The sequence below is a fragment of the Sorex araneus genome, chromosome 2 (genome assembly GCF_027595985.1).
Source record: "Sorex araneus isolate mSorAra2 chromosome 2, mSorAra2.pri, whole genome shotgun sequence".
NCBI lineage: Eukaryota > Metazoa > Chordata > Mammalia > Eulipotyphla > Soricidae > Sorex > Sorex araneus.
In genome coordinates, this window is record NC_073303.1 from 128,771,229 (window position 1) to 128,831,992 (window position 60,764).

General features: G+C 56.6%; 1 protein-coding gene across 8 annotated transcripts; it reads right to left on the reverse strand.

Annotated features, from left to right (window-relative positions):
• Positions 1 to 23,725: 23,725 nt before the first annotated feature.
• On the reverse strand, positions 23,726 to 42,697 carry NDUFAF6 (NADH:ubiquinone oxidoreductase complex assembly factor 6). Of its 8 annotated transcripts, none has more exons than XM_055127354.1 (12): positions 42,467 to 42,697; positions 40,570 to 40,669; positions 37,454 to 37,579; positions 36,262 to 36,318; positions 35,011 to 35,113; positions 32,553 to 32,686; positions 31,673 to 31,774; positions 31,425 to 31,481; positions 30,581 to 30,663; positions 30,029 to 30,174; positions 29,810 to 29,895; positions 23,726 to 29,558 (listed from the first exon to the last, which is right to left on the reverse strand). In XM_055127354.1, exons 1-12 carry the CDS (start codon positions 42,670 to 42,672, stop codon positions 29,430 to 29,432), a joined length of 1,329 nt encoding a protein of 442 aa, XP_054983329.1. In that variant the 5' UTR covers positions 42,673 to 42,697; the 3' UTR covers positions 23,726 to 29,429. The 8 variants fall into 8 exon arrangements, 7 of the variants coding, with proteins under 7 accessions (XP_054983329.1, XP_054983332.1, XP_054983330.1 ...); XM_055127357.1 differs by having other exon boundaries at positions 40,566 to 40,669; positions 42,467 to 42,500; XM_055127355.1 differs by lacking the exon at positions 42,467 to 42,697 and adding an exon at positions 42,077 to 42,457.
• Between the last annotated feature and the right edge of the window lie 18,067 nt (positions 42,698 to 60,764).

Below are 60,764 nucleotides of genomic sequence, written 5' to 3' on the forward strand. Positions count from 1 at the left end.
CTAATGTTTTAAATAAAAATAAAGGCAGCTGGGGCCTCCATGTCCACTGGTAAGAGAGCAGGGGGCAGAGTCTGGCCAGGGCCAGTTGGGGAGCAGCGGAGATCCTTGCTAGTTGGTCACGCTTTGGGGAGTGCCCGGGGCGTTTTCTGTCCCTTGGTGTCCCCTGCCTGCCTGCTGATCTGTTCCCAACTGTCCCTTGATAACGCATCCCACCTCGATTAGCTCTTGGCCTGGCCTGGGTGGGGTGGGTCTGGGAATGGCCCTTGGGGTCCGAGATCTGATCGGCACCGCCACCAGCAAGGTTGACAGGTCACTGGGAGGGTTGGGAGGGAGGGGCCACTCCCAATGGTGCTCCAGGGCTGCTCCCGGCAGTGCTCAAAGGAGGTGACTGAGCAAGAACTAGGCATCCCCGTGCAGAGAGCACTCAGCCCTGCCAGCTGCCAGCTGGGCCCCGGGTCCCTGTCTGCACTCCGAGTTCCTCTCTCCCCACACTCCCCCTGCCCTGTTCCACATGGAGAGCACAGCACCCTTAGGTGGGGGCTCTGGTGTTCCCTGCCCTGCTGCTGGGGATCTCTTTCCCGCCTGCTCTGGGACAGTTGTTTGGTGGTTGTTGCTGTTGTTGTTGCTGTTGGAGTTGGGGGCGAGGGGTTTTGGGGGTTTTCTTTGGCTTTTGGGGTAATACCAGGAATGCTCAGGAGTAACTCCTGGCTCTGCACCAGGACGGTAGGGTGATGGAACCCAGGGATGGAACCCAGGTCGGCCATGTGCAAGGCAAGCGCCCTCCCCACTGTCCTGTCACTCCAGTCCCTGGCTGGGACAGTTTTCCCAGCGAGGGGACTGCCCTCAGCCCAGAGACCCTCCTGCCCTGGCTTGGCTCACTGGGGTTCCCCGGGGCACTCGCCTCCATTCGCCCCTGCTGGGGTGTGGATTTGCTCTGAGGGAGGAGGCAGTAACCGGTTGCCTTTGTCTCCTATTACCCACCACCACCACCCGCCCCAGCTCAGGGAGCTTTTAGCAGGCGTGTGGATTCACTGCTTGAAAGGTTTGTTGTCGGGGCTGGATCGATAGCATAGCGGGTAGGGCGTTTGCCTTGCACGCGGTCGACCTGGGGTTCGATTCCCAGCATCCCATATGGTCCCCTGAGCACCACTAGGGGTAATTCCTGAGTGCAGAGCCAGGAATGACCCCTGTGCATTGCCAGGTGTGACCCCTAAAAGCAGAAAAAAAAAGATTTGTTGTCAATCTTAGTTTTCAGACCGCTGTTCCTTGGACCATGTTCACATTTATCTTAGAATACATTCATGTTTGCATTTAAAAATACTATCCTTATTTATTTTTAGGGCTGGAGCGATAGCACAGCGGTTGGGCTTTCACCTTTCACACGTCCGACCCGTGTTTGATTCCTCCGCCCCTCTCGGAGAGCCCGGCAAGCTACCAAGAGTATCGAGCCCACACAGCAGAATCTGGCAAGCTACCCGTGCGTATTGGATATGCCAAAAACAGTAACAATAAGTCTCTCAATGAGAGAAGTTACTGGTGCCCACTCAAACAAATCGATTTATTTTTAAAAAATTATTTTCTGGGGCTGGAGCGATAGCACAGCGGGTAGGGCGTTTGCCTTGCACGCGGCCGACCCAGGTTCGATTCCCAGCATCCCATATGGTCCCCTGAGCACCGCCAGGGGTAATTCCTGAGTGCAGAGCCAGGAGTAACCCCTGTGCATTGCCGGGTGTGACCCAAAAAGTAAAAAAAAAAAAAATTATTTTCTGCACAGAAATTGGATCTTGACTTACAGTGTTTTCACCTATAAAGCTGGTGTGCATCAAGGGTCCTGAAAGTGCCCCCCGCAATGGTTACCAATGGATGGGGATCACACCTCTCCCAAATCAGCTTATATATTACTGACTGGGAGAACACTTATTTGTCACAGGACAAAGGAACTAGTTTCATGCTCATCTCTGTCTTGTCAAAACATAAGGCCTAGGAGCTAGAGCAATGGTACAGGGGATAGGATGTTTGCCTTGCTGTAGACCCGCGTTTGATCCCTAGTACCCCAAATGGTCCCCTGAACACTGCCAGGAATAATTCCTGAGTGCAAAGTCGTGAGTAATCCCTGAGCATCACCAGATGTGGGCCTCGAACCAAATCAAGCCAGACAAAAAAATCCACAAGGCAAACCCCCTATGCTAAAATAGATACCAAGGGGCTGGAGAGACAGTACAATGGGTAGGGTGTTTGCCCTGTACACCGTCAACGCAGGTTCGATCCCTAGCATCCTAGATGGTCCCCCAAATATCTCCAGCAATAATTCCTGAGCGCAGAGCCAGGAGTAATCTCTGAACATGGCCGAGTGTGGCCCAAAAATCAAAATAAAATAAAATAAATGTCAAGCGGAAATAGCATATAAAATATGTAAATTTTTTTGGGCCGGAGCGATAGCACAGCGGGTAGGGCATTTGCCTTGCATGCGGCCGACCTGGGTTCAATCCCCGGCATCCCATATGGTCCCCCAAGCACTGCCAGGAGTAATTCCTGAGTGCAAAGCCAGGAGTAACCCCTGAGCATCACTGGGTGTGACCCAAAAAAGCAAAAAAAAAAAAATAAAATAAAATATGTAAATTTTTTTTTAAAGAAAAGAACATATCAATAGACAACTCTTATTTTTTTATCTCCTAGTAAGATCATGGGCTGGAATGATAGCACAGCGGGTAAGGCATTTGCCTTACACGCGACCATTCCGGGTTCGATTCCTCTATCCCTCTCGGAGAGCCCGGCAAGTTACCGAGAGTATCCCGCCTGCATGGCAGAGCCTGGCAAGCTACCCGTGCATATTTGATATGCCAAAAAACAGTAACAAGTCTCACAATGGAGATGTTACTGGTGCCCACTCGAGCAAATCAATGAACAACGGGACGACAGTGCTACAGTGACAGTGCAGTGCTAGTAAGGTCATGTTTGACTTTTCCTCCATATCCTTCTAGAATAAGTGAGTACAGTTTCTTTTTTCTCCTCTTCTTTCTTTACCTTTCTCCCCCCGTGCCAGGAACGGAACCCAAGAGCTCTTGCATGTGAAGCACGTGTTCTCCTCTGAGTGCCATCCCTGGCCTGTTTTGTGTTTTTAAAAGCACTAGACTCAATCTTGGGTTCCTTTTGCAGGGAAGCAGAAGTCCCGTTTACATAGTCAAGCCCGTAAAGACACAAGGGGTGCTTTCTTCTGTAGAAAATTCCTAAGTGATTTGCACATTACCTCCCATGCCAGGAGAGGAAAATTATACAACAAATGCCTTATTCCTTAATATTAACTCCTGGAGATGACAACAAAAATAGTACTAACTGCCACAGTTCCTGAGTAAGCTAGCCTTCTGGAAAAGGAGCTGGGAGTAAGCACATCTCCTGCAAACTTAGGACCCTGCCCTCAGCTACTTTTAAGGCTGGTGCCAGATTAAGTAAAATGTAACTGAAATGTTAAATCCGAATATTATCAAGAGCATTTCCCTGGAAAGGTGTTCACATTGCAGCTGACTACTATCCGTAAGTCATTCATACTTCGCTTACGTGACTTAACTGTTCCAGGCTTCATTTGTCCTCCTGCAAGATCTGCAAAATAAGGCAGGGGAGCTATAAATCCTTCCATCCAGGGATTATAAAGATTACGGATGATATAAATCAAGTACTTAGCAAAAGAGGGTTTGCGGTAAACAGGGATTGGTGGTGATATTACTGAAGCAAATGCGGCCACAGTTGAAATGTAAAAAACTACATGAAAAGGCAGGAAAGGGGCTGAAGTGATAACACAGCGGGGAGGGCATTTGCCTTGCACGTGGCCCACCCAGATTCCATTCCCAGCATTCCATATGGTACCCCAAGCACCACCAGGAGTGATTCCTGAGTGCAGCGTGACCCCTGTGCATCGCTGGGTGTGACCCCCCCCCAAAAGAAAAGAAAGAAAAGGCAGGAAAATGGGCTATTAAACCTCAGTGAGGCGGGTTTAGATGCCTGAACGATTCTCTCAAAGATCCTTCCTCCTCTTTCCCTCCTCCGGCTGAGCGTGCTGTGTGTGCTGTAAGCGTGCTGGGGACCCCAGGCGTCAGGATCGACCCGGGACTCCCACAGGCTGAACCCAAATGTGGTCGAGTTCTTGAAGCCACTCGCTCACCCATCTAGCAAGCCTGGAACACAAACACAAAGACAAGAAACCCTGCACAAACACGAACACAAGAAATGATTTGTGAAAAAACATTCTAGGGCTGGAGCAACAGTGCAGTGGGGAGGGTGCTTGCCTCCAGGGTGGCCAACCCAGGTTGGGTCCCCGGCATCCCGTATGGTCCTCAGAGCACCACCAAGAGTGATTCCTGACTGTGGAGCCAAGAGTGACCCCTGAACACTCTCTTGTGTGCCCCCTCCCACACACAAAAAGCCACATTCTTGGCCAGGTTTCCCTCTGATCACCTCAATGTCCCAGCACACTTCTGCACCCCTGACCTTCACCAAAACCCACCAAGCTGAGTCCTCAGGCAAGGGGGAAGGGTGGCAAGACATGCAGGCAAGGTCAGAGACAAGGGGACATCGGGTTTGAGGAGAAGGATCGGCAGCTGCACCCAGAGTGGCCCCTGGGGGGACGCTCCATGGCCCGGCCGGGCAGTCACCCGCTCACCCCACTCAGTGCTATTTATCGCCCAGTGACTCACACCAAAGGAAACCAAATTGGAAATGAAACTAAGTAGCCAGACAGCCGAAACCACCCAAACAGGGCAACGAGAGGCAGAGGCAGGGACCGGGCCCTGTGGCCAGCGGGGCACAAGCTCCTTGGGGTCCCAGGGGGCTTTGCTCAGCCCTCAGGAGAAGTGCAGAGCTGCGACTGCTCCCCCCCCCCACTCTGCTGCCTTTGCAGGGAGCTGTGCCTCCTCGCTATCCTCCACATCCCACCTCACCCCCGGTCCCTCGTTGCCTCATTTTCTCCTGGTCTCTGCCGTCCTGAGGCAGGAGTCCCTGTCCCTCACCCTTGCGTCCTCCCCCAGAACCATCCTCCCTGGAAACTGAGTGCCGGGTAGCCGCATCCAGATAGAGACAGGTACACGGGGGTCAAAAGCCAGACCGACCTGCGGAGGGGCTCCCCTCTGGGGACAAAGCCAGGTGAGAAAAGACACAGGCACTCGGTCTAGCTTTTTTCCCCGCCTTTTGAGTCATACCTGCTGATGCTCAGGGGTTACTCCTGGCTCTGCACTCAGGAATCACTCTTGGCGGTGCTTGGGGGACCCTGTGGGATGCCGGAGATCGAACCCAGGTCAGCTGCCATGCAACGCAAATGCCCTCCCCACGGTCTTATTGCTCCTGCCCCTCGGTCTAACCTAGTAACACTGCAATGTGTTCACTTATCACAGAAACATCTGTTGGCCAAGCTAGTTATTATTCCCTGAGTTGGGGGTGGGAGATGGAGAGGGGTCGCCTCCTCCTCCTGGGATACACAAGGAGCCAAAGAAGAAAGAAAAGAAATAGAAACGGGCGACATGTGAGAAATTGCTGAGGGGCTGAGTGCCATAAACATAAACATCAGAGGCGTGTTTATGGGGAGGGCAGGAGAGAGAACACAGTGGCCGGGTGCTTGCCTTGCATGTGGTTGACCCCAGTTTGATCCCGGGCGGCTGCGTATGGTCCCTGAGCCCCACCGGGAGGGACCCCTGTCTCTGGGAGTTTAGCTGCCCGGCCTTCACTCAGCCCATCTCGGTCCCCCTCCTGTGGTCAGCAGCCGGCACCATCTTCGTCTACTGCCCTGCACCCACTCTCAACCAGATTTCACTCGTAAATGATTCTAGAGAAGCCGCGGGGTTGGCCAAAGGTGACTAATGGACAGTACCGGGCCACTTTCCATCAGGTGACCCTCACCAGCCGGTACAAGGACATGACAGTTGATGCAAAGATGCAAAATCTAGAGGCAAGTGCTGGGAGAGGCCCCCGGTGACCCTGCGCAGAAGCATCTGGGTGGACACCAGAGAATCAGGCTGGTCAGAGCAGAGCGAGGCTGGCAGAGCCCCAACCAGACGAGCTTGGCGTGACACTGGGGAGCAGCCGTGTTGCACTGGCGCTTGTTTCTCAGAGTTTGGGGCAGTGCTGGGAATTGAACTTCGGCAGTAGCAGGCAAGTGCTCTACCTCCGAGCCCATCTCTGGTCCCCGATGAGCAGTTTGAACTCAGCTGGGAAAGACAGAGGCAGGACCCTTCCTGTCCAGTGACAGCAAGAGGGCAGAGCTACGGGAAAAGCATCCCGAGCTGGCAGCTTCGGACTCAGAGAAATGGCCAAGGGAAGTGGGGTTGGGAGGGTGAACAGGTAGGACTTGCTGGCTCACGCAGAGACGGTCAGAGGATGCCGGCCATGAAGACCAGCTCCTGGAGTTAGGAGGACTCGGGGCTCCTGGCAGAGTGTGTGACCCTCTGGCTGAGCCAAAGACGCTGGGGGAGGGGCTGCTCTGAGAATGTGGGGAAAGGGTTAAGAATTATCTGGAGGAGTGAGAGAACGAAGGGCAGGTACTCGCAATTAGCCCCTGGTCTAATCCCTGGTACCACATGGTTCCCTTGAGCACTGTTGGGAACCCCATTCTCCCCTGCCCTACACCCCCCCACACACACACACTACATGCAAAGAAAAAAACTGTTTATTTCTTTCTTTTCTTTCTTCTTTTGCTTTTTTTTTTTTTTTTTTTGCTTTATGGGTCACACCCGGCAATGCACCGGGATTATTCCTGGCTCTGCACTCAGGAACTACCCTTGGCAGTGCTCAGGGGACCATATGGGATGCTGGGATTCGAACCCGTGTTGGACGCGTGCAAGGCAAACACTCTACCCGCTTTCTTTTGGGGCCACGCCCCGTAATGCTCAGGGGTTACTCCTGTCTCTGCCTCTGCACTCAGGAATTACTCCTGGCGATGCTCGGGGGTTGATATGGGATGCTGGGGATCGAACCCGGGTCAACTGCATGCAAGACAAATGCCCTACCCGCTGTACTATCACTCCAGCCCCTTTTATTTATTTCTTAAAAGCAAAATAGTTTTGCTATTTTAGAAAGTATGAGGAGAGAGAGAGGGAGGAGAATGAGAGAGAGAGAGCAGAGACAGAGAGAGTCCCATAAGTCCTATATCCACAGGGGCCGGAATGATAGCACAGCAGGGAGGGCTGTCTTGCATGCGGCCTACCCAGGTTCAATGCCCGGCATTTCCCATGGTCCCCTGAACACCACCAGGAGTAATTCCTGAGTGCAGAGGCAGAGACAGGAGTAACCCCTGAGCATTACGGGGCGTGGCCCCAAAAGAAAACAAACAAATAAATGAATGAATCCTTTACCCCCAGCTGGAATGGGCCAGCTCCAGGCTGGGGGAACAGAGTGTTGCCCCAGGCAGGTGTTAGATGAAACCTGCAGTGTTACAGGGTTACCTCTCTCCTTCACCTCTGTGGGCAGGGAGGGAGGAGTCGCTAGCCTACCGTCAGTAGGGGGCAGGGTGCCAGGCAGGAGGTGTGGGGCTCACGGGGGCTGGTGAAATGCTAGGTGAGAGCCTTCACCTCACTGGCTTCCCCAGAACTATCAGGGATCATGCTGAGCACAGAGCCAGGACAGACCCCGAGCACAACTGGGCGTGGCCTAAAAACCCAACAAACCCCCAATGAAAGAAAATCAGCGGGTAGGGCGTTTGCCTTGCACGCGGCCGACCTGGGTTCGATTCCTCCATCCCTCTTGGAGAGGCCGGCAAGCTACCGAGAGTATCCCGCCCATATGGCAGAGCCTGGCGAGCTCCCTGTGGCATATTTGATATGCCAAAAACAGTAACAACAAGTCTCACAATGGAGACATTACTGGTGCCTGCTCGAGCAAATCGATGAACAACAGGACGACAGTGCTACAGTGCTACAGTGCATGATAATTGAATATAACTGATCGAAAAGAGAGAAGCCTTAGGGCTCAAGGCTGGCACAGGTTTTGCATATAGGAACCCAGATTTGATTTCTAGCAAAACACGGTCGGTTTCGGAAAGTGTGGGCGCGCTGGACGCGTGAGTTCTGTAGATGGAGTGATCCCTGGGCACAGAGCCAAGGAAGCAACACTGGGTGGCACCCCCTTCTTTCCCCAAAAAAAAAGAATCACTGACCGGTTCCTGGAAAGTCTTTATTTCCTGCTGGAGACTGGCTCGTCCTGGTCACCTGCATTCAGGGCTTGGTCACCGGAATTGAATCTCACATCTCTGGCATTTGTGAAGTTGACTCAAATGTGTTTGTGCTTCTCGCAGAAGCTTCCTGGCCCTGAGCCGGCAGAGAACTGCGCGGATCTCAGGGTAGACCCCCCTGCAGCTGACGCCCCCAGACAGCCCGTGCCTGCTTCCACCTCCCCGGCCGGCTCTGCGACCTTTACCACCCACACCTCATCTGCACTGCGAGGGTAAACCCCCCCAGATCATCACTGCCACGGCTGACCCATGAGTCCTCCCTCCCCGCACAGCTCCGGGTGGGGGTCTCAGGCACTCAGGCACACTGTCCAGGGTCCCACACGCCCACACAGCCGGGGGAGGGGACTTCAGCCTCTCAAGGGAACCTCGGGGCAGTGGGGGCTAGAGTACAGCCGAGTACAGCAGGGAGGGTGTTTGCCTTCCACATGGCCAGCCTGGGCTCGTTCCCCCCCCCACTGCAGCCCACAAGCCCCGCCAGGAGTGATCCCTGAGTGCAGAGCCAGGAGTAACCCCTGAGCACGCAAGGAATGACATCCAACAAACAAAAAACCCAAATGGAGCAAAACAAAATTCCTCACTGGGCCTGGATTTCCAGTTAAGGGTGGGAAAAGGGTACAATGGACAGGGCACGTGCCTCGAACATGGCCCAGGTTTGATCCCCGGCACCCCACAGGATCCCCGGATCCCCACCTGGAGTGACCCTTGAGCACAGAGCCGGGAGTCAGCCCTGAGCACTGCTGGTGTGGCCCAGAAGAAAACAAAAGTTAGCAGATAGCATCACTCAAAGAACAGCTGCTGCGGGCAGAAGCGTCCACAGCCACCTGGGTGCCGGGCCCAGGAGGTGTCACCCAGAGTACCTTCCAGAAGGGAAGGAAGCCCCCACCCGCCCCCCAACAGGCGAGGGTCCTTCAGGAGGTCAGAGGGTCCTGAGGCACGAAGATCTGGAGGCCAAGCAATGTTCCTTGGGGCGGGAGACAGCAGACCGACAAGTGGGTTCTGGAGGCCTGGGGCACTCCGTGCAAAACCACATGCCCCGCGAGCGTGGTATTCGAGCTGGATCCCTGGTTCCACTGCGTGTGCGCGTGGGGTCCTCTGCTTTCTGGGGCCCCCAGCACCCCACAAGCAAACCCAGTGACCCTCGCTAGGAGTCTTGGAGCACCGACAGCAAACGTGTGCCCCGGGAGAGTCCCCTGCACGGCCCCATGCGCAACTGCAGAAAGGGAGGAGAAAGGGAATTAACAAGTGGAATTTCGTAAACTTCCGAATAAAATGAAAGTTTTAAAATGAAAGCTACAGAGCCAAATTCGCCAGACTCTAACACCAGCTCTGCCACTTATTGGCTTCTATTAGGATAAGGGGCGTGTGTGTGAGTGTGTGTGTGCATGTGCATGCATGTCAGTGTGTGTGTGCATGTGCGTACATGCATGTGTGTTAGTGTGTGTGTGCCTGTGTATGCATATGTGCATGTGTCAGTATGTGTGTGCATGTGTGTGCATGTCTGTGTCAGTGTCTGTATGTGTGCACATGTGTGCATGCCTATGTGTGCATGTGTGCATGTGTGCATGTGTGTATGTGTGTGCGTGTGTTTATGTTTGTGTGTTATGTATGTGTGTATGTGTGTGCATGTGTGTGTGCATGTCTGTGTCAGTGTGTGTGCATGTGTCAGTGAGTTCATGCATGCATCTGTGTGCATGTGTCAGTGGGTATACGTGTGTATGTGTGTGTACATGTGTGTGCGCATGTGTGCATGTGTGTGCCTGTGTCAGTGTGTGTCTATATGTGTGCATGTGTGCCTGTGTATGTTTTTATGTGTGTGCATGTATGTATGTGTGTGCACATGTGTATGCATGCGCATGTGTGTTTGTGTTTGTGTGTGTATATTTGTATGTGGGTGTGCGTGTGTGTACGTGTGTGTATGTGTGTGTGCACATGTGTGCGTGTGTTGTGTGTGTTTGTGCGTGCGTGTTTGTGTTTGTGCATGTGCGTGTGTGTGTGTGTGTGTGTGTGTGATCCTTCTGTTCTATGCCCCAGCCTAGAACCTGCCGTGCAGCTGCCACTGGTTCTAGGTCACCCCGTCACCCCACTGGGCTATCACTGAATGAAGGTCCCATTACTGCAGAATGTGCCAGCTTGGGGTGTCTTGTGACGGCTCATCCGGATCCCCTTCCCGGTCAGTAAGAAGGCATTCCACTCTCTAAGAGACCGAAGCCAAGTCACCCAAGGAAGACACCGAGAATGCGCAAAGGGAACAGGGACTCGGTCACAAATTGTTTGGAAGCAAAACATTCCAAAAAAAAGGCAGAAACAGACCCACTAGCTTGACCTTGGATAAGGTGCTTTAAAAATAAAATAATTTGCTTCCCCCTTCCTTTCCTTCTATGGCCATTGCAATGACCTGGGGTCACACACACTTGGCGGGGGGGAGGGGGGGGTGGGACACATGCTCGGGTGGGGTGAGTCACTTTCACTTCACCAACTGGAGTTCCCATTTCCTCCCCAGCCGGGTGCAGAGGCAGGGATGAGACCTTGGGCGCTTAGCCTTGGGGAGCCACACCCGGTGATGCTCGGGGCTGACTCCTGGCTCTGCACTCAGGGATCACTCCTGGCGGTGCTCAGGGGACCGAGCCCGGGTCAGGTGCTTGCAGGGCCAACGCCCTACCTGCTGTCCTATCGCTCCGGCCCAGTCACACACTTTTGAAGGCAACTCTGGATCCTGTAATGAATCCACACCCTCTCCCGAGCCCGTGGAGCCCAGACACTGGCCGTGAGGAGAGCAGTCTCCGGTTCGCCACGGTTTCCAGTCCAGGGAACACCGACGGGTGCAGTCTCACAGCTCTTCACAGCTCCTACCCCAGCCCCTGCCCTGGGGTGCCCGTGTTCCCCCACAGCCCCTGGCCCCCCTCCCCCGCACCCATCACCTCCACTCCGCCCGAATCTCAGGGCTGCTTTTCACTGGACGAGGTTGCCCACCCTGCCCCCTCGCTCTCTGAGCACTGTTCCGAGGTGCGCTGCAGGCTGGGCTCAGGGGCAGGCTCATCCTTCCTGAAGGCTGCGGGTTTCCCGGCGTCTCTGCTGGGCTGTTTCTGGAACCCACAGCGCTACTGTCCTGGCAGGTCCCTGAACACAGGTGCACAGAGTAACACATTTTCCCAAGGGGGCCACACCCGGTGATGCTCGGGGCTGACTCCTGGCTCTGCACTCAGGGATCACTCCTGGCGGTGCTCAGGGGACCGAGCCCGGGTCAGGTGCTTGCAGGGCCAATTGCCCTCCCTGCTGTCCTATCGCTCCGGCCCAGTCACACACTTTCGAAGGCAACTCTGGATCCTGTAATGAAGAGGGTCAGTGCTGAGTCGGCCAGCGTCGGGGAAAGCCAGACTTCGCAATTGCAGATCACTCGCCTCGGCTAGACGTCTACTTCCAGGCCCGGTCAGCCCGCCGCTGATTTAGACAGACACTCAAGCTCCTCGTGAAAGGGAACTTCTCGCCCAGAGCTTTGCGGCCACCACGCCAAAGGCCAGGCCTCTCCTCACGCTCTCCCCTCGGCTTCCCCGTGCCTGTCCCTCCCGCTGGAATTCTGGGCCCCTCACGAACTCCCTTCCCGCCTCCCAGATGCCCTTCCTGCACCGAACCGCATTGTCCTCACAGGGAGAAGCGTGGTGTGCTGCTGGGGCCTCTCCCCTCCCCTGGTCGCCCGTGGGACATTGCACAGGGCTTAAGGCGCTGACCTTGCACAGGGCTGACCTGGGTTCAATCCCCACCACTACATGTGACAGTCTCATGAGCACAGAGTCAAGAGTGATCCCTGAGCACAGAGCCAGAATAAGCCCTGAACACTGCTGCGTGTGGCCCCCAAAAGAGAGAGAGACAGAGACAGAGACAGAGAGACAGAGAGCAAGAGAGAGAGAGGGCTTTGCTCCTGTCCCGGGTGTCGGCTGGGGACCTTCTCCCATGCCTGGTCAGAGTGAGTCCAGGTGTGCTGGTCTCCAGGTGACCCCACACTAGCTTCAGGTGCCCCCCCTCATGGGTGTCTCTCTCAGTCCTATGCAGAGCAGGGAAGTCAGTGGTGGGCTGACAGGTCAGGGGTCAGAGTAGCATGTGCAAGACCCAGTTCTGTCCCATCTGGTCCAGTTGGCTGAATACTGCCCGGAGTGACCCCGGGAAGGAAAGCCATCACTACCGACGTGAAAGCGTTCTCCGTCTTCCTGACTCCGGCGGAGTCTCTGGAACCAGGAGGTCAGGGACAATGGCCACAATCCTGCTTCTGCTGAGTGGGCGCCACGGACGGGGCTGCAGCCTGAGGGCCACTCCTGCCGCTCCAACAGACCCCAGGGCAGGGAGGCCGGAGGCGGGAGGCAGGAGGAGAAAGATTTTGCTGCTGGTTGGCTTATGCTGGAAGCAGAAGAAGCAACTGTTGTGTCTCCATCCCAGAGTATGCAAAAGCCAAACAGGAAATGTTATCCAAAAACAAAAACAAAAAACAAGACTTTTCTCTCTCTGGCATTCATAGGTATTTTGAGTCCCAATCTTTCAGCGTAAAGGTTTCTGGGCGTTAGTTCTACTGAAAGTTTGACGGGGCCAGTATTTCCCGGTGGGGAATCGCCAAGGCTGCTCAGCTCAAACCACAGACAGGGCTGCTGGGACAGTGCTTGGCAAATGTGAGACACCAGGGATTTGAACTCGTGACCGTATGCTTGCAAGGCAAGTGCTGGAAACCACCGCCACATTCCACCAGGCGACTTAGGGAATATAACTTTTCTGCAGCCAAGGACAGGACTCGGGTAATCACTCTTATAGGTGATTGAGGCCAAAGGTCTACTTTTTTTTTTTTTTTGCTTTTTGGGTCATACCGGGTGATGCTCAGGGGTTACTCCTGGCTCTGCACTCAGGAATTACTTCTGGCGGTGCTCGGGGGACCATCATATGGGATGCTGGGAATCAAACCCAAGTCGGCTGCATTCAAGGCAAACGCCCTCCCGGCTGGACTATCGCTCCAGCCCCAAACATGTACTTCTGGACGCTGGCAGAAAAGAAAAAGGGCCTGGAGCTGAGGCCAGATTAGCGCAGCTGTGAGGAAGCAAACTGCCGGCTCCAGAGACGAGCCTGTGCTCCCAGCCCACCCCATAGAGAGGGCTGAGTGAAGGATGCAAAGAGTGGAACATTCTAGAAACCCGTTCCTCAGGGAGCCTCTTCTCAGGAAGGGGCAGGGAAGGGACTGGGGATTCCTTGCAGTCAGGCAGCGCCAGGGAGAGCAGAGAACGGGGCAGCGAGCCGTGAAGGGCCGTGTGGGTTATTCCCAGAAACCCCAGGGAAGCTGCCGAGGGGGGCGCTGGCCCCGGGGAGCAGATGTGTGCAGGAAGGGGCCGACCCTGACGGCCGGGCGCAGAGCTGGGTCTGGTTTCTAAGGCACAGGACAAAGACGCTCTGTGCTCCGAGGAAGTGGGGCCCCAGGAGGAAACGGGTTCTCTGAGCCGCAGGCTTCGCCCGACCTTGGCACCCAGACCTCCCCTTGGCCAGGCGTGGGCAGGGCACGGCCAGGCCCCCCGCCTGCATGCCACAGAGCCCAGGGCCTCTTCGGGCGCGGCCCCCCGGGAGCCGGATGGGAGGCCTGTGCTCGAGCCCCGGGAGAGACACGTTTCCACCCAGGAGGTGTTTTAGGTCCTGAAAAAAATAAATAAATAAAACACAGGACCCCCGCGACAACGTTTGGGAAAGCCAGGCTCCATGTTGTGCCTCACGTCATGAGTTCACAGCCTAGTAAGGAAAACACGCCAGACCCCGAGGCCGTGGCCCGAACTGCCCGGCCACTGAGCAGCTGACAGAGGCCAAGGATGAGGCAAGTAAAGGTCAGAGGGTGACGCCTGTTTTGCTTCTGTGCCCTCCGAGTGCGGGCACGAGGCCGTGAGAATGCCACAGCACGGGGTACCCGGGCACGCAGGCAGGAGGGCACAGGGCTTAGAAACCTCTCCCAGAGGGCGATCCGGGGTCCGAGTCTCTCGGGCTTGCGGACCCTCAGCGCTGAGTGTCTCGTGTGAGCGTGTTCTGGTGTGCGAGAGGAACCTTGGACACACTGTCCCATCTCTGTGCGTCTCCGACTGCCGCAGCCTCTCCGCATCTCCTCAGCCGCTGCTCCCGAGTCTAACTTCCACCCGGACAGGGAGCACTGCCTGGCCCTTGGCGGCCTCGGCCCTCTCCACCTCTTCTCTTCCAAGCAGCGTCGCTTCTCGGCAGAACCACCGGCCCGGCCGACACTGTGCTTGCCACGGGGAAGGCCCTACCCGCCCTCAGCGACCCTGCAGAGCCACCCTGGCAGGCCACAGTGCTCTGCGCACACTCGAGCCGTCTGGGAATTGGGAGTCGCATTCAGCAAGGCTCAGGGCTTCCTCCTGGCTCTGTGCTCTGGGATCACTCCTGGTGGTGCTGGGCTGGAACTCACGCCGGCTGCGTGCAAGGCGACAGCCTCCTGTCTGTCCGGCTGCTTGGGAAGAGGAGCAGAGACTCAGGGGCCGGAGGGACAGTGCAGTGGCGAGGGCACTTGTCTTGCATGCTCCTTACCCAGGTTTGATCCCTGGCATGGCTTAGGGTCCCTCAAACACTGCCAAGAGTAAGCCCTGAGCACCACAGGTGTGGCCCAAACACCCCACCCCCAAATAAAAATAATACAATCTTAGGGGCAGGAGACAGCTAGCCGGTCCCAGGGGTGGGAGGGAGAGGAGTTAATGTTTAATGGGTTCAGAGTTCCAGTTCAAGAGGACAAAGAATTCAGGGATGGGGGGGAGGGGGTGGCGTATCTTGCACGTGTCCGTGCTCTCAGTTCCCAAACGTCACCTCAGCAAGAAGCACCTGCATCCCTCAGACTCAGCCGCCATTAAATTGGACAAAACAGCAAAGACCCAGGACTGGCGCTATAGTAGAGCAGGTAAGGCAGCAGCCTGGGCTCAAGCCCCAGCACTCTATATGGTTCCCCGAGCACCGCCAGGAGTAATTCCTGAGTGCAGAGCCGGGAGTAACCCCTGAGCATCGCTGGGTGTGACCCAAACAACAGTAACAACAAAAGTAGCAAAGGGCCTTTGAAAGTGGGTGTTGGGGGGAATGGGAGGACAGTGTCTCTGCCATCCCCCACCGAGGCTCAGTCCCCAGCACCACATATGTTCCCCGGAGCCTAGTCAGGAGGGACCCCAAGTGTGGACACTCCCACCCCTCACACACCACCAAACACCTAAAGGAGAGTTCTGGCATCTGCTTGGTGATCGGACCCTCGGAATCGGGGGCTGGAGAGGTCACTGCGGCGGGTGGGGCACTTGTCTTGCAAACGGGAGACCCAGATTTGATTCTTGGCACCGCATAGGACCCCCGAGCACTGTTGGGTATGACCCCCAAACAAGCAAAAATAACTCAGGGAAGGGGTGAGTTTAAAACTGGAGTCTACTCTGTGTTCACCTCACGTTGCAGACTAGGGGAGACAATGACAGCTGACTGGGCGGGGGGGGGGGGGCAACAGCCTCAGAGACCGTCCCAGTCTGGGGTCAAGGGTTGCTGACTTTTACACTGTGCTCCAAGAACGAGGCCAGAGGCTAGGGAGTGGCGGGGTCAGTGACCTGACAGCCGCCCCGCCCAGCCCAGTGCCCTTCTCTGCGGCCACCGAGGGGACAGTCCTGCCCTCGGACTGCACCCTAAGCCTCTGGGTTTGCCAAGTCGCCAGTATTTCTCTTTATCCGCCGGGGCACACTACCAACAAAACCAGCTTTCCAGCAAGAGGAAATGGATCTTCTAGAATCTTCTAGGACCTGGGGTCAAATTCAGCCCTGTGGGATCTGTGATTTTCTTATTTATTGTCCCCTGACTAACCGGAGGGCGGTTAACTTCCTGCCAGGCACAGAGACGCAAACAGAGGAGAGAGCCATAGAAAGTTGAGGAGTTGGGGCCGGAGCAATAGCACGCCGGGTAAGGCGTTTGCCCTGCATTCGGCTGATCCGGGTTCGATCCCTGGCATCCCATATGGTCCAACGAGCAACGCCAGGAGTGATCCCTGAGTGCAGAGCCAGGAGTAACCCCTAGCATCGCTGGGTGTGATCCAAAAAGGCAAAAAAAAAAAAAAAAAGTTGAGGAGAGGCGAAGACTGGGAGGAGAAGGGTTTCTTGACAAGAGGGAAGGCCCTCAGTGAGGGGGCTCTGACGGAGGCAGACCTGGGCAGACAGGGAAATCCACAGCATCACTGCTCACGAGGGGAAAACGCAAGGCAAGAGCACCGGGAGGTGACTGCTGGCACCCGTGAGTGAGGGACCATTTCCTACGGAGCAGACAGGTGCAGCTGTGGGCGGGGAGCAGGGGCACGGCGGGGAGGTTCCCGGGAAAAGCACAAGTGGGCGTTCCAGGGGTCCGGGGCATGGAGCCCAAGGATGCGACAATGAGGATCACGGGGATCTGAAAGGACACTTCCACCCCGTGTCCAAGCAGCTCCACGTCAGGTGAGCGGTCTCAGAGATGGGGTAAGGAAGCTGCACTCTGTCCACTCAGCGGAACACGGCTCAGCCACATGGCGCCTTCGGACAACGTGGACGGGACTTGAGAGCAGTGACACCGACACGTGAAGGAATACCGGAGGCCCCCCGCACTGGGGCATCCAAATAACTAAGGCGAAGGCTCTGGCGAAGCCCACCCAGACAGGCCTCTCAGGGGGTCGATGCCCCAGCACCCAAGGGGACCAGCCGAAATCATCACCACCCGGCGGCAATCTGGAGGGTCACTGGCAGTGACCCCCCCACATACCACGCCAGGAGGAGCTGTGAGCACTGCGGGGACTGACCTCAAACACCGCCTTGAGAGTAGCCCCTGAGATGGCCGGAGAACCAGAGCATGAGTTGAAAGAGGCGTCGTGAGGGATTGAATAACCCCAGTGGGAGAGGCTGACAGGTTCGGTCTAGCCTGAGCCCGCTAACATGGAGTCAGATGGTGCCAGAGGGGAACTCGGGGTTCCCTGCGTGCTGGAGAATTCCACTGCGGGCCACAGAGCCCGAGGTGTGGCCGGCACGGGGAACTCGGGGGTCACTGCAGTCACTGAGTGCCCGGGCTCTCAGCGGCCCGGAGAGCGCCAGCGCCCTTGTTTACAGGAGCATGCGGCCGGGCAGTTTGCCAAGGGCGGACTGGAGAGGGGCGAGCAGCGCTGGCTGGCTTCAGCGCCAACAGGAGTAGAGACTCTGGCACATCCCCGTGGGTGTGAGTGGGGGCACAGCAGGGCTTTCTTCTGGGCGGGGGGGAGATCCCGGGCGGCGCCAGGGGGCTCCGGGGACCATCCTGGCAATCATCTGCCAACCCGGTCCTAGGCCTCATGACGCCGCTTGTGTCGGCCATGCTGGGGGTCACTGTGGCTGCACCGCAAGGTTGGAGGGTGTCATGCAGTGGGGGGGGGACTCGGGGCCTTGAACCTACCAGGCAGGCACCCCTGAGCCACCTCCCCACTCCCCCGCTCCCCTCCGGAGGGCCGTGCAGGGAGGGAGAGGGTCTGTGAGCACAGAAACCTGAGCTCGTGGGGAGCTGGAGGGATAGTATAGTGGGGAGGGTGTTTGCCTTGTACACAGCCAACCCGGGTTCGATCCCCGGCATCCCATATGGTCTCCCGAGCACCACCAGGAGTAGCTCCTGAGTGCATGAGCCAGGAGTAACCCCTGAACATCGTCAGGTGTGACCCAAAAAAAAGCCAAAAAAAAAAATCCCAGGTAGGGGCGTGGGGGCAGGAACCTCACATCGAGCCAGGCGCAAGGTCGCAAGGTCACAGCCAGAACTCAGGAGACACTCTCAGAGCCCAGAGGAGCCGCTGGCTCAGGGGCTGTGTCAGCCGGTGGGGGTGGGGTGGGGTGGTTGGCCGTGAGCAGGAGGAACCATGCGGTGAGGAGGCCGTGAGAGTCAGTCACTGGGCAGCCGCGTGTCTCCGTGGAAGAGAGAGCAGAGTGCAGGGGCAGGGGGTGCTCGGAAGGTGGTGGGGGCGAGGGTGTGAACCCCAGGCCAGAGCTGACACCCACTTGGGCTGCTTCCGGGGAGGGGCACAGAGGTTCGGGGGTCTTCCCCACAGGGGCTGTTTGGGAAAGCGGACGGGGGAGGGTGGGGGAGGGGGCACTGTGGCCAGAGCCAGGCGTGATCTGAAATACTTCAGGCTTCTTAGTTTCTCCTGGTTTGTCTTGACTCGTTCCAATCTGTCACGGGGCGAGAGAACTTAGCAGAGCTCTTCCGAAATAGACGGGCGCCTCGTGGTAAGAATTAGAAGTTGCAGATATCACTGAGGGCGACGGAACCGAAGAACAAAAGCTTCCTGGGGTCTGGGAGGACGGGGAGCCACGGGAGGGGGAGTTCAAGCGCAGGAGACCTCCAGCCGTGAGGCGAGATGCCAAGCTGTGCCGAGCTGGAGTATCTGGGACTGGAGCAATGGCACGGCGGGGAGGGTGCTGGCCGTGCACGCAGTGCACCCAGGCTCGATCCCTGGCACCCCGGAAGCTTCCCCCGAGACTGCCAGGAGCGATTCCTGAGTGCAGAGTCAAGGGTGACCCAAAAACAAACCAAGAGAGTGATGCTGTGAGGATGGGAATAGGGGAGGGAGCCCGGATGGTCAAACCACGTGCCCGGCAGGCTTGAGGCCTTGAGTTCGATCCCCAGCACTGCTCAGCCTGCTGGGCCACTCGGGCCTTCAGGAGGAGGCAATGGCGCGGGCCTGGCGAAGGGCTCTGTGGAAGGGCCTGGCTGCTCCAGCGCCGGAACAAGAGCCCAGCAGGGAGGGCACTGCCTGGCATGTGGCTGACCCGGATTCAATCCCAGCACCGCCAGGAATGATTCCTGAGCACAGAGTCAGGAGTCAGCCCAGAGCACTGCTGGGTGTCGCCCCCACCAAACCTAACAGACCTGCTTGCACCTAAAGCCCCCTCTAAACCCCGGGCAGCTGGAGGTAAAGGCTCAGCTCACTCTGTGACGGGAAGGGGTGGGGGGGGGGGGCTCCAGGGACCATGTCAGAAAGAGAAGCTGCCGAGAGGCTCCGCCGTGTGGGGTCCCCTGGAGGTGGGGGGAGCACAGCACACAACGGCCTCGGGAGGAAGAGGTTCCGGGACAGGAGCTGCCTCACGCAAGGTCCCCAAAGCGGGCCTGATCCTCCCCAGCCTCCAGGAGCCGGGGCCCCGAGAGGCCCAGCCGCGCTGTGGCCCGGGGAGGGAGACGGCCATTAGAGGCCTCAGGGCTGGTGGGGAGCAGCAGGCCCCGAGGGCTGGCAAAGGGAGGCCCAGATTGCCACAGACCCCCAGGGGAGGGGGCGGGGGGCCTTGAGAAACACTGAATTTTTGTGTAACCAGCAAATGTCACACCCCAGGCCCAACCCGAATGTGCAAGAGAGGAGGGAGGTTGTGAAATGCAGCAGGGGGGAGCCACGGCCCAGGGTGCGAATGAGAGACTAGTTCTGTGTCCGAGGGGATGAGAGTCCAGTTTTTCTTTTTTTCTTTTTTTTTGCTCTTTGGGTCACACCCAACGATGTACAAGGGTTACTCCTGGCTCATGCACTCAGGAATTACCCCCTGGCAGTGCTCAGGGGGCCATATGGGATGCTGGGAATCGAACCCAGATCGGCCACATGCAAGGTAAATAAATGCCCTACCCACTGTGCTATCGCTCCAGCCCCAAGAGAGTCTAGTTTTTTTTTATCTTTGGGGAGAGCCCAGTTCTGTATCTGAGGGGAGGGTCCAGTTCTGTATCTGTGGGGAGGGTCCAGTCCTGTGTCTCAAGAGAAGAGTCCATTCTGTGTCTGAGGGATGAAAGTCCAGTTCTGGGTCAGTGGAAATGAGAGACCAATTCTGAGTCCGAGGGGATGAGAGTCCAGTTTTATATCTGTGGGGAGAGTCCAGTTCTGTGTCGGAAGGATGAGTCCAGTCCTGTGTCCGAGAAGATGAGTCCAGTTCTGTGCCTGAGGGGAGGGTCCATTCTGTATTTGAGGGGGTGAGAGCCCATGGCCTGTGGAAATGAGCATCCTGAGGGAGGGTCCGGGCAGCTCTTCCTCCTCAGCGGTCAGCCACTGGGTGGGCTGGGTGGGCTGGAGAGAAGCGCAGGGCTGGGTGCTGGCTCTGCGAGCATCTGGTCCAGTCCCCTCCCCAGCGCCTCAGACGCTCTCCTGAGCAGTGCCAGGTGTGGCCCAAAACAAACCAAGGAAACAGCTGGGCTGGAGGCGCGGAGGCAAAGGCCTGGGAGCTCCAGGGAAAGGCGGGCCGGTGTCTGGTTCCCAGCACAGAGCGGGGTGAGGAGCCGGGAGCAGCGAGCTGGGAGACGCCCCCTCTGCACAAAGGCTGGCTCTGTGGTGCCTGGTTCCTGCCCAGAGTTCTGGGGAATCTACATCAGCGCCAGCCCGTGTGCCCCGTCTCAGGCCACATGCGGACCCCCGAGAGTCTGCACAGTGCCTGCGTGCAGAGCAGCCCCCAGCCCCAGCCCGGCCGCCCCCTGAGGGACCCGCCGGCACCACCACGCCTGGGAGTTGGTTCTTCTTCATTACCGGGGACAGGGCGACCCCGAATGCTTCTGAGAGGAGGGCAGTTTGGCTGGGGCTCTGGGGGTCTCCCTTGGCTGGGCTCGGGGCTTTATCCTTTCTCCATGCTTAGCCTTGGAACTGCATATGGAGTTTTTGTTTTGTGGTGGGCAGGGGTTGGGAAAACCATGGTGCGCAGACTCCTGGCTCTGTGCGCAGGGTTTGGGGAACAATGTGCAATGCTGGGATCGAACCCAGGTCAACCCTTTGCAAGGCCAGTGCCCTCCTCACTGAGCTACCGCTCCAGCCCTGGCATCTCAGTGGCCACCACTGACATATTTCCTGATGAAATCCTGACGTCTGAAGTCTGAGGCAGAATATCTGATTCTCCAGGACCCTAGGACGGCAGCTGTTGGGAGTCTGCATCCCACCCTGGTCCTTCTAGACACGTGCATGTTGTCACCCAGGGGAGGAGGGCACAAGGCACCCCCTTCCCAGCTGCACAAATGAGGGGATGTCCCAGCAGTCAGCGCACACGGCTCTCTGCTCCAGCAACTTATTATTATTATTATTATTATTTCTGGCCACACCTGGTGATGCTCAGGGGTTCCTCCTGGCTCTGCACTATGGGGTGCCAAGGATTAAACCCAGGTCAGCCGCGTGCAGGGCAAACATCCTACTCGCTGTACTATCACTCCAGGCCTCCTCCAGAGATTTCTTACTTTGAATCACAACCCTATCTGGGGTCACATAACTAAATGTGGGGGTCACAAGAAATGTGTCTTAAATACACTTGTGACTTATCAGAAAAGGTTTGGTGCGTATACTTTTTTTTTGGGAGGGCCACCCCTGGCAGTACTCAGGGGTTGCTCCTATCTCTGCACTCAGGAATGACTCCAGTGGTGCTCAGGGGACCATATGGGGTGCCGGGAATCGAACCCAGGTCAGCCGTGTGCAAGGCAGACGCCCTACCCACTGTGCCATCGATCCCACCCTCGACATATTTCACAGCCTGTCAGCACCTTGGATGATCTTTCTTTTTCCGTTTGTTTCTGTTTTTGTGTATACCCCTTTTTAATACACCAGAGGACACGTTAAAAAAATTCTCCAGTGAAGGGGCTGGAGTGATAGCACAGCGGGTAGGGCGTTTGCCTTGCACACGGCCGACCCGGGTTCAAATCCCAGCATCCCATATGGTCTCCTGAGCACCGCCAGGGGGTAATTCCTGAGTGCAGAGCCAGGAGTGACCCCTGTGCATTGCCAGGTGTGACCCAAAAAGCAAAAAAAAAAAAAAAAAAATCTCCAGTGAAAAGGGGTCACAAGTGGAAATGGCTTGAGAAACAGGCTGGAGTCGGGGCGTGAGGGACAGCTGTGAGGGTGCGGGGGTCTGAGCGGGAAAGCAGCGACATCCCTCAGTGTACTGGAAGGTGAGCCCGTGCCCCCCCTTCCTCCCCAGGATGCAGATACTGCTGGTGTCCCGGGCACACAGGAGATGCCCAGTGGACTCTGTGTCCTGGGAGCAGTTGGCTGCACAAAGGACGGCTAATCCTTAGAAGGGCTAATCATTAACGGAGTGACCTTGGCCAGAGGTGACACAGTGCACTGCTCCCAAGGTGCGGGGGTTGGGGGTGTCGGGTGGTGGGGAGCTGACGCCCCAGTGGTGGCCAGGCAGGGCGCTGCGTGCCAGGGGCATCTCGATGCCTCCAGGCCGGCAGCGCAAGAATCAGGCCCAGAAATCTCCACATCTTGCTTTTCTGTCCTGAGCACTGCAATAGGATCCTGTGACCTCCCACGTCTGGGTGTGGAGGTCGATGTGGAGGTCTGGTCCTGTTCAGCAGGGAGAACCCTTCGCAGCCGAATGAACAGAGCCCGGAGGAGGGAGAAAAGGCGTTTATTCTATGGCAGTTACAGTATTTATACCTCCCTGCCCGGAGGAGGTGGTATAGTACGCATGCCGGGACCCCCAGTAGAAATGCAGGGTGTGGCATGGGCGTTAGCTAGTGATAAACAAATGAGGATAGGATAAGATCAGTAAGGTAAAATGGCTCCCTACATCTGGGGGCCACTGCTGGCCAGCTCCTAGGAAGCTGGGTGACCACGCAGCAGAGCGGGGTGCAGGCCCTTTCCGAGGCACAACGGCACCATCTCATCCCACATGTCTCCTGGGACTCTGAGACCAGCCTCCCTCACCGCCTCTCTCTGGACTCTGGACAGAAGCGTAAGGCTGTGGGTGTCGGGTGCTTTCCGAAGGCACCGGGCAGGCTGACAGCCTCAGGGTGCACAGACCTCACCGGGACAGGTCGGCAGTCTGAGTCGGAGCAAGAGAAAAATCTAGAAGGTGGGGACTGGATGACAGAGGAGGTGAGGGGATCCTCAGGCGCAGACGGGGACAGGTGAGGGGCAGGAGCAGGCCCTCTCAGGGGAGACAGAGACCACCCTTAGAGGTGCAGGTGGGGAAGTGAAGAGATCAAAACCCACCAGTCCCAGCCAGCGTGAGCCAGTCCTAGCCAGTTCTGGCCAGTCCAGTCAAACTCAGTCAGGTCCCGCCAATGCTGCCAGTGCCACCCTGTCCTGTGCAGCCCCATCCAGCCCCACAGTCCCCTGGGGTGCCCTGTCATGAGCTGAGCCCTTGCCTGGAGCCAAAGTTCCTAAGGTAAGAACCGCTGGAAGCCACGAGTAAGCAAAATGCTGAGACTCTAATTCTGTGCCCGGGGTGTCACGGGGAGGTTTCAAGGCCGTCCTTTAATTCCCAGAACATGTACACTGAGGTACTGATGCACCGTTTGAGGGGGGAAAATGGCCTTTGATGATGTGACAGATTGTTCGCCTCAACTCAGGCCAGGCCCAGACCGGCGTGCAGACCATCGTCTGCTTCCAAACAGGGTCTGAGGGAAGTGACACCGTCTTCCTATCCATCATTCCTGAGTCCGCACCTCACTGACAGGGCACACGGGCTCGCAGACTTCATGCTCTCAGACTTGGTGCATGTGGAGACGCTGGCAGCTCCCGAACTCACTGGCTCCCTGTTGTTATTTTATTTTTTTGCTTTTCGGGTCACACCCGGTGGTGCACAGGGGTTACTCCTGGTTCTACACTCAGAAATTACTCCTGGCGGTGCTGGGGGACCATATGGGATGCTGGGAATCGAACCCGGGTCAGCCGCGTGCAAGGCAAACGCCCTACCCGCTGTGCTATCACTCCAGCCCCCCCTGTTGTTAGTTTAAACTCTGGGTCTCTGGCAGTTCACTGCAACTTGGAAGCAGAGGGCATTGTGTGTTAAGCAAAATCAGAGGTGGGGGGGAGATGGACTCCCTACCCAGTAGCATACGAGAAATGAAACAAAGGCAACAAGAGCATTACACAGGGACAAACCCTTGGTCCTGGACTGTAAGACTGAGATTCCCCAGCACTGAGTCTCTGGGGGCTGGGGGAGTGGTAGTAGATGATGAATGACCCAAGGACAGTGGCGGAGGGCCCAGAGTACTCTGGTGTGTGGGGAAGTTACAGTGACATTGTACATCAAAACCACAAATAATGACACTATTGCAACTGTTACCTAAATAACAAATTCTAAGAGTAAATAAAATTATAAACTCTGTCTTCCACCTTAAGTTTCCTGAGAATAATCAGGTTGTTTCCCTTGTTCCCTTCTAGACAATGGTACCCAATATACAGCAGGTGCTCATTAAGTGAATACTGGATGGATGGATGGATGGATGGATGGATGGATGGATGGACGGATGGATGGGCAAATTAATGGCTCTCTGGGTGAAATAATGGATGGATGAATGGATGGATAAATGGATAGATGGATGAATGACTGAGTGGATGGATGGGCAAACAGATGGATCTCGGGGTATAAAGTATGTATGTATGTATGTATGGGAAAATGAATGGATCACTTGGTGGAATGATGGATGAATGAACAGATGGATAGACAGACAGATGGGTGGATGGAAGATGAATGGATGGATGGACATACCAGTGGATGGGTGGGTAGATGGATGGATAGATGCACTTTTAAATTTTAGCTAGTTTATGTAGGTTCTGTGAAAATAAGACTCCTCAAGAGAAAGGAAGAGTCTTAAGGAATTCTGTCACTGGTAGAATGGAATGGTGAAGAGAGGCAGCAATTAGTGGGATGCAGGGCAAGCGAAGGACCGTGAGTGGAGAGTGGGGAGGGTGGGAGTGTGACCAGCCCAGGAGACACTGGAGGAACCTCTGAAATGCCGAGTTGGGTGGGATGACACTGTGGCACTTGGTCTTTGGTCTGAAGGGAAGGGCAGCTGTGGACGAGGCATGGGAGCGAGCGGCACGTGGGTGGGAAATCTGGGTCATTAGGACGCGAGGAAGGCAGGCTGGCGGCGGGCAGAAGGGAAGAGAGGGCAGCGTCGGCCTGGCCTGCAGAACACCAGGATATTGTTGATTCACTAGTCAAGTGTCATGTTGTCACTTTGTCACTGTCTCAAGTGGAGGCTCCCTCTCGCTTGTCCTTTGTCCTCAGAGAACAAAGGGGCTTTGAATTTCACGAGTGGCCCAGGGGGACTTCTGAGAGTCGAGCTGTGCGGGTTTCACGGACTGCAGGCGAGGCTCACTTCGCGCCCGCTTCCTCCCTGGAACAGTGGGCTTAAGCTGTCAGAGGACTGCTAGGCCACCCCCGTGTGCCAACCTCGTTCCAGCGGCGGAGTCAGCACGGGTGGCACACTGACCGCACATGAGCCTCGGACAGTTTTATCCCGACTTCAGATTCTGGCGTATCCACAACTGTTTTTCCCTCTTGCTGCCATGATTCCCACTGACTCCCCAGCCCCCGTGAGTGCCTGGGCGGCGGGCGGCGGGCGGCAGGCGAGGGAGCTGGCCAGGGCCCCCGCTTTCCCTTTCCCCTCCTCTGGCCCAGATCTGGAGCTGAAGAGGCTGACCTCGGAGTGATGCCAGCAGGAAGTAGCAGAACAGCCAACAAAAGCCTCTCGAGCCAAGACCAGGCAAGGAGCAGCAGGCCACTGACCACTCACTCCTCCCGGCCGGCCAAGAATCCACAGCCACACGGTGACCCCAGTGTCTCCCACACCTCCGGGTGAGGGGCAGAGGAACTGACCTCCTGCTCCCCTATAACCCAGGGTCCCGTCAGCGGCGCCCCTCACACGGGGTGGGGGGCACCGGAGCTGGTCAGGCAAAGCTGATCTCCCCACCCTCCCAGGCAGCGGCCAGGCCCCTGCTGCCTTGGTATCAATAAGGACCACACCGGGACCTGCGTCCACTCCCACACACGGCAACCAGTGCTCCCTCCCTGTTGGCTGGTGACAAGATGGGAGGAGACTGACTCACCCACCCAGCATTTCAGGGGGTCATGTGCAGACAAGAGCTCACCAGATGCAGACCCAGAGCAAACGGGGAGCGCAGAGATGAGAACAGGACTGTGGGTGTGATTCACCGCACGAGGTCCCTTTGGTCAGGACATCTGCCTTGCACGTAGCCAAGGCCGCTTCACTCCCTGGCACTGCGTATGATCCCCAAGCACTGCAGGAATGATCCCTGAACACAAGGCCCAGGCCTGCCCAGAGCACAGGAACAAAATGCCCTTGTACTGACTTTTATCCCCAGAGGCCGCAGCAAGCACGCAGCCCTGATTTGGGTGGGAAGGAAACAAACACTTGGATTTTTGCAGACTCCTTGAGGAGAGCGTGTTCCGCCCTCCCCAAAGACCCCGACAGCTCCAAGCGCCCTGTGAAATGGCTTACAGGAGAGAGGGGGAGGGCGGGGAGCTGGTACAAATCCTGGCACTTCACTCGGTCCCGAGCCAGCCTGGAATCATCCCTGAGCCCGGAGCCAGGAGGCGGGAAGCCCCGAGCAGAGCTGCAGAGCCTTGGAACACTGAACAAGACAAAAACAAAAACCGAACATGGGGGCTGGAGGGATAGCACAGCAGGGAGGGCATTTGCCTTGCATGCGGCCAACCCGGGTTCGATCCCCGGCATCCCATATGGCTCCCCCCAGCTCTGCCAGGAGTAATTCCTGAATGCAGAGCCAGGAGGAAACCCTGAGCATCACGGGGGTGACCCAAAAGCAAAAACAAAACAAAACCACCACCAGGTTGGGGTGGGTGTCGACGTACACTCAGTTCAGGGACGATTTTCTCGCCCTCAGCCCCTGGGGACGGAGGGCGGGGGGTGCATGCCAGTGCTGCGGGGTGTCCACAGGGACTCCTGGCCTCCAGCCCTCTCAAGCTTGCTGCAGTGGAGGCTGTGTTCAGTCAAACACGCGGGCGACTTCCCAGTAGCTCGGCGGCTGGAGAGCGAGTCGGAGTGAAGAACTGCAGGGAAGACACCCGGGCCGGGGGCCGGTCTGTCCGTGGGAGAGGGGCGTGGACAGGGGCCGTTCCTGCACCAGACTCAGCCCAAGTCTGGCCAAGAAAGATTAAAGGCATCTGCGCCTCTTGTTTTAATCACATCCAAAAATATCAGTCACCAGGGTGGGGGAAAAAAGCGAACACTGAGGAGTAGACACAGGTGCCCATTGCAAGGTGTTTCCCTTACTGGGGGGGGGGGGGAACAGGGGGACAGGACACTCCTCAGTGGCGGGGGGGGGGGCAGCTCGGCTCCACTGGAGGGGCCGGGTCATGCCCACTCTCGCTCCAGCTCTCCTGGTGGTTGCTCTGGGGCCACCCCGGCGATGCCCAGGCCTTCCTCCTGGCTCTGTGCTGAGGATTCATGCCTGGCAGTGCTCGGGGAACAAGATGGGATGCGGGGATTGAACCGAGGTTTGCCCTGGGCTCCGTCCCTGGTGCCACCTGTGTTTCTTTTCCAATTTCAGGCCATTCTTGAAAGCTCAACGCCCAAGTGGGCCTCCGAGCTCTTCCCAGCCTCCCTTCCCTCCCTCGAGGTCCCACACTCCGTGCTTCCCTGCAGCTCGGAAGCTTCTGGAAGGCCGCAGATGCTGCCCGACCTCTGCGTCCCTCTGGGATACCTTCCCTCTGCCCCACTGCCCCAGTCAGCACGGGCCCTTGCATGAGGCCCACAGGTGTGCCCGTCTCTGGAAGGTTCTGGGCAGCTGCGGGGAAGGAGAGCGCGTGTGAGGCGAGTGTGATAACCACTGCACTACGGAAACGCCGCGGTGAAGGGAGAGCTTGTGGGGCGAGGGCAGAACAGTGCCCAAGGTCCTCCAGCTGCTCATCTACCCCGGGTGGGCCTGTGCAGGGTTTATGGACGACCAGCGCCAAGCCGGCCACACAAAGGACACCAGGCAACGGGGAGGCGCTCAGAAGCCGGGCGCGGGCCGCTTAGCATGGGCTGGACCCCACCCCCATCCTCCACACAGGAGCACCCGGGGGTGTGGCCAGGCCATGCCCTGTGGCTGTGTGACCCGCCATCAGCACCACCCTGTCCCATCACTGGGGTGACTGGGGCTTTGTCCATTCCGCAGAAGGGGGAGACTGAGGGGATCTGGACCCTGGCAGTCAAGCATGCCCAGAACCCCGTCTCTGAGGATCTGCTCGGAGAGGCCAGCCTCCTGTCTATCCCTCTCCCCTGATTTCTCCCCACTCTGGCCTCTTTTTTTCTGTTTTTTTTGGCTTTTTGGGTCACACCCAGTGATGCTCAGGGGTTACTCCTGGCTCTGCACTCAGGAATTACCCCTGGCGGTGCTCGGGGGGCCATATGGGATGCTGGGAATCGAACCTGGGTTGGCCGCATGCAAGGCAAACACCCTTCCCACTGAGCTATGGCTCCAGCCCCACTGGTCTCTCCTTTCCATATTCTGGGTAAACCTTCAGGGTCCCAGGGGCTGAACCGGCTGCTGCCTGCTTTGACTGGGACCCACTCACCAATGTACTAAGACCCCAGCCCCGACAACTCGGTCTGGGGCCCTGCAAACCCCAGGAAGAAACATCCCGGCCATTCGACGACGCCAAGGGCAAGAACTCTTCCCACGAGAAGTGATTGTGAGGACCCAGCCCCGGCTTGGGACCCCCCCTGAGCAGACGAACACAGCACCATGGCACCTCGGGCTCCCCCCCACCCCAGGCCCTGCCACCACTGGGGTGTCCCTGAGGGACCCCAGAGTCACCGGGCCTGGGCAGCACCAGCTGAGCACTGCTGGGGAGAATCCCAGCCCCAAACCAAAGGGGACCGACTTCTGGTCACTTCCCCAGCCTCAGGCTCTAAGTTTCACTTGCCCAAAAACCCCTCTGAATGATCTAAGCCTCGGCAAACTCCCAGCTGGGGGGGACCAAGCAGAGGCTGCAGAGGCGGGGCCACGAACAGGGAGAGGGAGCGGGGGTCCCGGTGTGGGGAGCCAGAGCCCCAGGCTGCTGAGCACAAGTCTGGGTTTGGGGGCACTGGGCAGGCTCAGTGGTGGTGGCCGGGCTGGGACTCCCGCACAGAGCTCAGGCTGGAGCCTGCAGCTGGCATGGCGGAGAGCACTGGCTGGGGAGCAGGCTGGGTCTGGAGGGCTGGCCCGGGGCTGGCCGTCACCACCACCAGCACGGTGTGTGCCCGGCCACGGCGCCCAGGCTACCGGGAGTAGGCAGCAGGACACAACAGGGAGGAATTTCCGGATCGGCCTGACCCAACTAGAGAACCGGTGCCAGCCCAGCGACGCCCACGCCCGCACCCGGACGGTGTCTGCTCTGACGCCCACGGCAAGGACGGACGGTCCCCCTCCCCAGCCTACAGCCCCGCTCGCCGGCCCCCTCCCCGATCGCTCTCCCGCAATGACGAGGCCGACTCAGCGCTGGGGCCGTCAGTATTTCTTCCTCCACGACTGCAGGTACAGAAGCAGCGGCAGCAACGTGCTCCTCTGCTGCAGGAGCGGGTGGAAGACGTCGAAATCCACTTTCTGGATCTTCTTCAGGTAGTCCTCCAGAGCCACCTGGGGAGGAGGGACGGGGCTGCTGCTGGCGGCTTCCAAGGCTGGGGCGCCGTAACTGCCCTCCCAAACCAGAGCCCCCGCCCCACCCCCACCGCCCCCTTAACCCGTGGGCACAGCGCCCCCTAGAGGTGCACAGCACAGCCTGCAGGCCCTGCAGGGAGATTCCAGAGCCAAGGGCACTGTCTCCCAGTGCCCCGCGGAGTTTTCCGCCACCTGCTAATAAAGGCAGCCTACACAGCGCCACTACCTACTCTGAGGCCCTCTAAAAGCAGGAGACAGCTGCACAGATGTGCACAGATGCCTGGTGTTAGCAGGAGACCTGGAGCAGCCCAGGAGTCTGAGGGGAAAGAAAAGATGAAGAGAGCAGCTCACACAACACAGGGGCCAGAGAGATGGTGAGTGCACAGGGAGCTCGCCTTGCACGCGCCCGGGTGGGACCCCTGGCTTCCAGAGGGTCCCCCAAGCCCCACCAGGAGTGATCCCCGAGCGCAGGGCCAAGCAGGAGAGAGTCCTGAGCACTGCCGGGTACGGGCCCAAAAATGATGCAGTGAAATGCACGTGCCAGGTGATCAGAGAACAGAGCAGACCGAGGCGGAGACAGTGTGAGCCTGGAATACTGAGGAAATGATACTTTTGTTTATGAAGCTTGGAACAAGACTAAGCAAACGCTCTTGCACCAAGCCCAGGGCTAGGAGGACAGTACCGCAGGGAGGAGGCATCCCTGAAGGCTGCTGACCAGGCTCCATCCCCGATACCCCAGAGGGGCCCCCAGACCCCACCAGGAGTGATCCCTGAGTGCAGAGCCAGAGTCAGCCCTGAGCGCCACCAGTGAGAAGGAAAGAAGGGTGGAAGGAAGAGAGGGAGGCGGGCAGGAGGAAATGAGGGGGGCACGCAGCCTGAGGCCAGAGACCACACTGTGTGGGGGCCCACTAAGTGACTGTAACAGTCTTCCAGAGTCGGACTGAAACAAAACCCTTAGGTCCATGGAGGCGGCCTAGGGTTGAGTGAGGCAGCCGGCCCACCAGTCAGCTGCGAAGACGCTGGCTCCTGCCCTGCTCACAGGCGACGCCACGGCCAGGGGAAGCCCAGGTGCACCAACGCTCCCCTGGAGAGCACGGAAGGGAGGGAAGAGTCTCATTTCCGCTGCACCCTCATGTGCGGGGCCAGGGGTCCGGCTGAGTGGCCCAGCCAGTGCCCTGCACACACCAGGATCCAGATTCGATGCCCGGCACGGAGGTAAACATACAAACCATGCCCGGCACAGCCCTGGAGAGACGACTATCTCGGACACCTGGACCTGAGGCTGAGACAGCCTGCAGGGTGGAAGATGCGTGTGCCCTGCAGAAACATGGGGGTTTCCCGGGGGCTGCTACCGAGGCAACAGAGAACCTGCCCAGACGCACTGGAAGTGGCGTCAGTGATGCCCGGTGAGCACAGCCCGCGCAGAGGGAAAAGCCGGGTCCAGGACAATGGTGGCACCACCATGAGGCTCGAACCCAGAGCCCAGCTTTGGCAGCCACGCCCCGGAGCTCACGAGGGCCACAGACTCTCCAGGGTTCCGCCCTACACCACGGCGGCCCCAACGGCACCCAGGGGCGTCCACCCGGCCCCCTCACCCTGTGACTGTGCTGCCTGAGGCGAGGGTCGGTGGGCAAGGGACTCCTCCCCGCCCAGGGCGGCACACGGACTGCAGGGCTGCCAGCTGGCTACAGGGGGCACCAGCTGCCTTGTGCTGGGCCCTCTGCTGGTGGACAGGGCAGAGGGCAGGCCTGGGAAGCCAGGAGGGGCCCCGTCCCCTCCCCCACCCTGGGGACTGGCTAACCCCAAGCCCAGGCACAGCTGCTTGGCGCATCCGCCCCTCCTCACCGTCTGAAGAAAGGCAGGAAACGCGCGTGCAGGAACGCTCTGGCGGAAGGACCGCGCCTGCGGGGGAGGAAAGGGGCTGGAGGTGGGAATATTTCTGGCAACAAACACGCTCCCTGGGAAAGCGAACAAGAGCCAACAACGTGGGGGGTGCGACCGCTGGACGGCAAGAGCCTGCGGGGGCCGGGGAGAGGGGCCCAGGCCCGCCCGCTCACCACCCCAGCCGTGTCCCAGAAGCCGGCCCCGCTCACGTGGCTGAGGTGCAGGTGGGCCTGGCTGGCGACATCGAAGATCACGTCCCTCACGCTCTTGTCCCGCTTCTTCCGCACAAAATCCTCCTGGGAAGCCCCGTGCTGTGCAGAGGGAGGGTCCACGTCACACGTGGGGCAGGGGGCCCGAGGACGAAGCACACACAGCCCGGCCTGCAGGAGGCTCCCCTGAGCACTGGCACGGGAGTCCCTTCTGAGACGCCCCAAGGGTCAACCCGAAAGCAGCAGCACAGCAACAGCAGCAGCAGGAAAACCAAGAGCTGAGCGAAGAGGGTAAGTAAGAGCCAGGGCGCAGGATGTTAACGAGATTCGTGGGGCGAACAAAATCTACCCGGCCGCAGACGAGCACGCGGGGCCTGGCACGGGGAGCGCCCCCGCCCACCCACACACGGTGAACACCGAGGACGTTCAAGAGAATAGACAGAGGGGCTGGAGCTGCAGTGCAGCAGGTAGGGCGTTTGCCTTGCATGCGGTCGACCCGGGTTCGATCCCCACATCCCATATGGTCCCCTGAGCACCGCCAGGAGTAATTCCTCAGTGCAGAGCCAGGAGTAACCCCTGTGCATCGCCAGGTGTGAGCCAAAAAAAAAAAAAAAACACAAAAAATCAAGAAAACAAAAGAACAGACAGGAACGAATCTCACAGGAAGACAAGCTCTCACGAACCACGGCGCCAAATAAAAGCAGGCGCAAGAGAAGGGGCGAGGCCACGCTGAGGAGGCAGGACTCTTACACCTCACCCTCCCCACCCTGCCCCCCTTCCCAGGGCTGACAGGCTGCGACAACTCGGACCCGAGGACTCTGCAGCCGCAGGGGGAGAAGCACTGGACGCAGAGGGGCTGGGGCCTGGCCGCCCGCCTCACCAGGGCGCAGATGTCCATGGGGAGCAGCGGCCGCCGACGGTGGCTGTGGTAGGGCGTGGCACGAAGGCAGGTGACGATGCCCTGGGCCTTCCCGATGTGACTGGCCGCGTGGTCGGCGTGGACGTCCTTCACCCCTGGGGAGAAGAGCAGCTGAGGCAGCATGTTCCCCTCGGAAGGCAGGGCCAGCCTCCCCCACGTGCAGGGCTGGGTGTCTCCAGACTCCTCCCAGAGTGCTCAGGAGACCCAGGGCCACTGTGGGCATGGGGAGAGGACGGCATGGGGAGAGGATGGCCTGGTGACCAGCCACCTCAGTGATGCTCCTGGCCCTAGGGTAACACCCAGCAGGGCCGGGGCCAGAATTTGGACACACCTGCCAGCCCCAAGTATCTCAGGCCCCGGGTTCTGTGTTCGAGAGACGAAGTCAGGGGAGCAACCTGGGCAGACTTGCCATCGGCCCCAAACCAGTTTCTGTACTTCAACTTTTATTTATTTACTTTTTTGCTTTTTGGGTCACACCCAGCGATGCTCAGGGGTTACTCCTGGCTTTGCACTCAGGAATCACTCCTGGCGGTGCTTGGGGGACCATATGGGATGCCGGGGATCGAACCCGGGTCGGCCGCGTGCAAGGCGAACGCCCTACCCGCTGTGCTATCGTTCCGGCCCCTGTACTTCAACTTTTATACAGAAGATTTCTTTCCTCTGTTTTTATCTAGAACAGGGCCCCAGCCTTTCTCTTGAGACCAGGAAAGCCACCTGCCATCACTGGAGGTGACGGCGCTCCCAGGAGGGGCTGACGTGCTGTTATGAGTGCCCGGAGATTTTAATCTGCCTACGCTCCATGGAAAGATTGGTCTCCCTTCTTGTGAGAAAAATTTTTTAAAAAAGGAAAAAAATACTTTTTTAATGGCAGGTACAAAGAAAAAGTTTGGCGTCTAACGAATTCGACTGTCAAAGTATAAGAAGGTTTCTTCTTCGGAAAACAGAAGTATCGGGGCTGGAGCAATAGTACAGCGGGTAAAAAGATACAGTGACCAGAATACAAAGACTATCTACAGAATGGGAAAGGATATTTACACAATACCCATCAGATAAGGGGTTAATATCAATGGCATATAAAGCACTGGTTGAACTCTACAAGAAGAAAACATCCAACCCCATCAGAAAATGGGGCGAGAAAATGAACAGAAACTTTCCCAAGGAAGAGATACGAATGGCCAAAAGGCACATGAAAAAGTGCTCCACATCACTAATCATCAGGGAGATGCAGATCAAAACAACCATGAGATACCACCTCACACCAGAGACTAGCACACATCCAAAAGAACAAAAGCAACTACTGTTGGAGAGGATGTGGGGAGAAAGGGACCCTTCTACACTGCTGGTGGGAATGCCGACTGGTTCAGCCCTTTTGGAAAACAATATGGATGACTCTCAAAAAATTAGAAATCGAGCTCCCATTTGACCCAGCAATACCACTGCTGGGAATATATCCCAGAGAAGCAAAAAAGTATAGTTGAAATGACATCTGCACTTATATGTTCATCGCAGCACTGTTTACAATAGCCAGAATCTGGAACAAACCCGAGTGCCCTAGAACAGATGACTGGTTGAAGAAACTTTGGTACATCTATACAATGGAATACTCTGCAGCTATTAGAAAAAAGGAGGTCATGAATTTTGCATATAAGTGGATAGGCATGGAAAGTATCATGCTAAGTGAAATGAGTCAGAAAGAGAGAGACAGACATAGAAAGATTGCACTCATATGTAGAATATAGAATAACAGAGTAGGAGACTAACACCCAAGAATAGTAGAAATAAGTACCAAGAGGTTGACTCCATGGCTTGGAAGCTGGCCTCATATTCTGGAAAAAAGGCAGCTCAGATAGAGAAGGGAACACCAAGCAAAATGTGGTTGGAGGCCACGCGGGGGAAGGGTGAAGCGTGCTGAATGTAGACTAGAGACTGAACACAATGGCCACTCAACACCTTTATTGCAAACCACAAAACCTAATTAGAGAGAGAGAACAAAAGGGAATACCCTGCCACAGTGGCAGGGGAGGGTGGGGGGAGATGGGATTGGGTGGGTGGGAGGGATGCTGTGTTTATTTGTGGTGGAGAATGGGCACTGGTGAAGGGATGGGTTCTCGAACTTTGTATGAGGGAAACATGAGCACGAAAATGTATAAATCTGTAACTGTATCCCCACTGTGACTCACTAATAAAAAAATTTAAAAAAAAAATAGTACAGCGGGTAGGGCATTTGCCTTGCACACAGCCAACCTGGATATAATTCCCAGCATCCCATAGTCCCCTGAGCACCGCCAGGGGTAATTCCTGAGTGCAGAGCCAGGAGTAACCCCTGTGCATCGCCGGTGTGACCCAAAAAAGCAAAACAAAACAAAACAAACAAACAAACAAAAAAAAACAGAAGTGTAAAATTAAGCCAAAATCTTACCCAGGACTTCCAGTGTTAAATAAAGAAGTGAGCTTTGGGTGTTTTCTGAGTAACTTTCCAGCTCCTGGATATTCCGATAGGCTTTGTCATCTAAATTTTTTTCCTGGAACCAAAATGTAAATAAACCTTACTGACTTGTGGGTAATTTATTAAGGTGCCATTTCTTTGTCTTCATGAACTCAATGACAAAGTACAATGATATTTAGGATCACTGCTAAGGCCAACAAAACGAGACTAAAATTAAAATAAAAATAAGACTGTCAGAGTCATCTCCATGTGCATCTCCATGTGCACATCACAGGCTTGGATCCGGAGCCACTGGGACCCCTCTGAGCCCATCATCACCCGGGATGTCACTTGAGCACTGTCGAGAGAGCCTCTGAGTGTGTGTGTATCACTGGGGGTTGTGCCCAGCAGCCTCGACATTATCTTTTCATCCTAACAACAGCCCCCAAGTTGGGGAACGTAATACTTTTTCCACCGGCGGCGGAGGGGCCCAAGTCCCATCCCCTCCCGAGGTCACACGGGGGGATTCAAGCCCACTCACCATCGAGCCTGAGAGGAAAGGGCTCGAGCGAGAACAGGAGCGAGGCTGGGCCCCACGGCCCCATTCAACAAGGCCCAGCCCTGAGGAGCCCACGCTCCGCACAGAGGCCAGCCAGGTCTGCTCTGCGGCAGGCGGGCACACCGGTCCCCTCTGCGGTGTCAGATGCACTGAGGCACCACTGCCAAGGTGCCCGCACCCTTCACCCTCGCCCCAATCAGGAGACACTGGCACCAGGCAAGATCCCAGGGCCAGACACACATGGCAAGGACAGGAGGGGGTGTCCAACAGGCTGGAACACAGGCATAGCCTGTGGGAGGTTTGGGTCCGACCCCCCAGCACCTGTACACGGTCCCGAGCACTGCCAGGGAGTAACTCCTCAACACTGCCAGGTGAGGTCCGAAAACCAAATACACAGAACGGATCATCTGAACTTGCTTCTGGGTGAATCTAGGGGTGGCTTGTTAAGTCTTGCCCAAAAAATGCAGCAAGAATTTGAATGGGGATCGTTCTACACCTAAAGAGAGTAACAGGGCACGACACCCGCTTGTTTCAGAACTGGGTCTGGGGAAGCAGCCCGCACCCTGGCGCTCACCGGGCCACTTCCGGCTGTTTCCCGACATGCAAATGTACACTAAGATGCATCTTTTCCTAAAGAAACAGCATGAAGAGTACAAGCCAGAAAAAAGGCAAAAATGTTTACTTACTCTTTCCTCGATGATTTTCATGAGCCACCTCTTTGTCAGCTTATGTCTTTTGATGGCCTAAGGGGGAGGAAAGAGTGTTTTAAGTCTTTAGGAAGTATTAGAAACCACTTCCGTAAGCCTGCATAGAACACAGAATCAAACGCAAAACCTAGGAAGGGAACACTAGAATAAGACAACTGCGAGTCAGGTGACCAAGGGGAAGGAAACTTTCCCAGCTCACAGTTCAGAAACATTCCCAGTGCCCGGAGAGGGCTCGCAGACAGGATAGGCTGTGCACGTGGATGCCCAGGTTCCCTCCCTTCTACGGTCCCCACGGACGGCTGGGAGGGGCCAGAGCACCGCCAGCTATAACCCTCCAGCCCGCAAAATCAAAGCTCATCCTTCCAGAAGATCAAAAGTGCTCAAAGGAAAATGATGGCAGGTTGTCCCAGCCCCACACGCAAAATCTTGGAGCACCCCCCGGCCTCCTCTGCCTCACCCCCGCCATCCGCCTGCTTTAGTTCCAAGATGCCGGGCAGGGGCGGGCAGGCGGGCACGCTCAATCTTGTAAATTCGAGCTTGACCTCTCAACCGGCTGGCACAGGCAGGCAGTAACCACAGAACCCCGAAAAGCAGGCGCCCGTGTATGGTGTTGGGGGGGGGGGGAGGGGGAAGCGAGTCTGTGATTCGCACCTGCAGCCTCAGGCTTGGTGGTCTCCTAGATCAAGTAGAAGCACCCTTGGAAATCGAAGCCCAGGGGGCTGGAGAGACAGCACCACGTGGGGGCATTTGTCTTGCACTTGGCCACCCCGGGCTTTACCCCCAGCATCCCATCTGGTTCCCTGAGCACCGCCAGGAGTAATTCCTGACTGCGGAGCCAGGAGTAACCCCTGAGAATTGCCAGGTGTGATCAAAAAATGTAGAGAAGGGGCTGGAGTGATAGCACAGCGGGTAGGACATTTGCCTTGCACACAGCCAACCAATAATTCCCAGCATCATATAGGGCCCCCTGAGCACCACCAGGAGTGATTCCTGAGTGCAGAGCCAAGAGTAACCCCGGTGCATCGCTGGGTGTGACCTAAAAAGCAAAGAAAAACAGTAGAGAAAAGGAAAAAAAGGAAAGAGAAAGCCAACAGTGCCAGAAGGTTTGCTGAGAGGTGAAATTCCAACGGTGACTTAACACACAGAGATGACGGCGCAAACATCCCGATACCTTCCACAGCTCCACGGCCACGGGCTGCGGCGGCGGGCCGCCTCCTCCATACATGCCCGCCACGGCGTCCTTCCAGAACTGCAGGCGCATCTGCCCGATGGTCTTCTCAGACACTGAGTCCTTCACCTGCCGCAGGGGTGACAGAAGCTGTTAGCACGGGCGCAACGGCCCCAGCTCAGCATGGCACTGCGAGGCCAGCTTCATTCTGGACACCTGCTCCCCCTCCCCGAGAAGGTCCATCTCTGGGACACTGTCAGTATCAGGGTCTTCGGTGAAAGCTGCAGATTAGTGTTTATCCAAAGACGTGAGGGTCTGCATGTAGAAACAGGGGCAGGTGGAGAGAGAGTGCAGAGTTTAAGGCTCCGAGCACCACACATGATCCCCTGAGCACTGCCAGGAGAGACCCCAGAGCACAGTCAGAAACAGACCCTGAGCACCAACAGGGGTGGCCAAAATCCCAAAACAATTTTTTTTTACAATTTTAAAATAGAAGGGATTCCTTTAGAAATAAACCACAAGAGAGAGACAGAGAAACAGAGAGAAAGAAAGAAGGGGGGGGGGCAGAGTTAGATGAAAGGGAACTCGAGAGAGAGAGAGAAAGAGAGTGAGAGAGAGAGAGAGAGAGAGATATCAACCAGTGGCAACATGTGGAGCTTATTTGAATCCTGACTACAGAAAAGAAACAGAGAAGAAACATCCACACAATGGATGTTCAGCGAGATGGAGAAATCGCACTAAAGGTAGGAAGAATGCTGATGTCAAATTGCAGAGATTCTTCCAGACCCACACAAGGCTGGGTCATGCGGGGTATCTCAGAGAGGATGCTGGTCAGCCCAGCGCCCACCCAAACAGAGCCCCCTGCCACGGCAGCTGAAAACCTCCACACCCCACAATCACTGCCAAGCTCCTGGCCGGACTCCACTGCTCAGGATGAACCTGATCCAGAAATTAATCTGTAAGCCCTGTGCACTGCTGGGTGTGACCCAAAAAAGAAAAAAAAATTACTGATGGCCTGCTATAGAGGCAGGCTTCAGGGGAGGCTGGGAAAATCGGAAACAGTGGCAGTGCAATGGTGGTGTGATTGGTGTTGGAATACTGAATATAACAAATCATCACAAACAATTTCGTAGAAAAATATAAATAAAATGACCAAAAAAAAAAAAGAATACTTATGTCCATTCATGGTATTACCTGTGCATTTATCTTTTGAACATACATGCTGACATACTGATGGCATAAAGAGTACTGAGAGTGTGCACCAATACATACTGACAAATAATTACAGACGGAAAAATTACTCCCAAATTTTCTTCATAATCCAAGAGTGGAGTGGGCTGGAGCGATAGCACAACGGTTGGGCGTTCGCCTTTCACGCGGCTGACCCGAGTTCGATTCCTCCATCCCTCTTGGAGAGCCCGGCAAGCTACCAAGAGTATGGAGCCCGCACGGCAGAGCCTGGCAAGCTACCCGTGGCGTATTGGATATCCCAAAAACAGTAACAATAAGTCTCTCAATGAGAGACGTTACTGGTGCCCGCTTGAACAAATCCGAGAGTGGGTATGGGCCCTGAGATGCAGAGGCCGGGCAGGCCCTGGGGAGAGACAGGGCAGGAGCGCCTGAGACGCAGTCTCGAATCCTGCTTGTGTGTTCGAGACGTGCCACAGTGGAGTTCTCTGAAACTAAGGGGAAGAGAAGGAAAATCATCCTTCCCTGGTGAGGGGAGAACGTCTGCTGCTAACTAAGCCAAAGGCTCTCCGAGGGAAGCGGGAGGGACTCGCCTGTTTCGACTGTCTACAAGCACGGGGCCCAACTCTCTCCGGTTCATAGCTCTACTAGAATTCTGACAAAACATCACGTCTCCAGTGACAACATTCTTTTTTATTCCTCTTTGCGTACCAAGGACGGAAGCCAGGGCCTCACACACGCCTACTCTCCCTCCATGGAATTTCCCGCCAACACAAGGCCATCCTCCTCTCCTAGGCCTGTGCAGGCCGCAATCAGCAGCGACTTCTCCTTCTAAGAACGTCCCTGTTCCCTTTATCACACTTTGGACAGGGGCTGGGGACACTCCTGTCTGCCTGGGTCTCACGGTTCTCCCTGACCCACTCTGGGGGCCATCCAGAGCAGGCGGCTGCAAGAACCATCGACCCCGGCTCCTTACACGCGCAGGCCTGACGCCACGCTCTCCCGACGCCCCCCGCCCAACCCCAGTGGGCTCATATGGGGCTGCCCAGAACTGTCCGCCCGGGAATGTCACACAAGGGCGCAGGGCCAGAAGAGCAGGTGCAGGGAGCTGCCGCAAACACAGGTAGCTTTCACGGTCCCGTTTCCTGCAGCAGAGGTAAGAGAGATTGCCCGTCAGCACCCAGCTGATTCCGAACTGCTTTAGGGTCTTGGGGTGGGTGTTCAGAAACTCAGCACCGCCACAGACTTTGCACGACCCCTACTCTGTCACGAACACGCCATCTGGGGGGCTGGCGGCGAGGCCCAGTCTAAGCCATCAGCAGGGGTGGGACCTAAGGTCTGTCCCTGAGGCCGGGCTGTGCGGGGCCGCTTCCACGTCAAGGCTAAAGCTCCTTTTTGCAAGGGCTCCGAAGAACAGCGATACCTCCACACGTGCACCGGAAAGGCTTGGCTCAGAGACACAAATGAACCTACTCAACTAATAAGACACGGCACTGGCCGCAGTTCTGAGGCCGGCCTTAGAAAGAGAAACCGCAAATTCCAGGGTGAGTTATTTCCAGAAACAATAAGCTGCTGGCCGGGTTTTATTTTGGGAATTGAATGGTCATGCCCAGCGCGGCAGCAGGAAGGATCGGTGATGAAGAGACCTTCCACACACACCGAACCACCAATGACGCTTTTCCTGACTGCTGACTGCTCGGGGCTGACAAAACACACAACCATGACCTGCTTTGGGCTGGGAGCGGGGGGGGGGGGGGGGGGGGCCGCACACCCAGCTGTGTTCAAGGGTCACTCCAGGCAGTGCGGGGGGTGGGGGGAATATGGGGTGCCAGGGGTCTAACCCGGGTCAGCTGAGAGCAAGTCGAGCGTCATCCCCACTCTGCGATCGCTCCAGCCCCAGCAGCAAATCTTTAATGGAGTTTAATACCAGCCTGAGCCAGCTCCACGTTGAAGGCCCTCAGTGCGACGGCCGAGGCCCTGGCAGGCGAGGGGAGCAGCAGCGAACACAGGTAGCCTTCATAGTCCCGCTTCCTGCAGCAGAGAGGAGAGATCTCCCTTCAGAGGCGCCCAGAAACACACTAGGAAGGGAGCACAAAGAAGTCAATTTCAGGCCCACACTTGATACCCCTGGGGTCCCACACCTGATACCCGTGGGGTCCCACACTTGATACCTGAGGGGTCCACACTTGACACCTGTGGGGGTCCCACACTTCATACCTGTTGGGGTTCCAACATTTTACAAGTGTTGAGTTTCCAAACTTGACACCTGTTTACAGTTTAGACCTTACAGAAAATGTAGCTGCCCAGTCCCAGATGCTCTGAAACTCTATTCCTTTACTCTGACTTATAGAGAACTGAAACATTTTTGTTTCTGAATCACTTTCCTTTTTTAGTACGAATTCAAATAAGCTACAGAAAAAGAAATTACATTTTGGAGAAAATAGTTCCACTTTGTGTTGGTATTGAATCATGTTTGAGGTATTTTTGTGATTTTTTTTTTCGTGGGGAAGGGTGACACCAGAGTTGCCCACAGTGGTGCCTGGAAGGCCGTGTGTTGTTTGAATACAAGTCCCCCCTAACCCTCCTATGCCATGCAAACATTCCAGCCCTCTGAGCTATCTCTGGGCCCCTGCACTCATGGTTTTTAAATACATAAACATACAGAAACAGAGAAAAATGGCCTTATGGAAGATCATCACTTTTTGGCAGTTTCATCTCTTACAATTCTTTTTTTGGGGTCACACTTGGCGATTACTCCTGGATCTGCACTCAGGAATTACTCCTGGCGGTGCTCAGGAGACCATATGGGATGCTGGGAATCGAACCCTCGTAGGCCACGTGCAAAGCAAACGCCTCCTTGCTGTGCTATCACCAGCCCTCATCTCTTACAATTCTTAAGACCCTGGTTTCCACTATTGCTATCTTGTTTCTCTTCTAAGTAGTAAACAGGATGGGGGAAGGAATCACTCCTGGCAGTGCTCAGAGGACCATACAGGATGCCTGGGATCAAACCCCTGGTTGGAGGCATGCATGGCAAACGCCCAACCCATTGTGCTATCTCTCCGGCCCCTAAAAGTAATTCCTAAATGCATGGAAATGTGAGCTTGGGGAGGGCGAGAGTGAGGGTATACTCTGCAAGGGCTCCGGGCCACTCTGCCCAGTGCCTGGGATGGAAGCAGGGGGTCTCCCCGCCTGCAAAGCTGCGCTCCTACGCGCTGGGCATTCTCTGCACCTCCTCCCCCCAACATAACTTTAAATTATCCAATCAAATCCAAAGTATCCTAGCCCACCAAATTAAGGGTAACGATTTTTCTTGTGACCTGGTACTTGAAGCCCCTGCTATGCATGCATCAGAAAAGGGGACCCACGACAAGAGCTTTGCAGGCAGGCCCCGCCCCGGACGTGCCAGTCTTGATTACTCCGAATCCGAAAGGGCACCTGGGACCCAGGACAGGATCTGGCATCCAGGCTCCACCTTCCCCGGGCTGATCCCCCGGGTCTCTCTAGACCTTCGTTTCCTCAACCGTTAGCTGAGACCCCCGCGGCGTGGGCGGCTGTCCCGGGCATTACTCTCAGCGCTGGAAGCCCAATAACGGGAGCGGCGGGGCCAGTTCGCCGCCACCGTTTGCACGGACGGTCAATCACTCGCTACTTGCACCGCGCCGACACGCGGGAAGGAGGCCCCGGAGGCCGCCCACGGCTGTCACTGGAACGACCGGCCGTGCGCGTGCTCAGCGCGGCGTGCAGACACTTCCCCGGGGAAAGCAGGCGGTGGCGGCGCAGGGGGCTCGCCCGCCGCAGCCCCCGGCCCGCGGCCGCCCGGCTCACCGCAGCAGCTCCAGGCAGAAGAGGTCGGCGCCCGCCACGCCCGCCCCGTCCGCACCGCTGGCCGCCGCCACGCTCCGCCCGGAGCCCGCGGGCGCCGGGAGCCGCCGTGCGCGCGCCCACAGCCCACGGGGCGGCCGGCGGCGCCACAGACCCGGCACGCCCAGGCGCAGGGGACCCCACGCCGGGCCCAGCGTGGACGCCGCCATGACAGCGACGTCGCGTACCCTTCGACCCCGCGCCCCGGGCACGCGGCCACGCCCCTCCAGGCTCGTAGCCACGCCCTCCAGGCTCTTGGTCACGCCCCTCCCCGACTCGTAGCCACGCCCATTTCTGGCTCGCGCTCTCGCCTCTCCCAGATTTGGTCACGCCCCTCCCGCCTCTTGATCACGCCCCTCCCCGGCTCATAGTCACGCCTCCTTCCTGGCTCTAGGCCACGCCTCTCCCCAACTCGCGGTCTCTTCTCCCGGCTCTTGATCACGCCCCTCCCCGCTCGTAGCCACGCCCCCAGGCTCGTAGCCACGCCCCTCCCCGGCTCGCGGTCTCGCCCCCCTGTCCGCGGAGGGCAGAGGAAGGCCTCGGGAGAGGAGGCAGGTGTCGCTGTGGTCCCGTGCGTCCAGGTGGCCGCCGTGCACCCGGAGGGCTCCGCCTCCGCCCCGCCCGACCCGGCCTCCGGGCTCCCGGCGAGCTGGCGGCGCTCGGGTTTCTGGCTGCCCGGCCGTGGAGGTGCACGCGCGGGCCGGATGCACGTGCGAGGTCAGCCCGGTCGGCGCGGCCGCAGGTGCCCAGGTGCTGCAGGACGGCGCTTCCTTCTCCCGCTGCTGCCGCGTGGCCGCGACCCACCCGAGCAGGACAGGGCGCTTCCTGGGCCTGGAGTGCGGTCTCCTGGCCGGCCGTGCTCGTGGTGCAGGGCTGGAACCCCGCCCGCTCGCCTGCTTTGCCTGGCACCCCCGAGACAGGCCTCTGTGCAGGTGTTCTGCCCGGCTCCTGGGGCTTTCCCTGGCCTCAGTATGAACCTGCTCGGGCACAGACCAGTCTCTCTTCCGGGGCGCCGCTTCCCTCCTGCCCGGGCAGACTTTTCCTTCTGGACAACTTGCCATTCTTCAGAGTCCACTTGCCCAACCCCCCAAAACAAACCTACTCCTCTTGTTTATGTGGACACTTGTCCCCCTGGGCAGCCAGGAAGGGCGTTTCCCCTTTCCTTGAGAGTGTAAGTGAGCTGTGGGCCTCGTCCACTCTCTCCAGGGAGCCCGCTTCCTTACTGCTCTCAGCTTCTTTCCTGCGTAGGCGCAGGAGACCCTCGGACACCAGCTGCCACATCACCTGGGCAGCCCGGGGAAAAGGTCCTGCCCTTCAGAAGTCTGGCTCGTTCTGAGTGTGGACATAGCGAGGACCGGAGGTCTGGCCCTCACTGACGTGTGTCCCTGCAAGTAGCACCTAAGGCCTCACTTTCTAGGTCAGGGGTAGCGCACGTGACTGTCCTTGGCTGTCTTTTCTCTAGGGTTTGTTTTCATTCGGGCCACACCCGGGGGTGCTCAGAACTTAGTCCTGGCTCTGCACTCAGGGATCACTCCTGGCAATATGGTGCTGGGAAAAAGGGGTGCTGGGATGGAAGCCCTCCCCCACCGTCTGTCACTCCGGCCCCGGTCATTTCTCTCTTGGACAGACATTCCCATCTAATTTCAGCAGCAGCTCTGAGTACTGTGCCACTGGGCTATGGCCTGGCCCTCACCACCCTTTAAGTATTTGTTTAAGCCACGTTTGGTTCATTTCACCAACTCACCCTGGATGGATCATGGGTTTCTCCTAATCATTTGTGATGACAGCCTGTGCTTAAATGATTAGCTGTGTACTCATGTTTGCGCACAAATGCTTACATTCCCACCACTAGGATTTCTGGACCAAAGGATATATAAGATTGTAATTTTGATGTTTTGTGACGCTTACATGCATCATAAATTCCCTTCCTAGGAGGTCAGAGCTGTAGTACAGCGGGTATGGCATTTGCCTTGCACGTGGCCGACTGGGTTCAATCCCCAGCATCCTATATGGTTCCCCCACTACCAGCAGAAGTGACTTCTGAGAGCAGAGCCAGAAGTAACCCCTGAGCCTCACTAGGTGTGACCCAAAAAGCCAAAAAAAAAAAAAAAAAGAATTCCCTTCCTAGGGGTTGTTCCATTTTGTCTCCCTACGCCCTCATGCTAAATTTAGCTATTTATTATGAGGTAAACCAGTTCTGCACAGTCTAGCCAAAAAGGATATACTATCAATTTGGTGGGGTTTATTTTCCTTTGGGTAAATAAAATGATAATTCTCTATAGTTTTAATAGGGCTGTTTCTTACTAAGAGTGAAAGGGCCAGAGCTATAGTCAGCTGCTAGGGCGTTTGCCTTGCCTGTGGCCAACCCAGGTTCGATTCCAAGCATTTATATGGTCCACCGAGCACCACCAGGAGTAATTCCTGAGTGCAGAGCCAGGAGTAACCCCTAGGCATTGCCAGGTTTGGCAAGAAAAGCAAAAGCAAAGAGAAAAGTGAAGATGACATTGATCTTCAACACTGCATATATATAGTCCTCGAGTATGACCAGGAGTGACCCCTGAGCACAGAGCCAGAAGTCAGCCCTGAGCACAGAGCCAGGAGTAAGCCCTAAGCACAAAGCCAGGAGTAAGTCCTGAGCATCACTAGCTGTGCCCTGGCCCCTAACACACACACACACACACACACACACACACACACACACACAAACTATCATTTTAATCGTTCTTAATAGCTGGATTGCATTTTCAAATGATTGATCTGCTTCACCAACAGAGAATTTGATTTCAATTTTTTTTTCTGAAAATGACTAATGGCTGCATAGCAGAATGTATCACCCGACATTGCAGACTCATCCCGAATTTTAAGTGTCAAGGTGTTGAAAATTTTATATCCTCTCTTAATTGTTTATTGGGTCACTCAGAAGTGAGAAATTGTACTTGATGGGAATAGAAACCAGTGGAATGGAAGCGTACGCCAAAGAAAGCTTTGATTTTCTTTAGCCTGCGTGATGCTGTGATCTGGGCTTTACAGGGCTTCAAGGGCAGCCCCGTCACTGGGCCCCCTGCAGCCACTCCTCAGCCCTCCTCTGTGTGCCTGTCTCTTCCGCCCAAGCGGTCCCCCCCGACAGCCAGCAGAGCGTCTGAGCTGCCTGACGTGTTGCCTCACCTCTTCCAGATTAGTTGTGAGGCTGTGGGGGGTGTGTGCGGCTGCTGCCCCACTCCCGGAAAGCCCAGAGTTTTCAGCCTGAGAGCGGTGTACCCGGGAGTCTCACCTGCTTGGCATCTCTCTCGAGATTAGTTGTGGAGCCGGGCGGCCGTGTAAGGCAGAGGCTGAGTGTCTCCGGCTTCTAGGACCTGCTTTCCCATTTAACAGTCTGAAGGTCTTTTTTCAATTGGGAAAATGTTACATTTACACCAAACTTCTGAGGGGAAACCTCTATTTTCTATTTTTTTGTTTTGTTTTGTTTTTATTTTGGGAGGGTCACACGTGGTGATGCTCAGGGCTTACTCCTGACTCTGCACCCAGGAATCACCCTTTGAGGTGCTCAGGGGACTGACTACAGAGATGCCGGGGACCTAACCCGGATCAGCTGCACGCAAAGCAGAACCTTACCCATTGTACTATTGCTCCCGCCCAGAAATCTTTACTTTCATTATTCTGAGCCCTCGTACTTGCTTTCTGTCGCTCTGGGGTCTCACATGGCAGTGCTCAGGGTTCCTCCTGGCTTAGGCTGGGCATGGAACATACGCCTGGCGCGTGTGAAGCCCTGGGTTTGCCAGGCTCCTGGCTCTGTCCCTGTCCCTCCACACACTTTCAGGCCAAGCTTCCCCAGGGGGGGCCCTGAAGAGAAAAAAGGAGGAAGTCAAAACAATCGCACGGTGAGTGGACACTTGCCCTATAATGGCCATCCCCAGTTTGATCCCTGCCACCCCATGTGGTCCCTTGAACCCACCGGGAGTGATCCCTGAGCACAGAGGTGCAGCCCCCAAACCCAAATAAGTAAGCACTGGACCGGAGCAATAGCGCAGCAGGTACGGCCTTTGCCTTGCACTCGTCCAACCCAGGATCGATCCCGGCATCCCATGTGGTCCCCCAGCAGCGGCACGAGTAACCTCTGAGCATCGCCGGATGTGATCCAAAAAGCAAAAAAACAAAAACAAAAAAAAAAACACAAATCCCACAATAAAGCTAAGTAAGTAAGCACCAAAATATGAAGAAAAGCCTCTCTCTTCCTCTCCCCGGTCCCGCAGGGAACTGCTCTCCACGAGCTGCTTGGTGACATTCACACTTGGAAGCTTTTCTGCTGTCGGATCTCTAGAACTTTCCCTCTGGTGACGCCTTCCACTGTCAGTGCTCAGATCCCAACAGGGCTGGGCGGGTGGATGGGTAGGGGGCGGAGGGGAGTGGAGGGAGGCGCCAGACCCAGGCGTGGACTGCCGGGGGCGGGGAGGGGTGGCGCGGGCACAGATCAGTGAGGCTGGACTGGTCAGTGTCAGAGGTGAAGAGGCTAGATCCCGGTGCCAGGACCACCGCAGGTCCCTTGGTGCCCGGGAGGGGTCGGGCAGGGGGCGTTGGGGGAGCATAAGCAGCGCAGCAGGATTTGGGCAGCCTCAGCTGTGGGGGGAGGGTCCGAGTGGGGGTGCCCCGGGCTGAGCCCGCCCGCCCGCCACTCCCCTCCCCTGGAATGTTCCCTCCGTGTTTACAAACTCGTCCCGTGTTCCCTCTGGTGGCCCTGGTGAGCAAATGTGGGCCAAGGTTTTCCCTGCCCGGGTCAGTGGGTCATAAACATAGAGCCTGCTGGTCACCGCCCACACCCGGCCAGAGGGCAGTTCCGGTGCCCCTCCTCCTGTCTCCAGCGGGTCACCGCAGGGGAGCGGGCTCAGGAGTGCCGGGAAGCAGGCGGAGGGACCTTGGCGCTCAGCGGGGGGCGGGCTGACGTCTGTGCCCACGTGCCCAGCTGAGCATTCACGTAGGGCAGTGGCAGGGTTATCCCGGGCCCTTCCCAGGGCCAGTGGCCGCCCCGGGAGGGGCAAAGGTCAGTGTTCCGGCCCCCTCCCCCAGACCTCCTGGTGTCCTCCGGGGCCACTGTCCCCAGGGACTCAGAGAGGACAGGGAGTCGCTACTCTGAGACCCGAGAGGCAGATGCTCCCAAGCCCATGTCCCGGACCCCACTCAGGGCGGAACCCACGGTGCCTTCTGGGGCAGGAGGCCCCGAGAAACTTCCAGGGGTCCCATGGCTGCACCGAGGGGCTCACCTGTGCCCCCTATGTTTGTCACTAGGGACATTTCCATCCAGCGATCCTGGCTCCGGGCACCGCACTGCACCCACTTCCTGGACTGGCCTCTGTGGAGGCCCTTTGGCTGGGCTCCCAGCCCAGGCCCTCTGCCAGCCAGCTGCAGCCCCAGGGAGGCCCTCATGGGGACAGGGGCACAGGCCTGCCAGAGAAACCCTGCTTGTCACAGCCTCCACCCCGACACACACACACACACACACACACACACACACACACTACAGGAAGACACACAGACATACACACAGATACACACAGATACACACATACACACAGACACACAGATACACACACAGACACACACAGACACACACACAGATACACAGATACACATACACAGACACAGACACACAAACACAGACACACAGATACACATAGACACAGACACACAGACACAAACACACACACATACACACACAGGAAGACACACAGACATACACACAGATACACACAGACACACAGACACACACAGACACACAGACACAGAGACACACACAGACACACAGACACTCACACAGATACACACACAGACACACACAGATACACATACACAGACACACAAACACAGACAGACACACAGATACACATAGATACAGACACAGACACACAGACACACATACACACAGACACACACAGACACACACACAGTCATACACATACACATGCAGGCACATACAGGCAGATACACACAGACACACAGACACACAGACACACCCAGCAGCCAGTGGCGTGCGTGCCTGCTTCGCTTGGAGCAGAGAGCTGAGGGGGGATCCGGATACCTGGCCCAGCCCGGGTGCCTACCTGCATATCCCCCCGGCCTCCAAGACAGAGGTGCAGGGTGGGACCCACCGGTGCCAAGGCCCTTCCATGCGGGGGCCTCTGATCTGAGTCCCTTTCCCAGCCCTGTCCCGGGCTCTGTGCCCTGCGTCCTGGGCTCCGGGGGAGGGGGCTGCCCCAGCTCCGAGCGCTCTGTGTGGGCACCTCGCCAGGCACTCAGGTTTCTGCAGATTGTTCTGGAGAACCCTGTGCTTGGGCCCCGCCAACAAGGCGCGTGGTGCTGGGGGCTCGCCGTGTCGTGGAGCCGCAGCACCCCGGGACACCCTCTCCTTTGCAGCTGGGGCGTAGAGATGTCCACACTGGGCGGAGGCCAGACCAAGCTGGGCGAGGCAGGACATCTTCCTCGCAGCCCGAGAGTCCAGCCGACCCAGTGCCCGGGTCCTAGCCAGTCCCTGTCCCACAGCGGGCAGCAGCTGGCTGCCGTGACGCGGTCCTGGCCTCAGGTCCTGGCACAGAGCCCGTCCGTCTGTCAGTGCCCCGTCTCTCGGGAAGGAAAGATGGCATGCCGTCCCACTCTCACGGGCCCGTGTCTCGAGTGTCTGCACCCGCCCTGTGGGTCTTGCTCCCAGGAGAGAGGTACGGCCATGGCTGCATCGTCCGTGGGGGTCCACACGCCCTGGCTGGGATTCATTTGCAGGAAGTCGGAAGTGCATCTGAGACTGTGTGTCGCAAAGGTAAGTCCTGAACGATCCAGCGAAAGGTCCCCAGAGTCAGCAACACACGCTCAGGGGACCCAAACAAAAAAGGAGCCTATTAGGATGTCTGGGTTGGGGCGTGAGGAGGGAGCCCGGGACACTGGGGGGGTGGGGCAGTGGACACGGGTGCTGGCATGGGTGCTGGGACATTGTGTGTGTAAAGCTCTGCTATAATTAATTTTGTAAATCACTGGGTGCCTCATGAGCTAAAGTGAGGGTGCAGCAGGTAAGAGGTTTCCTGCACACAGCCAACCTGGGTTCCATTCCCGGCATCCCATAGGACCCCCCCCCCCCGCCAAGAGTGATTCTTGAGTGCAGAGCCAGGAGTAACCCCTGAGCATCTCCACGTATGGCCCGAAAATCTAAAAAAAAAAGAAAAAAACATTAAAAAACTCACAGTGCTTTAATAAAAGTTTTTTTTTTAAAAAAATACTAATTTAATATGTTTTGTTTGGAAAATAAGTTCTGGGACCAGAGAGATAGTGCAGCAGGTAGGGCACTTGCATGCGGCCAACCCAGGTTGGATCCCCAGCCTCTGTTAGGGGTCCCATGAACATCACCAGGATTAATTCCTGAGCACAGACCCAGGAGTCAGCCCTGAGCACTTCCTGGAGTGGCCCCAAACCAACAGCAACAGGAGGAGTTTTGGGAAGGTTAAGCCCCACTCCCAATCCCTAGTGACTGTACAAGCAGTGGACGCTGTTCTCAAGACCTGTCCAGTCTCTGCCCTTCCACAGGAACAGGGCCACGGCTGACAAGTCCAGTGGACATGCGCCACAGGTGATCCGGTGTTAGAGGCACGGGTGAGGCCCATTTTACTTCCATTGTTTTATTTCTTTTCTTGTCAGCTCTGCCAGTGGTGTCCCGATCAATAGCTTGTCTTCTTTTTTAAAACACACACACACACACACACACACACACACACACACACACACAGAGGGGTGGGAGATGGCAAAGTGGGTAGGGCGCTGGCTTTGCACATGGCCAATCCAGGTTCAATCCTCAGAACCCCACATGGTCCCCCGAGTGCCACCAGGGGTGAGCCCTGAGCACTGAGTGGGAGTAAGCCCTGAGCACTCCCGGGTGTGACCTTTGGTGCTGGAGAGGCGGTTCAGCAGGCAAGATGGTGCCAGTTGTGAACCCAAAACAAACCAAAAAGACAACAGAAATGAAAAAAGTCAGACACCTTTGTGTCTGCACCTTTAAGGAGTGCTTCGGCTCCTGAGGCCGTGGGGAGTGGTGGGGAGGGTCTGCACGATGCCCATGTCCTGGGACCCTGAGCCCTGCCAAACTGGGCCAGACCCCTGCGAGGAGATGAGAGGCCAGCAGATGCCTTAGAGGAGAAAGGGGTGGCGGTCCCTGAGAGACAAGTCCACTCCCGGGGACCCGAGGGGAAGGGGCACCCTGGGGTGTGCTCAGCCGAGGTCATCAGTGGATTACAAATATCATGAAAGGAACCCACCCCACCCCTGCCCCGTCAGCCCCGCCCTGCTCCTGCCTTCCCTCCTGGGGGCTGGGCCAGCCGGCCTGTGCGGCCCTGGTCAGCGCGATGGAGAGGGGACTCCATCCGGAAACGCGTGCAAATAAGGGCGAGAGCGGTGGGCAGCCCTCAGAGAGGAGGGGCGGGGAGCGGAGGGCCGGCCTGCGGAGGGAAGTCTGCCAGGATTGGCACAGGTAGGGTTGGAAGGAGAGGGACGGCAGAGGGCGGGCCTGTCGTGGGGGGCACAAACACTGGGGGACAGCTGGGGCCCGAGAGCTGGCCGGGGAGCGAACACTGTGGTGGAGGTGGTGCTGGGGCTTTCCGTGCACGGCACCTCATCAGCAGCGCTGGGCATCCCAGCACCTCAGTTAAAGTTGGGGCGGGGGGCGTGGGGCAGCATTGAGGAGCCAAGAGAAACAGAATCCATAGAAGGGAGTCAGAAAACCCAGGACTAAAGCACTTGCCTTGCACGTGGCTGGCCCGGGTTCGATTTCCCAAGCCCCACTAGGCGTGATTCCTGAGCACAGAGCCAGGAGGAAGCCCCGAGCACTGCTGGGTGCAGACCCCACACAACAGAGAGAGAGGACGGCGGGCCAGAGAGGAGCCTGGAGGGGAGATCTCCTCTGGCCACTGAGGTCATAGGTCACAGAGACAGGCTCTGGCACTGCTGCACCCAGGCCAGAGGCCTGAGACACTGAGGACGGGGCTGGGGGTTCCCTAGCCAAGTCCCCACCCGAGACTGAGAGCTCAGGGCCGGAGCCCCAGGGAGCCAGGGGCAGACAAGCTCCCCTGTGCTGCCCGTTCTTCCCGGCCCGGGAGGGGGCCCTCGCTCCAACACCCCTCACCCCCTCTTTCAGGCACCGCCTCCCCTAGGGACTCCTGCAGTCCCACCCGGGGATGACACTTTGGTTTGGCTTGGTTTGGGAGATCACTCCCTTCAGTGTTCAGGGGTCACTTCCCAGAATGCTCAGGAATCACTTCCTATAATGCTCAGGGGTCACTCCCTGCCATACTTAGGGGTCACTCCTAGCCCTGTGCTCAGGGGTAATTCCCTACAGAGCTCAAAGGTCACTCCCTATAGTGCTCAAAGGCTACTTCTGGCTGTGTTTAGGGCCGCTCCCAACAGTGCTCAGGGAACTATGTGGTACAGGGGGTGGGTAACTAAGAGACTAGCTCTTCCTCTCAGAGACTAACTTCCTCTCAGAGACTAAACTCTGTCTGTTGCTCTTGCCTGCCCTGTGTCATCTCCACCTCACAGCTGGTTTCTGAGAACCTATGGATGCTGAATCTGCTTTCTTACTGCCCGTAAGGCAGTGGGTCCTGCAGTCAAGCCTGGGCCTCACACACTGAAGAGCCTCGCTGCCCCTGAGCCTCTTCCTTGGGCCACAGTAAGTGTTTCTGAATAAATGCCCAGAAACCGTCTTGGCTCGCTAGTCTGTTCTGGTTTTCCAAAGGTCACGATCAGGGCTGGGAAGAGGCCCAGAGGACCGGGCATGCTTCACCTGGAGGAGGCCCGGGTTCCATACCCTGCACCACCAGGAATGGCCCCCAAATACTGCCAGGTGTAGTCATCCCCCAAAATTAAAAAAAAATTAACATAAAAAGTTATGAAAAGTCACAGCCATGTCGATGAGAAGAAGGCTGACTGGTGCGTGAGCGATCAGCGCCTTTTCAAACGCCGCAGCCAGAACTCCGTAGTCCATGCTCCTTAGTGGCCCGTGGAAGCAGTGGAGTGAGTCATGACTGGCATTTTGGAAAAAACAAAATTTTGTAGGGGAGAGAAAAAAATCTGAGAGTACATTTAATGAGGATATTGCTTCATGAAACTTTTGTTTCCGCTCTGCATGCTGTGTGGTGATGTAAAATGTGTTTCTTCACCCCGGACTGTGGTCAAGAAGTGTGAGGGGCGCTGCTGTCGGCCCACACACGCGCGCCCTGCGCTCCAGCCATAACAAACCGCTCCCGGGCCCCAGCCCAGGCCGTTTCCGACTCCTGAGGACACGGCGCTTCCTGCTCCCATTACCTGGGATGACCTGGCCGCCTCACCCTCGCGGCCCCTGGCGACCTCTTCTGGTGCCCCGCCTGCCCCCTCTCTGAGGAGTGCCCAGGGCAGAGTACCTGAGAGCTGGGCAGGTGGCAGCTCCTGAGGGTGGCCAGGCCCTAGGGCTGCACACGGAGAAAGGCCTCTGAGAGGGGCACTTCTGTGGGGAGGACACGCACTGGACAGAGGTCCTGCCATGGGAGTGATAAGAGCTCGGCGCACTCAGGTGTGTGAGTGCTAGGGAGAGGCCGAGGAGAGATTTGGAGGTCCAGAGGAAACGGGGAGCAACGTGAACACAGGCAGACAGGGGACAGTCCCTCTCTGGCACTTGGCGTGGGTTCCCGGTGACCAGGATGAACAGGCGTCCCCCACCTCCAGGGGCCAGAGGGCTCAGAAGGGCACAGGGGGGCCGGAGCGATAGCACAGTGGGTAGGGCATTTGCCTTGCATGTGGCCGACCCGGGTTCGATCCCCGGCATCCCATATGGTCCCCCAAGCACTGCCAGGAGTAATTCCTGAGTGCAAAGCCAGGAGTAACCCCTGAGCATCGCTGGGTGTGACCCAAAAAGCAAAAAAAAAAAGAAGGCCACAGGGCACCTTTGCCCGAGGGGCCCCAGTTCCACCCCTGGGACCGGGCTGTTACCAGTGGTGTCCCCCCACAGCCCCCGCCAAAACATTCCTCTAAGTATCTTTATAGGCAAGAAATAGAAGAAAGTCAAGATGCAAAGCTTCCAAATATCCCACGACTCCGTCATGTACCCCAGGCATGATCTGTGGCGAGGTGTGGGGGCTTGACTAAAGGACTATTGTCTATAAAGCTGAAAGGCAAACATCAAGGGTGGGTGTTTTTTAATTCTGACTTAGAGCACACCCAAGGAGCTGCCTGGCGAGGGGCAGACGGGTGGGCGGGCAGAACTGCAGTGTTGGGGAGAAGCACCCGTGGGTCCTTGGGAAAGAGCCCAGACCCAAGGCAGGCAGATGAATGAGCAGCTGCCCGCCAGCAGGTGGCCCAGCGGAACCCGGGCGGCCGGGTGGATGGTCGGGCAGGGCCCCCTTCACTGCCAGGTTCTCCAAACTCATCACCTCATTAAAATGGCCTTTTATACCCGCCTAATTGTCAGAATTTAAAGAGCTGCTTATTACAGGCCTGGATTTCTGTAGTGACCTTAAAATAAATGCCTGATTATCTGAAGCCCTGAGTGAAATAATATACACTAATAACAGGCGGCCCTGTGAATCCGCCTAACAAGGCAGTTAATTGGAGGCAGCGACTGTGTTACATGTCCTGACAAGAACGCACAGGAGGTCTCCAGGATTCTCTCAGCCCAGAGACTGGCCTGGGCCAACGTTGCGGAAAGATTCCCAGTCAAAAATACATTCAGTATTCCAGTACGTCGGGCACTGGCCTTGCTCGCCCCAGCCCGGGCCCTATTTCCTGCACCCCAAAGGCGGGGCCAGGAGTGAGCCCTGAGCACCACCAAGGTGGCCCCAAACAAACTTAAAAGACATGAATGCGGCTGGAGAGATAGAACAAGAGTTAAGACACTTGTCTTGCACATGGCCCATCAGGGTTTGCTCCCAGCGCTGTCTACGGTCCTGAGCCACCAGGAGTGATCCCTGGGCACACAGCCAGGAGCAAACCCTGAGCACAGAGCTGGGAGTCAGTCCCGAGCACAGAGCCAGGAGTAAACCCTGAGCACAGAGCCTGGTGTGAAAAAGAAGAAGAAGGAGGAGGAGGAGGAGGAGGAGGAAGAGGAAGAGGAAGAAGAAGAAGAAGAAGAAGGAGAAGGAGAAGGAGAAGGAGAAGGAGAAGGAGAAACAAAAGCAAGAAAAAGAGCCTTGGGAAGGGGTCTTGGGGTCTTGGGAAGTCCAGGGAGGGCTGAGAGGTGACCAGTGGTGGACAGATGCGGCCAGGTGCGAGGCTGCGGAGGGCCGGGGATGGTTGCGGGGAGGAGAGAGTTGGCCAGGGAGGACTGCATGCTTCCTGCTTCTCCCGCTAACAGGGCACCGTCACAGGATATCCACACAGACTGTAAGGAGATGAACCGGGGCCAGAGCTGTAGTAGAGAGATAGGGGGCATTTGATTTCCACGTGGCTGACCCAGGTTCAATCCCTGGCACCACCATAGGGTCTCACGAGCACTGCCAAGAAGGATCCCTGAGCACCACTGGGTGTGGCCCAAGAGCAACAACAACAAAAGGATCATTTTAGAGAGAGAAAGGAGGAACTCTCTGTGCCCCCTCCCCCGTACCTGGGGGTCCCATGCCTGTTTCCGTCCTTTGCCAAGGGTGTAAATGACCCCGCCCACAACTGCCATCGGGAGCAGGCACACAGCTTCTCAGCTACAGATGCGTCCACTTCAATAAAGGTGTTTTTTTTAGGGGGGGTCGTTTTTGTTTGTTTGGGGGCTACACCACGGGACTCTGGATTTCCTCCCGGCTCTGCTCACAGGGATCACATCTGGCAATGCTCGGGACCAATATAGGGTGCTGGGGATTGAACCAGGACTGGCCACATACAGGGCAGGCACCCTACCAGGTATGCTGTCACTCCACACCCAATAAAGGTAATTTTTATTTTTATTTATTTTTATTTTATTTATGTTTGCTTTTGGGTCATACCCACTGATGCTCAGGGGTTACTCCTGGCTCTGCACTCAGGAATTACTCCTGGAGTTCTCGGGGGACCATATGGGATGCTGGGGATCAAACCTGGGTTGGTCGTGTGCAAGGCAAATGCCCTATTCGTTGTACCATCACTCTGGCCCCAATAAAGTTAATTTTTTAAAATGTCAAAAGTAGGACCCTTGGGAGTAAGAGAGGGTGTGGTTGGAATTCCATGCATGAGAAACCATTATAAACAATACTGTAAGGCATAGAGTCTCAATCAATTAAAAATGTTTTCAAGGTCATAAGCCCTTTCTGTATACTCATACATGCAACAATATGACACTGTGTGCAATTTTTAAAAAAACTTTTTAATTGAATATCTGTGAGACAGACATAAGCTATTCATAATTGGGTTTAAGTCACACAATGATCCAGTCCCCATCCCTCCACCAGTGCACATTTCCCACCACCAGTGTCCCCTGTTTCCCTCCCACCATCCCCACCCCCACCTCCCCACCCCCTGCCCCTCTGTAGGAGGCACTTTCCTTCTTGCTCTCTCTCTCCTTTCCCTTTTGTGCATTATGGTTCGTGCAACAATTTTTTTTTCTTTTTTGGGTCACACCCAGTGATGTACAGGGGTTACTCCTGACTCCGCACTCAGGAATTACTCCTGGTGGTGCTCAGGGGACCATATGGGGTGCTGGGAATCAAACCCGGGTCGGCCGATGCAAGGCAAATGCCCTACCCTCTGTGCTATTGCTCCAGCCCCATTGTGCAACAATTTTCAGTGTGGCTTTATTTATTTATTTTTTTACTTTGATTTGGTTTTGGCTTTAGAAGCCACACCAGAGCTCAGTGCTTACTCCCAGCTCTGTGCTCAGAGATCATTCCTGGTGGTGCTCGGGGGATAGAGGCGGGGTGGGCCACGAGAAGGAAGCCCCTTACCTCCTGCATAATCTCTCCAGCCCAGGGCAGCTTTATTTGTTATAGGAAGATCTGGAACCAATCCAGAGTCTCCCAATGAAGGGCAGTTTATCAACTGCTACAGAGGCGACTCCTGCCTCTGCTTAAGCCCCCTAACCCACTCTCCACAAAAGAGGAAGCTCTTCTTGAACTAAGTCAAAGACAGATGATGAAGTGGGAAAGAAAAAACAAGACACGAATAACTATGTTCCTCCGAGTGCTCACGGAGGCATTCACCTGTCTGGACCCTGCTTATCTTCGTGAGGACACCGGGAGGGAGAGGAAATCACCGAGCAGGCTCACTGGAGGGAAGCAGCACTCCAGCCCGGGTGGGACCATCGGGAGGACTTTCTCACACTGACCACAGCGTCAGGACGCTCCCAGAGCAGCCCTGGGGCCAGACCGTCTTCCTGTCTTCTGACTGAGAGGCAGGACAAGGCCCGTGGTGCCCTGTGGACCCGGTGGCTGGGCCGGCAGGGGAGAGGCCCGGCCGCTCCCCACCCCAGCCATGGATTTAGGATCTAAAACCAACAGCACCAGGAAGAATCCAGCCAGCAGGGCAGATTCTCTCGAAGGTATTCAGACAAACAGGAGCGGGGGAGGCGGCTTGGCTTGGTTCCTGGGCTGGATTTACGGGGCCCTGTTTGTTTATTTGTGCCTTTGCTGGCTTCCTGGCCTTCTGCATGGCTGTTTGGAAGAAGAGAAGTGGAGGAGGGGGTGATAAGACGATCTGTTTTATGTGGTACATCCCGTTCCCTCGGGCCAGCGATGTGGAGTGGAGGCTTTTGAAGTTTCCAGTTCACGGCTTGGGACACTGTGTTCAAGCAAGTGAGCAGCCTGCAGGAAGGAACTGGGGGCCGGGCGGGTGGGGGCCTTCCCCGGGCCACTGCGCACCCCCCCTCCCTGGCCAGCCTGCCGGCCGGCCCAGCCCTCTCCCAGCTGGAGCCAGCCCCCAGCTCACGCGCCCCACGAGGGCTGGCTCCAGTGCGGCACGCACGCGGGGATGGCTGCTCTCTCTGCTGGTTTTGAACGCTCTTTCCTCCCCCACGGCTCTCTCCCGCACGCGCACTGCACCGTCAGCACGAGAGAGCACCCAGCACTGCACTGCTGTCCCCTCGACTGCGCTTCCTGCACCCCACCCTCCCCCACTTCCATCGGAAACCGCAGTTTTGCAATCCAAAGCCAAGGTTCTGTCTTGTTCCAAACTGTCTAGTCTATTTTCTGAGGGGAGGCGGACCACACATCACTGTGCTCAGGGCTCACTCCCGGCTCTGTGCTTGGGGCTCACTCCCGGCTCTGTGCTCAGGGATCCCCCCTGGCGTGCTCAGAGGACCTATAAGGTGCCGGGGATGGAACCTGGGCAAGGCAGGCGCCCTCCCCACTGTCCTATTGTCCAATTCAGATATTACCTGTTCCCTGGTTGTCTCTCTAAATACACAGATGTGTGAGATCATCCAATATTTGTCCTCCTGACGTATTTTGCTTAAAGTGACGCCCCTGAGCTCCACTGAGCTCCACCCAGGCTGCAGCAAAGTGCAAGCCCTTCTCTTCTAATGCTGCAGAGCATTTCTCCGTGTTCCTAGACCATAGCTTCCTTATCCAGGGCCTGTTGTGGGACATTTGGGCTGTTTTTATAGCCTGGCTATTGTACTGAGTGCTGCAATTAAAATAGAGGTATAAATGTCTCTTTGAATTAATGTTTTTGTATTCTTAGGGTAAATGCCAAGAGATGAAATCACTGGGTCATTTGGGAACTGGATTATTACTTTTTTGAGGAATTGTCCCACTATTTTCCATAGAGGCAGGACCAGAGTTCATTTCCACCCACGGTGGGAGAGAGTTCCTTTTTTGCCGGCATTGATTGCTTCCCCCCTCCCTTTTTTTTTTTTCTTCAACCTTCTGTGTTTTCTTTTCCGTTTTGGCTTTTGGGCCAGATGCTAAGGGCTTACTCCTGGCTCTGGACTCAGGGATCACTCTTGGTAAAACTCAAAAGAAGTTTGGACAGGTGTGAAGCAAGCACCTTACCCAGAATCTGTCTCTCTGACCCACTCCCTGTACTGTGGATCTCTGTCATTCAGCCCAAGATGACATCTCATCTTGGTTTGCATCTTGTTGTTTTGGTTTGCATCTCCCTGATAGGAGGAGACAATGAACACCTTTCACAGGCCCTGGCTCCCCTGACATGCCAGAGAAGAGTCTGTTTCCAGGACTCTGCCCACCTCTGGTCACCTTCCTGCCCACTGGGGAGATCTCTCAATCCGGGTCTGTTTAGGAAAGGGCAGCCCGGCCCAGAGGGAGCACTCGCCCCGAGAACTGCACACCTGCTCTTCCAGGAACTCTCTGGACCTCGCACATGGAGACCCAGGGCTTTGCCACAGTCCCTCTGAAAACTCTGTGTGTGGCAAGTATTTTATATTGCCGTTGGTCTAGTGAAAGAATTTCTATGTCATCTTGCCAGCAGAGAAATGGCCCAGTGTCCCATCTCAAAAAAAAAACAAAAAACAAACAAAAAAAAAACCACGATACTGCCAAGTCTTCCCAGGTAGACTGGTCCTCATTGAGAACTCTGGGGCCTTCTCAGAATGCAAGCGGGCAGATGCCCCTTCCTGTTTGGACCCCAGCAGCCTGCGGTCACACTGACACCCTCTGACACAGAACAGCCCAGCTCCAGCTGAACCTCTTCATGCCACCAAGTCGTTCCAGCGCTGTAGCTCCTGGACTGTGCGGCCACATATGTGGCCACACAACACCTCCAAATTCCACAGAGCTGCCAGCCCAAGAGGCTCACAGCAGACCTGAAGGGAAGTTGTGTAGATGCCTCAACAACTACATAGAAGGTGCCCCGGGCACCACCAGTACAGCAAATCCTAGATAGCGACTTTAGTAACATCCCTGGGAGATAGAAGTTATCACGAACTGACTCTTACTGATCTAAGGTTTTTTTTTCTTTTTTGCATCACACTTGGCAATGCTCAGGGGTTACTCCTGGCTCTGCACTCAGGAATTATTCCTGGCGGTGCTCAGGGGACCATATGGGATGCCAGGGATCGAACCCAGGTTGGTCACGTGCAAGGCAAACAGCCTCCCCGCTGTACTATTGCTCTGGCCCCTGATCTAAGATTTGATTATTCCATTTACCTTCACATTGTAACAAACATTATGAGGTAAATTTGTGCCTGCAAATGGGTAGCCTGGGGTGGTGGGTGGGAAAATGGGGACACTGGTGGAGGGAAGGTCACACTGGAGGTGGGATTGGGATTGGACATTGGATGCCTTAAATAACTGCCTTATGAATAATTTGGTCAATGATGGTATTATAACAAAAAACAAATTTTTTTAAAGAACCCAGAAAAGAAAGGAGAGCGTTTCCTCCTTGGCCGCTCACCCCTGTGGTTTCTGAGAGTTGGCACTGTTTGGCCATCTGGTCCGGTCTGGGCCAGGCTCACAAGTCCAGTAGCTTTCCAGCCAGTGAGCTTCGAAGAGCCCAAAGCTTGAGGCTCCCAGCCCTGAACAGTGACCACCAATGGTCAGGCCACGAAAGACAGGCCGCCCCTTCCCAGCCCCTTGGAAGGCTCGAGGCCCTGGCTCCCAGCAAGGTAGCACCCCCTTGGCCCTCGTACCTGGGTTCCCGAGCCACACAGGACCAGATGTACTAGCCCTACCCTCAATGGCCCAGCTCACCCAGAACATGGAGGGACTCTGCATTCCAACAAGAAGCAGGTCTCTGCCGTGTGAAGTGCGCCCCTCTCTGTTGCCTCTGGGAGGAGGAAGTTGGGGACCCCCGGTGCTCCCCAAGAGTGTCTCCCAGCACCCCCACACCATCTCCAGGAACCCCAGAGCACACACCTGAGTGCCCAGCGGCTCTCGAGAGACTGCCGGCTGCAGACTGGTTACCACCCCACCAGGATGGGCCCTGCAGTGACCAGAGAGACAGGGACCAACAAGCCTGACCACAGCGCTGGCCTCCCGCGGGGCGTCTGCTCTCTCTGCTGGGGCCGGGCGGCGAGTCCCGGGCTCCCTCCCGAAGGGGAAGGAGGCTCAGGTCACTCTCATGCCCAGCTAGAAGGCCCTTTGTGACCACTCAGACACTCACTTGAGCCCCAGGTCCTTGGCTGAGCAGGTGACACATCAGTTGGTTTCTTCCCTTTTCATGAGTATCAGCTTCGCTGAGCCCTCGTGCCGGCGGGTGCTACGCCCATCTCCCTCTGCGGTTCAGTGCACCATGTGTCTCTCAGGCAGCCTGGGGCAGGCGGGGGTGGGAGGTTCAGTTCCAGGATCCACTGTGGGAGGACCCAGAGGACGAGCAATGCCCAGAACCATTTAATCCCTTCAGCATCAAAACCAGC

Bases quoted from the DNA above. Each gene is read 5' to 3' on its own strand.
- NDUFAF6 (XM_055127354.1), bottom strand. From the start codon at position 42,672: ATGGCGGCGTCCACGCTGGGCCCGGCGTGGGGTCCCCTGCGCCTGGGC. The intron at 40,670-42,466 runs GTGAGCCGGGCG...TCTCTGCTGCAG, and splicing joins TTCTGCCTGGAGCTGCTGCG to GAAGCGGGACTATGAAGGCT. The intron at 29,896-30,028 runs GTGGGGCTTGGG...CTTTCCCCTCAG, and splicing joins GCGCTCGGGGATCACTCCTG to ACTCCTGGGCTGCTCCAGGT.